We start from the raw sequence: 72,089 nt of genomic DNA, 5'->3' as shown, positions 1-72,089 counted from the left end.
CTTTGATTCAAATAGACCATTTTCTAGGCAATAAATCAAATTTCAGTATATTTAAAAGGTTTGAAATCACTAAATTACTCAAAATTACTATAATAAAATAAGCAATGATATATCTGGGGAAATACCTCATAAATAATAATTACACTGCATTTCTAAATAACTAATTGGTTAAATATGAAAATTTAGTTGATATAAGAAACACTTAGAGATGAGAAGAATGTAAATAACATCTAAGTATTATTAAAATTTTAATCAGTCTTTTTGAAAGGATTTTAGGGGTACTCACTGAAAACAAAAGCCCAGTGAAAATATAACAAAACATTGGGGAAGTTTTCATACCTCTAGTTGGTAGTGGTTGAATCAGGTTTTGTTTCTTTGTTTTGGGTTTTTTTGTGTGTGTTTTTGGTTTTTTTTGGTGTCATGGGAGTCAGAGAAACGCTCTTGGGATATCCGGATTTAACAAAGAGCAGGAGAAACAACTCCAGTTTAGTCAAAGCTTCCTCATACTACATTTAAAATAAGTTTATAGTTTATATGTAAACCCTGTTTACTGCATAGAAAAAAATTTTTTGATTAATTTATTTTTATTTTTGGCCATGTTGGGTCTTCATTGCTGTGCATGGGCTTTCTCTAGTTGCGGCAAGTGGGGGCTACTCTTCATTGCAGTGCTGTGGCTTCTATTGTTGTGGAGCACGGGCTCTAGGCACACAGGCTTCAGTAGTTGTGGCTCGTGGGCTCTAGAGTGCAGGCTCAGTAGTTGTAGCACACGGTCTTAGTTTCTCCGCGGCATGTCAGATCTTCCCGGACCAGGCCTTGAACCCATGTCCCCTGCATTGGCAGGTGGACTCTTACCCATTGCGCCACCAGGGAAGCCCTCCACAGAAAATTTGTAGCTGGTATATAGACACCCCCCCAAAATGACTTGCATATTAATTTGTTTATCAATACACCCAAAAGGATGTGCACAAAATTTCATTAATAGTAGCTAACATAGATGGAGGTGGCAGAATTACAGGAGAAATAAAAAAGGTATTGAAGAAGTAAAACATTATCACTTGTGTTATTTCATTTTCTTTTTTTTTCCATTTACCTTGGTATACCAATGTCTTAGAATCCAGTAACAAAGAACTCATTTATGACTAAGGATGTTAACCATTTGTCATGCAATGCAAATAAAATACCATATTTTATTGCCATCAATTTACTATGGTGTTTTGTATTTTGGTTGTGTGTTAAAATATCATATTGTGTTTAAAAAATAAAATAAGTTCACATATGAGGTTCTGATAGAAGTGGAAGGTAGATACATGTGGTAAGTGGGCTCTGCTTAATTCAAGGAAACAATTCTGCAATAAACAAATTAACAATACTTAGAATACTTGATAATGTTTTTTAAGCATTTACATGAATTGTTATTTTAGTACACATAGAAGACAAGGTTTTGTAGCTATGATCAGCCTCATTTTATAGATAAGTAATCTGAAGTTAAGAGAAATCATGTGGTCATAAAGTAAGCAGGTAAATTAGGATTTAAATTTATGGGTGAATAGATTAAAAAATAGGGTATATATAAACAAAAGAATATCATTTCAGCCATATAACAAGGAAATATTGCCACTTGCAACAACATGGATGAGCTTGTAGGATATTACACTAAGGGTAGTAAGCTAGACACAGAAAGATAAGTATTGTGTGATTTTACTTATGTGTGGAATCTAAAGAAGTCTAACTCACAGAAGCAGAGAATAGAATGGTGGTTTCTAAGAATTGGGGGTGAGTAGGGAGGAGAATGGGGAGATGTTAGTGAAATGGTACAAACTTTCAGTTATAAGATGAATTAGTTCCAGAGGTCTAACATACAGCATGGTAACTATAGTTAATAATACTGTATCGTGGGGCTTCCCTGGTGGCACAGTGGTTGAGAGTCCGCCTGGCGATGCAGGGGACACGGGTTTGTGCCCCGGTCCGGGAAGATCCCACATGCCGCGGAGCAGCTGGGCCCATAAGCCACGGCTGCTGAGCCTGCGCGTCCAGAGCCTGTGCTCCGCAACGGGAGAGGCCACAACAGTAAGAGGCCCGCGTACCGCAAAAAAAAAAAAAAAAAAAAAAAGTAGTGTAAAAAAAAATAATACTGTATCGTATACTTGAAATTTGCTAAGACAGTAGAGCTTAAGTGTCCTCACCACACACACAAAATGGAACTATGTGAGGTGATGGATGTGTTAATTAGCAAGATTGTAGTAAACATTTTACAATGAATACACACATCAAAACATCACATTGTACACCTTAAGTATGTACAATTTTTATTTGTCTAGCTTCAAAAAACCTAGAGAAAAAAAGAAACTCAAGGCATTTGATTCAAAGTTCTGGGAACTAACCACTGTGCTATTGGGGTGCCTCATCTATAGCACATAATATGTAAGGAATTGAGAGAGCATTTGCAGGAAAACAATACACAGGGGAAAATGACAATGGTGAATTGAAAAAGCCACTTAGTGCCTCACTTTTCTTGCCAGCACCTGAAAGATTATCTGCCAAGGACTATATCAGATATGCAAGTGATGGTAGAACCCTTTTGAACAGTTCTTATATCCCCATATTTGTATGATTCTCCAGCAGAAGTTTACCAGTTCCCCTCCTCCAAAACAATAGTTGCCCTCTTAGGAAAAAAACAAGGAGATGTATTTGTAACTTGCATTCTGAATGAAGGAAAATTGGCAAGTGATATTTTAAAATTCCATTTATTTCAATTTGCCGTCTCTGAGAGCAGAGACAGTGTTTCTTAACATTGTGGTAATAAACACATGATGTATAATATCTCATTTTATTCAATGTATAGTTATTAAGTTCCTGGCAAGATGCAATAAAAGAAAATTAAAATGGCCAGGGGGACATAATATATGGCATTTTTTCCCTCTGAAGCATGCTTTTAAATAACGTTCAGTCAGTGCAGTGTCACCGGGCCATTTGGGGATTGTACATTGTTATTAATAAATTCTTTGACTGAGATGAATTGAAGTAGCAGAGCTAATGCAGGTTAGATGTATCTTTCAAAGACTGTGAAGAAACCGTTGCACATGGAAGGGAGTGGAATGCACATCATCTGATGACAAATTAACCCAAATTAACATTGTGGGAGGTAAGGATTGGGAAAAGGTCTACTCCTTGCTGCTCACTTCCTTTCTTCCCAAACTTTGTAAATACAAACAGCCAGTTTTAAGGCGCATTACCTGAAGACTGTTCCCAAAGAAAGCAGGTACACTGTCAGATTACAGAGTAGAGCCAGTGGTCATAGGCTTCCACCTCTGCCAGCAGCATAGAGGAGGTGGCAGAAGGGTCATGATCTCAAAGAATCTATGGTCTTTAAATAGGCCTTTGTTCCTATCAACAACCCCTGTTCCTAAATATGTCCTTATAAATACCTGGGTAGGGTACAGAATTCTCCTTCTTGTAAATCTATGCTTTCCTGTGGGAAAATATAGAATAAGTAAAAATAGGATAATATACGAAGAAACAAAGAGATACAGGGACCCTGAATTTTCTTTCAATATTTGCTAAGACGAGGAGAAGGGAAGCAGTATGAATGATTTAGGAAAGAAGCTTCATAAGGCCAGCGCTAGAAAGAAAGGGGAAAAAAAAGAGGTATAATCTCCTAAAGAGGTCAGATAATGTGAAAGGCAGTGGGAAAGCTGATTAGCTGGAAGCAGGGGCATGAAGAGCAGGGATGTAGAGGGACTACTGCACAAATGCGAAAGCAGCTTGAGCAAGCGTGGGCAGATTTTGCAAAGCTTTTTAAAGATATAGTATAAATATGGAAGAGGGCATATAACATACATTTGCAGCACAAGGGGTTTTTTTTGTTTTGTTTTTTTGCAGTACGCGGGCCTCTCACTGTTGTGACCTCTCCCGTTGCGGAGCACAGGCTCCGGACGCGCAGGCTCAGCGGCCATGGCTCACGGGCCCAGCCGCTCCGCGGCATGTGGGATCTTCCCGGACCGGGGCACGAACCCACGTCCCCTGCATCGGCAGGCGGACGCTCAACCACTGCGCCACCAGGGAAGCCCCACAAGGGGTTTTAGAAACTGAACACTCCTGTACTATCAGCACTCGGCTCAAGAAACTAAGTGTTATCAGTTCCCTCAGAGCCCCCTATCTTGCTCCATAACAGTCTTCCACACCAAGAATAACTGTTATCATGAGGTTTAAGGACATGGATTGGTTTTGCCTCCTTTTGTACTTTCAGTCTAAACGTTGTATTTGGGAATTTCATTCATATAGTTGTATGTTGTTATAAATCATCAGTTAGTTTTGTTGTATAGTACTTTATTTGGCAAATGCACCACAGTATATTTATCTAATCCAATGCTGATGGGGGCTTGGGTAATTTCTTATCCATGGATATTACAAATTGTGCTTTTATGAATATTTTAATGCAGATATTTTGGTGACACATGACATACATGCCTTACTCAGGGTAAAACTAAGAGTAGAAAGTCTGTCTCACTTAGTATGGATAAGTTAGGTGTAACAGCTACATTAGTACTTCCAAATAACAGAAGGGCTGCACTAACTTGCACTCATAATAGTAGTGTATGATCTTTATATATATATATGTAACTATAAAAGATTTTATATATAAATATAAATATATTTATATATAAAATCTTTTATAGTTTAGCAATTCTTATGTAAGAGCTGATTATAATTTTAATTTGTATTTTCCTGATGAATTAAGAAGTTGTAATTTTTTCTCAGCTTTTTATTCATCACTTGGGTATTTTCTTTTATAAAAGTGTTCAAGGTGATTTCATTTTTCTATTGAACTATCTATGTTTAATGTAATCTTACTGATTTTTTTGTGAATGACTTGCTTTTCTTTTTCTTTTCTTTTCCATTATAGTTTAATACAAGATATTGAATACAGTAGGACTTTGTTCTTTATCTATTGTATATATAGTAGTTTGTATCTGCTAATCCCGAACTCCTAATTTATCCCTCTCCTCCTTTTTCCCTTTGTTAACCATAAATCTGTTTTCTATGTCCCTGATTCTGTTTTGTAAAAAGTTCACTTGTATCAAATTTTAGATTCTGCATAAGTGATATATAAAACTTGTCTTTCTTTGACTTACATTGCTTAGTATAGTAATCTCTAGGTTGCTGCAAATTGCATTATTTCATTCTCTTTTATGGCTGAGTAACATTTCAAATTATATATATATATATATACACCACATCTTCTTTATCCATTCATCTGTTGATGGACATTGAGGTTGTTTCCATGTCTTGGCTATTGTAAATAGTGCTGCTATGAACATTAGTGTGCATGTATATTTTGAATTAGAGTTTTCTCCAGATACACACCCATGAATGTGTTTATTGGATAATATAGTAACTTTTTTTTTTTAAGGAACCTCCATACTGTTCTCCATAGTGACTGCACCAATTTACATTCCCACCAACAGTGTAGGAGGGTTCCTTTTTTTCCATACCCTCTCCAGCATTTATTATTTGTAGACTTTTTTTTTTAACATCTTTATTGGAGTATAATTGCTTTACATTGTTGTGTTAGTTGCTGCTGTATAACAAGGTGAATCAGCTATATGTATACATATATCCCCATATCCCCTCCCTCTTGCGTCTCCCTCCCACACTCCCTATCCCACCCCTCTAGGGGGTCACAAAGCACCGAGATGATCTCCCTGTGCTCTGCAGCTGCTTCCCACTAGCTAGCTATTTTACATTTGGTAGTGTATATATGTCAATGCTACTCTCTTTGTCCCAGCTTACCTTTCCCCGTCCCCATGTCCTTTTTGTTTTTTAATTGGAGTATAGTTGATTTACAATGTTGTGTTTCTGCTGTACCGCAAAGTGAATCAGTTATACAGATACATATATCCACTCTTTTTTATATTCTTTTCCCATATAGGTCATTACAGAGTATTGAGTAGAATTCCCTGTGCTATACACTAGGTCCTTATTAGTTATCTAGTTTTTTAATAGCTCTTTATTGGAGTATAATTGCTTTACAATACTGTGTTAGTTTCTGTTGTATCACAAAGAGACTCAACCATATGCATATACATGTCCCCATATCCCCTCCCTCTTGAGCCTCCCTCCCATCCTCCCTATCCCACCCCTCTAGGTCATCACAAAGCACTGAGCTGATCTCCCTGTGCTATGCTGCTGCTTCCTACCAGCCAAATGTAAAATTATTTGTAGACTTTTTGATGATGGCCATTCTGATGAGTGTGAGGAGATACCTCATTGTAGCTTTGATTGTGTTTCTCTAATAATTAACGTTGTTGAGCATCATCTCATGTGTCTATTGGCCATCCATATGTCTTCTTTGGAGAAATTTTTATTTAGGTCTTCCGCCCATCTTTTTTTTTTTTTTTTTTTGGCGCGGTACACGGGCCTCTCACTGTTGTGGCCTCTCCCGCTGCGGAGAACAGGCTCCGGATGCGCAGGCTCAGCGGCCACGGCCCACTGGCCCAGCCACTCCGCGGCATGTGGGATCTTCCCGGACCGGGGCACGAACCCGTGTCCCCTGCATCGGCAGGCAGACTCTCAACCACTGCGCCACCAGGGAAGCCTCCGCCCATTTTTTGAAGTCTTCTTTGTTGTTGTTTTTATTGAGCTGCATGAGCTGTTTGTATATTTTGAAAATTGTCCTCGTTAGTGACATCATTTGCAAATATTTTCTCCCATTCTGTAGGTTGCCTTTTCATTTTGTTTATGGTTTCCTTTGCTGTGCAGAAGTTTTTACATTTGATTAGGTCCCATTTATTTATTTTTGCTTTTATGTCCTTTTCCTTGGGAGACTGACCTAAGAAAATGTCACTATGATTTATGTCTGAGAATGTTTTGTCTAAGTCTCTATGCCATTTTGAGTTTATTTTTGTGTATGGTGTGAAGGAGTGTTAGAACACCTGACACTGACTCAGTAACTTATATTTATTCTTTGAAGTGAGTGTTTTCTAAGACAGGGGACGAACCATACATTTGTGAAGGATTTAAGGGTAAACCTCCTTCTCCCTGTCTGAATTCCCTCCCATTGCCTCTGTGTTTCCTTTAGCTGTGCTTCCAGACTTACTGCCAGGGCAGAGCTTTGAGCCTTCTGTCTAGACTGGGCTCTTGTGCTAGGTGTAATTTACGCAGAAATTGAAGCACCCTTTCCCTTTATCACTATATCTTACTTTTACTATAGATGACTCAAGACACTATGTAAAGTTTCCTGTTATGTCTTCTTGGCATGGGGACAGAGAAACAAACAAAAAACCATTTAACAAGTACTTTCATTTCCTTCCTGGAAATATGATAGAAAAAGATCACTGTACTGCAGGGTTAGATGCAATTTTAGACATTTCCCCCCTTCACCTTTAAGCATCTATTTGCAAAGAAGAAAGAAAGCATGATATATCAATTTTGTTTAAAAGTTTTCCCAGTCTCATCATCTTCCAGAAGCTTGTGGGGACACTCCCACTCTCTGCCTTCCCCACATGTGCCCTGTGTCTGTGGTCAGCGGCTGGACTGGCTAGAGGCTAGCTAAACTGAAATATCTCAGCTACGTTGTCTCATCTCTACTTCACGTGTTTCCTCATCCTCCAGCAGAGTGAGCTTGTTCACATGGTGGAGATAAAGAGATTTCCAGAGAATGAACAAAAGTGAACAAAGTCTCTTGAGAGCTGGGCTTAGAACTTGCCCAATATTGTTCTGCCACATTGGCCACGGTCTTGTTTTGAGGCCATCCTAGATTTAAGGATGGAGCTATAAATACCACCTCTGATCTTTCTCATAAGAAACTTATTACAAAGTCAAGTGGGGACCTGAGTTAGTTCTGCTTTTCAAGCCTTTATTAACTGTGAACTTCACAGCCCAAACTGGGAACTTGACCTTCCTTGTGTTGGGGCACCTAACTCAGTTTCCTTTCAAAACCTAACAGCTACCCCAGGTAGTTCAAACTGAAGTCCTCTCATATTGAAAGTTCAATATTGACCCACTTAGAGGCTCAGTCCAATCCTTATTTCCTGTCAAATCGCTGACGTCTCTTGAAATGCCAAACTTCATTGCTGCCTGTTTAGCTGAATATTCCTTTTTCCTCTGCAAATTTTTTTCTTTTCCTTGTAGAAAGTTTTTCCACTGGTAAGTGGAGGCAGGATAAAACTGAGATTTCAGTCTTATTAGCTCCAGGAGGAGAAAAAAATGCTAAAAGTCTCCATTTTTATAATATCCTGTAAAAGTATTTGCCTATCTATCTTTACAAATACATAGATACATAAATATAAATATATCTGCTGTAGATATTTGTTTACACAAATCTCAAAAATATTAAAAAAGACTAAAATAAATATACATATATGTTATAGATTTATGTATTTGCTTATACAAGTCTCAAAAATTTTTTTAAAAATATGAAGCAAATAATTCTCGAAATAGGACTGCCATGATGAAATGTCATATTTAAAAATTGGACCATGTTTACTTTATCTGATAGCAAAATCCTTCGATTAAGTTCAAAATAGAGTGGGAGTAGAAGTCACTTCTCTGAGAATATCAGTTCATAACTCATTCTGAGTTTCTTCCAATATGCCTGTTTGTCCTGCTGGACATACCCACTTGGATGTTGTCTGGCATCTGGAAGATGGTCCAAAACTGAACTCATCACCTTCACCCTCAAATGCATTCTTTACTCCTTATTCCAGTTTTTAGGTAGCTCCAATATCTACCTAGTTATCTGAACCTGCACAATTCTTTTTGGTTTCTCTTTTTCCAAGTTCCCCAATCTCAAGCAATGGAAACAAGATGACTATGCAGGTCCCAATTCCTTGAAAAAAGTTCCCTTTCATCCTAGTGTAGGCTTTCATTACCTCTTCTGTGCAGTACTAGAGCTGCCTAGCTGGCATCCCTGCCTGAAAGTCTCTTCTCCTTGCGGGGAAAAAAAAAAAAAAAAAGCAGGGGTTTTGGAGCCACTGAACCTGGAGTTTTAACGCTAGCTATCTCATCTCAGGTTTACTTACTATTTGAGGAATCTTAGGAAGTAATTTATCTTGGTGTCTCTGAGCCTTAGTTTCTCTTGCAGCTATATGAGCATAATTAAACATATAGGTGATGCCTTGTGAGTTCATTCTATACTTTAAGTTTAATCTTCAAAATACACAGGTCTGAACACACCAGTCCCTGATACAAGCATCCTTCATGACTCTTCACTGTCCTCAGAATAAAGCACAAACTTCTTAGCTTTTGCAGTCCCCTGTCATTCTTCCCTAAACTTCATGTCTAATATCCTTTCCTACCAACTCCTTAGTGGATTTTATGTTACAGATTGAGTCCTCTTCCATCTCCCGTCCACTCTTTTTCTGACCCTGCTTTTCCACTTATGCCTTGACCTGACCTGGAATGCTCTGTAGCCAGGAACCCTGGCTCTAAAGTCAGACTACAGGATTTCACACCCCAGTTCCATTACTTGCCAGCTGTGTGCCCTTGGGCAAATGACTTAAACACTGTGCCTTTCTTCATCTTCTTGTAAAATGAAATAATAATAGGACCTATACCATAAGATGACTGTAAAGGTTAAAACAGTTATTAAAGCACTTAGAATAGTACCAGATGACAGTAGGGTGGTAAATATTAGTTATTATTACATACATCCAACTTTTTATAGCCTTCAAATACCAGCTAAACCACATTCTTCGGGAAGCTTTTTCTAGTGCCCTCAGCTAGTTATGAACCTCCTCTATTCAGAACTCATCCTTCACTTGTAGGCAGCTCTTGTTATTTATTTCTATCAATCATACACTATAATTAAATGTAGGTATTACTTCTGCTAAAGCATCTACTCCTTAAAACTATCTCTTTAATCTTTCATCTAATATACCACTAAACACAAAGTAAAATTTCAATAAGTATATAATGAATTAATTTGTCTCATACTCCATTAATAAAACCAAAAGTTAGTTGATTGAATTATTGCCATTTAAAATATTGTAAAAGGTCTCGTAACAGCAGTAGAAAACACTAACTTTACAGCTATATTTTATTTCTATAAAAAAATGGTATACAGCATCTATTTAGGTTAAGTCAGTTTAATCTAATTGATCTATCTCAATTAGAGGTCAGAATTAATTGTAATAAAAGGTTTCATTTATACCACATGAAAAATAAACCACACTCATGCACTCACACAAAAACGAGAATTCAGTGCCTAAAGGCTGGCATTTCTGGTTTTCTGCCGTGTTTAGGTAACACACAGTATATCTAAGGACCTTAAACTCATCAACAAAACAAAACATTATATTTATCCAAACATATATCTATCCCAAATTCTTTATCTGCTTCATGACTTAAAAAAACTGGTTCAGGGTATCAAGACTACACAATGAAAAAAGAACATCCCCTTCAACAAATGGTGGTAGGAAAACTTGACGTACACATTCAAAAGAATGAAGTTACCTTATACCATATGGGAAAATTAATTCAAAAGGGATTAAACCTAAGACCAAAAACTATAAAACTACTAAAAGAAGACATAAGGGAAGAGCTTAATGATATTGGATTTGGTTATGATTTCTTGTATATGACACCAAAAGCACAGACAATAAAAGCAAAAATAGGCACATGAGACTACATCAAACTCACTTATGTTCATCAAACGAAGCAATTAATAGAATGAAAAGGCAACCTATGTAATGGGAGAAAACACTTACTAATCACAAGTCTGATAAGGGATTAATATCCAGAATATATAAAAACTCCTATACCTCAACTACCACCATCACCACAACAAAAATAATTTTAAAATGGGAAAAGAAGTTGAAGAGACATTTCTATAAAGTAGACCTACAACTGTCCAACAAGCATATTAAAAGATGCTCAACATTACAAATCACTAGAGAGAAATACAAATCAAAACCTCATACCCACTAGGATGGTCACTGTCAAAAATACAAACCAACCAACCAACCAACAATCCCAGAAAGTGACAAGTATTGTGGAGGATGGGAGAGGAATTGGAACTCTTGGGCATGGCTAGTGGAAAAGTAAAATGGTGCAGCCACTGTGGAAAATAGAACAGAAGTTCTTCCAAAAATTAAAAATAGAATTACCATATGATCCAGCAATGCCACTTCTGGGTATATATACAAATTAATTAAAAGCAGAATCTCAAAGAGATATTTGTATACTCATATTCACCTTAGCATTTATTCACAAGAGCCAAGAGGTGGAAGCACCCTAAATGTCTATGGATGGATAAATGAATAAATAACATTATTCATCCTTAAAAAAGAAGGAAATCCTGTAATATGCTGCAACATGGGTGCCCCTTGAGGACATTATGCTAAGTGAAATGAGCCAAATACAAACAAAAAGACAAATAACTACATGAGTTCACTCATATGAGATATCTAAAATCATCAGATTCATAGAAAGAGAAGGAATGGTGACTGCTGGGGGCAGGGGAGGGGAAACAGGGAGTTGTTATTCCATGGTACAGAGTTTCAGCTTCACAAGATGAAAAAGTTTTAGAGATCTGTTATACAACTTGAATATACTGAATACCACTGAAGTATACACCTAAAGTGGGTAAGGTGGTACATTTTGGTTTTTTTAAATTAAAAAACTTGAAAAAATTTGTTCTGGGTACACAAAGTTAATCACCATGTTAATTTGGAAGGAATTACATGTAACACCTGTTTTTTTTTTTTTAAAAAAGATGTTGGGGGGCTTCCCAGATGGCGCAGTGGATGAGAGTCTGCCTGCTGATGCAGGGGACATGGGTTCGTGCCCCGCTCCGGGAAGATCCCACATGCTGCGGAGCGGCTGGGCCCGTGAGCCATGGCCACTGAGCCTGCACGTCCGGAGCCTGTGCTCCGCAACGGGAGAGGCCACAACAGTGAGAGGCCCGCGTACCGCAAAAAAAAAAAAAAAAAAAAAAAAAAAGATGTTGGGGGTAGGAGCTTATTAATTAATTTATTTATTTTTGCTGTGTTGTGTCTTTGTTTCTGTGCGAGGGCTTTCTCTAGTTGTGGCAAGCGGGGGCCACTCTTCATCGCGGTGCGCGGGCCTCTCACTGTCGAGGCCTCTCTTGTTGTGGAGCACAGGCTCCAGACGCGCAGGCTCAGTAGATGTGGCTCACGGGCTTAGTTGCTCCGTGGCATGTGGGATCCTCCCAGACCAGGGCTCGAACCCATGTTCCCTGCATTGGCAGGCAGATTCTTAACCACTGCGCCACCAGGGAAGCCCGAACACCTGCTTTTTATCTATGTGTTTTTCCTCATTCATTCACTCAAAAATTCAGATCTCTAAGTACAAGTCACTGCTAATTCCCGAGAACAGGCCTTGCAGTAATTCAAAGCAGAATAAGGTTTTTAAAACATAAAGGTAGTTGGGTCATGCTTTTTAATTTTCTCTTACATTTCTCTTGTCTCTTTTTGGAGCTACATCCCCTGGGTTCACTTGCCCAGATCCCCTGAGCAGTCAGTCAACCTGTATTTTGAGTGTGTGCCTACCACATGCATGATAGTGCTGAGAAAAGAAACAGAGTAACCTGCTAGGACACAACTGGGCAGGCCAGTCCTCAAGTCTGGGGAGACTGAGAGCTCCCTAAGAGCAGGCAGAGCTATGTTTGCAGTCTTACTCTGTTTCTTCAAGGGTATGTAAAGGGGCCATTGTACTGTCTGCAGGATTTGAATGTAAGAAATGCCTGACCAGGTGAAAATGTTCTCTGTCAGCTTTGGCCAGAGAAAAACTGCCTCTGTGTTCCAGAAAAAGGTCTTTTTTCTCCATAAGTGAATCGATCCCTTTGAAAAAGCCCTGATTCTTGTGAGTACCCGTGAGGATGCTTTTGGCTGCAAGGGACAGAAAGGCTATCATAGCTGGCTTAAATGATGAACACATTTATTGTTTTGTATAATAAGAACAACTGCAGGGGCAAGCAATTCCTGGGTCATTAAATACACAGTGCAATGATGGCCCAGTTTCCCCTTAACTTTTAGCTCTGCCAGCCTCAGTGTGTTGGCCCCTTCCCCGGCCATATGATGTGTCCTGCAGTTCCATCTGGCACATGCTGATAATAAACATTGTGGCAAAGAGTGAGGCTGTCTCTTCTCATGAATCTCTGTAAAAGCTAAACAAGAAAATCTCTTTCTCCATAGCACACCCCTAGCAGACCTCTCCTCACATTTTATTAGGAATCACATCTCTGGACGTTCACTGCTAGTGGGAACTGGATTACTTTGTCTTGTAGGCAAACAGTAATGTTTTCTACACTCTGCTACTAACCAGCTGTACAATTTAAAATAAGTGTATTTTCCTTGTGGGACCCAACTTTTTTGTTTTTCCTATTTATTTTTTAATAATTTATATTTGGGTGCATTGGGTCTTCGTCGCTGTACCCGGGCTTTCTCTAGTTGCAGCAAGCGGTGGCTACTCTTTGTTATGGTGCGTGGGCTTCTCATTGCTGTGGCTTCTCTTGTTGCAGGGCACAGGCTCTAGGTGCATGGGCTCAGTAGTTGTGGCTTACGGGCTGTAGAGTGCAGGCTCAGCAGCTCTGGCGCACAGGCTTAGTTGCTCCGTGGCATGTGGGATCTTCCCGGACCAGGGCTCGAACCCGTGTCCCCTGCATTGGCAGGAGGATTCTTAACCACTGCACCACCAGGGAAGTCCTTGTTTTTCCTATTTAGATGCTATACATCTGCTTGGGAAATTGAATTTTATGTATTTGCCAAATGTAGGATTCTATGCTAGACTGCAGGGTGTTCAAAGATGAAAAGTGCTATCTGTTGCCTTTGAGGATCTTAAGGGACTAGAAAAAATAAGTAAATCCCATGCCATTGGATTCAACCTGAGAAGACATAGGTCAAGAGGTGATGTCAAGGAACATGATACGTGGTGGATCCTGAGACTAAAACTCATGTGAGCTTAGGATCAGGAGTTAGTTAGATGGAGAGAGACTAGGTTCAAAGAGCATAATGTAAGCCTTAGCTAACACCCCTCCTCAAAATGAGCAAGTTCTGGAATTGTCTGTAATTTGGAATAGTAAAATTTCTTTCTCCTAATTTAACGGGTCAAACTGATAAAATTAACAAAAATGCGTGACATTGGAGAAGCCTTGAATGCCTAAGGAATAGCCAAGGAAAATAAATAAGATTCTCCTGGAAGAAAAGAAATATGAACAAAGAAAAATATTCCATAATATAAGGTATTAGTGTCTGTCAGCAACCAGCACATTTGGGGGTTGACAGTTTCCTCCAATGTCAGCCCACATTGTATATGAAATAATAAAAGAAGTCTTTTAAATATACCTTGCTGACATGGCACTGATATAGACATCATGCCAGTAAAATGCAAGGCATTATCTAGTACTTTTAGGGGAAAAAAGAAAATAGGTGAACATATATTTGTAGAGTGAAAGACATTAAAGTTGGGGAAAGACATCATCTCTTCTAGTCCCACCCTTTAATAACAAATGAACAAAAATTCAAGTGGGGATCACTGATTTTCACACAGACCAAACATGCACTCCTACTTGAACTACAACATTTCTTGGAATGAGTGCTCCAAACATTACTCTTTGGGAAATATTGGTATAGACCATTCTGGGGAGTTCTCATTCAGAATCTATAGCCTCATCAGCAAGACTCAGCCCACCTCACTAGGGTAACCCAAGAACAGCTCCTAACTTCTAAAAACTCCACTAGAAGGCCAGGCATCTCCCAGGCACCAAGGAAAGATACACTGTCTTGGCACTGGGGCCAGTTGGGGGGTTGTTCATAGTATTTGAAGGGCCTGGCTGTTCTCACCACTCACTCCCTCAGGGTTTAACTATAGTTCTGCATGTAATTAGAAAATCCAGTCCTTAAGATGACTAACAGTGGTAGTAAATCGCAAACATCTTAAATCTTATATTCCAAAGAATTAGTAGACATGACATAGGTGATACTCCTTCTCTCCCCTGATTCAATCTAACATTTAATGAATACCTACCATGTGATGGGAAATGCACTAGGGACATCCCAGTGGCACTTCACTTAGTCCTTTTCACAACCCTCTGAGGCAGGTCTGGTTATCACTTTATATAAGGCAGCTAAAGCTTAGGGAAGTTAACTGAAACTCAAGGCATAGAGCTTGTAAATTGTGGAGTTGGGATGGTAACCTAGGCCTTATGATTCTAAACCAATGTCCTTGTATCTCCCCAACCATGCCCTGGCCAAACTCAGCCAGCCCTTCTTGGTAATTAGGAGACAAGATTACCAGAGTGACACACAAAATAAGAGCTATTAAAAAAAAGGATAAGTAAGTTGCTTCAAGTGCTACAAAATCACATATGCTAGAAAGATACTGGACAAGTACATTAAAATAATTATTTCTGAGTCCTTATTGTTATTGAAACCAAGTCCCTCTAAAACTGAGTTCTTCTGCCAAGTTGATGCTTAACCTCTCTATCCAAACTTTACTCTTTCTTTTCCTGAACCTGTTCCCCTCAAGATTGAGGAGTATGAAAGAAAAGGGGGGATTGAAACCATATACAAGTCCCTGTATCCCTGTGCTTTGAAGTAAGAGGCTTTTGCTTTAGTCTCCAGGCCTCCCTTGAGTCTCAAAAGGCTGACTCAAGAGTTAATGACTAGGAAATGTGAAGATGTAGAAACAAAGAAGAGCTGTTGGGCTGGAAAACTGGTAACAGTTTACAGTATAAATCTACCACACAGCAGAGGCATGGAACTCCCAGTTCCCTGAAGATACAGATAAAGGCCTGACACATGTTCCTAAGTTGTTTTTACAGGAAGCAGACCCCCACCAGATGAAAATAGCTGACTGCAAGGACATAGACTCTCGATGGGTTGAGACCAGGGTTGATGATGCTTGAAACTTCACCTTGAGGCCAACCAATCTGAGAATTGTGCACGAGCTGATCACACACCCTGCAGCCCCCTCCCTCACACTGCCTTTAAAACCCCTTCCCTGAAAGCCATCGGGGAGTTCAGGTCTTTGGAGCATGAGCTGCACATTCTCCTTGCTTGGCTCCCTGCAATAAACACTGTACTTTCCCTCACCACAACCCGATGTCAGTACATTGGCTTTACTGAGCACAGGCGAGCAGACCCAAGTCTGGTTTGGTAACATTATCCAGGGAGAGGCTAAGAACTTTTTTCCAAACTATAGTGCCACAAAATCCATACAGTGACTCTAACAAGGTACTGCTATTATTATCCTCATTTTACAGATAAGAAAATTGAGAACCATAGACCCTAAATAATACATCTCAGGTTATACAACTTAGGATTTAAAGCAAGTAATGTGACAAAATGAATCTGTCCTTGACTATGGTAAATGTTTACAATTCCATAGGGGTTTCCACTGTCTAAATCATGGAAAAGTGGGAAAAACATACTCTAGAGCATCCCTAAATTTATTTAATGAAAAGATAATGTGCTATCCTGATTTCATTGGTGAAAGCTTTGTCAAAGGCCAGAGCTGACCCACAGACCTGCATTCAGGAACACTGACCCCAAGACATCAGCAAAATGGAAGTTTTCAATTCTCATCTTACTTTCCAAAACTAGAACACTTACTTTCCAAAACTAGAACAAGAGCATAATCATTCTAGGTGTTTTCAGGATGCCATCCACATTTCATTCTGGAAATGGCCTTCAAACACATATACAAAATACCTGAATTACATCCCCTCTGATTCCATTTTTTTTTTAATTATTTTTTCCTACACTATACTTCTACTGTTGCATTGGTTGGGCCAAGACACTACCACCCTCAAAACTTAGAATTTGAAAATAAACCTCAGGTAAAGAAAGGGCATTAACAAGGAGTGGAAGGATAAGCTTTAAGAATATGAAAATTCCTAGACGCTAATATTATTATTATTATTTTTTACCAGAATGGGCCTATCTGCTGTGGGTATGGGGCCTAAAGAACTTAAAATCGTCAAGTGACTCTCCAAGGGTCACCCAGTGAACTTTGACTAGAGTAGTGATTTTATCAAATAGAAATAATGTAATACTTGAAGGATGAATCTTTAAAATGTGAGTCTTACATGAAATGCATGGCTATATAAAACTGAGCATTTATGAGTGCTCTTTATCTCATTTCCCTAGAGAGAGTGCTTATATAGTTGTATATACTGTTTCATGAGCATCCTTTTGGGCGAATTCCATTGTACCTGTGTTATTTAGAGGCTCTACTTTGATGATTTAACTCTTTTTCTTCTATGCCAATCTTTTAGTATCCTGGACTCACTGCATTCCATCAATTTTTATCTTTACTATATCCTAAAATCCAATAAAAATGTAGGTTAGGAATAAGTGGAAATAGTTAATATTGCATTTCTGCCCATTGATGTGTGGATGGGAGTTCAAATGAAAAGTCAGCTATCTGCAGTTTTCTAGGTGACACACAATCACTCCCAGGTAGATTAAAGAACCTCAGTAGAGGTTATTCTTAAATCAGAAAATCTTACCTGAGTAAAAAGGGAAAGTTACGTACTTGCTCTGGGGATATCTTCCTATAGTATTAATATTATTAAATATCAATTAAGGAACATTTAATAATATGAATTCTATTAAGTATTACTTCTAAGTGTCATCTGAAAGATGTGTTGCTTTGAAGTCTGTAGAGTATTGTGTTTATGTGTGCTGTCATTGTGGAAAAATCAGCAAGGCTGAGAGTGACTGTATCCTTGGTGTCTGACATCCTTTTAGAAGAGCTTTTTATTTGTGGGACAAAGTCACACTAATTGGCTTTTTTTTCCTGGGTGGAAATATTTTGAAATTCGAAGAGCAGGTACACAGCTCCCCCTTTCTACTCAGAGGAGATTATCTCATTTAAGAACAATCTCTACTGAGGTTCCTTAATCTGCCTGGGAGTGATTGTCACCTGGACAAGTCCATAGTGAATTTTCTGCAGAAGCCTCATAATCTGGCATCATTTAGGAAGAAATTTTTATTGTTATGCTCTCAAGTGAGGCTTCTACTATTGGCCTGAGCAACCTGAATCTTCTGAATGTAGGTAACAATTTTGCAGTCAAGATGAAGATGATCTAGAGAATAAAGGAGAAGACCTTTAGACTCAGTCCCAATATAAATATGGATCACTCCCCCACTTGACTGCAGCAAGGAGCACATAGCTGTCTTTCCTCACCTCACCACTGACCAAGAAATTATGACTTCTTCTCAGAGAAATAATTTGAATGTAGGAAAGGTAGATTTCTCTAACAACTTGAAAAAGACGTACTTCACATTCAGGAAAAACACATGCTCTAATTTAATGGAATCCTAGAAGATCAAGGTTAGACTAGACAGAAAGACACTGCATGATATGTAGTTCAACCTCAATGCATGCTTTAATCCTTGCTACACACCCATGCTGTGCAGTCATTCGAGCAATGGTAGAATACCTACAATGATAGGGAGATCACAACTTCCATATGGTTGGGCAGCTCTAATCATTATTTATGCATTTGTGCAAACATTTATTTAAAGGCTACTTTTGGACAGACATTCTGCTACACAGTGAACCCAATTCACATGGATACATATTCAGAGGGCCCATATTCTGGCAGGAGATGCCACTAATCCAGCAATTACGATAGCACATTCTTCCTTAAATTGAACTGAATTCTCTGCCTAAATCTCACTTACTGTTCCTGGATTAATCTCTTAAAGGCACACATAATGTGTCTAACAATATCCCACAGCCCAAACCCTTCAGCCTTCCTGATTTCATCAGGGTTCTTTTTTGCATGTTAACAATCCCCATTTCAATTCATTTATAGCTGTATGCATTCATTCATTCAACAAGTATGTTTTAATTATTATGTGCCAGGTTCTGAAGAGAAAGGATAAAAATTTTAGTAACAGTCCCTGTCTTCATGAAGTTGATGATCTGGTGTTCTTTCATCTGTCACTGTTCTTGGATAAAAGAATTCCCCTGTAAATATCTCTCTACTTACTAAGTGAAATAAAGTCTAGTCTACAAAGAAGTATGATTGACAGCCCCTGCCTTCACAGACCGTAAAGTCTTGTAAAGCCAAGTGTAGTATCTGTATCCTTGTCTGTGTCATGAATCTCCAAGGCAATTAGTTATATGGCAATACTTCCCTAGAGCATCACTCTTGCAGACATCTAAAATATATGATTACTGAGGAGGAACCGAGATGGCAGAGTAGAAGGACGTGCTCTCACTCCCTCTTGCAGAACACCAAAATCGCAACTAGCTGCTGGACAATCATTGACAGGAAGACAGTGGAACTCACCAAAAGAGATACCCCACATCCAAAGACAAAGGAGAAGCCACAATGAGATGGTAGGAGGGGCGCAATCAGAGTAAAATCAAATCCCATAACTGGTGGGTGGGTGACTAACAAACTGGAGAAAACTTATACCACAGAAGTCCACCCACTGCAGTGAAGGTTCTGAGCCCCAGGTCAGGCTTCCCAACCTGGGGGTCTGAAAACAGGGGCAAGAATTCCTAGAGAATCAGACTTTGAAGCCTAGTGGAAATTGATTGCAGGACTTTGACAGGACTGGGGGAAACAGAGACTCCACTCTTGGAGGGCACACACAAAGTAGTGTGCACATCAGGACCCAGGGGAAGGAGCAGTGACCCCAGGGGAGACTGAACCAGACCTACCTGCTAGTGTTGGAGGGACTACAACAGAGGCAGGTGGTGGCACTCTTTCACCATGGGGACAAGGACACTGGCAGCAGAAGTTCTGGGAAGTACTCCTTGGCGTGATCCCTCCCAGAGTCTGTCATTAGCCCCACCAAAGAGCCCAGGTAGGCTCCAGTTTTGGGTTGCCTCAGGCCAAACAACCAACAGGGAGGGAACCCAGCCCCACCCATCAACAGTCAAGTGGATTAAAGTTTTACTGAGCTCTGGCTTCCAGAGCAACAGCTAGCTCTACCACCACCAGTCCCTCCCATCAAGCCTCTTAGATAGCCTCATCCACCAGAGGGCAGACAGCTGAAGCAAGAAGAACTGCAATATTGCAGCCTGTGGAACAAAAACCACATTCACAGAAAGATAGACAAGATGAAAAGGCAGAGGGCTATGTACCAGATGAAGGAACAAGATAAAACTCCAGAAAAACAACTACATGAAGTGGAGATAGGCAACCTTTCAGAAAAAGAATTCAGAATAATGATAGTGAAGATGATACAGGACCTCAGAAAAAGAATGGAGGCAAAGATAGAGAAGATGCAAGAAATGTTTGACAAAGACCTAGAAGAATTAAGGAACAAACAAACAGAGATGAACAATACAATAACTGAAATGAAAACTACACTAGAAGGAATCAATAGCAGAATAACTGAGGCAGAAGAACAGATAAGTCACCTGGAAGAAAGAATGGTGGAATTCACTGCCACAGAATAGAATAAAGAAAAAAGAACGAAAAGAAATGAAGACAACCTAAGAGACCTCTGGGACAACATTAAACTCAACAACATTCATATTACAAGGGTCCCAGAAGGAGAAGAGAGAGAGAAAGGACCAGAGAAAATATGTGAAGAGATTATAGTCGAAAACTTCCCTAACATGGGAAAGGAAATAGCCACCCAAGTCCAGGAAGAGCAGCAAGTCCAATACAGGATAAAGCCAAGGAGAAACACGCTGAGACACATAGTAATCAAATTGTCAAAAATTAAACATAAAGTAAAATTATTGAAAGCAGCAAGGGAAAAACAACAAATAATATATAAGGGAACTCCCATAAAGTTAACAGCTGATTTCTCAGCAGAAACTCTACAAGCCAGAAGGGAGTGGCATGATATACTTAAAGTGATGAAAAGGAAGAACCTACAAACCAAGATTACTCTACCTGGCAAGGATCTCATTCAGATTCGATGGAGAAATCAAAAGCTTTACAGAGAAGCAAAAGCTAAGAGAATTCAGCACCACCAAACCAGCTCTACAACAAATGCTTAAGGAACTTCCCTAAGTGGGAAATACAAGAAAAGAAAAGGACCTACAAAAACAAAACCATAACAATTAAGAAAATGGTCATAGGAACATACATATTGATAATTACCTTAAATGTAAATGGATTAAATTCTCCAACCAAAAGACACAGACTTGCTGAATGGACAAAACAAGACCCACATATATGTTGTCTACAAGAGACCCACTTCAGACCTAGGGACACATGCAGATTGAAGGTGAAGGGATGGTAAAAGATATTCCATGCCAATGGAAATCAAAAGAAAGCTGGAGAAGCAATACTCATATCAGACAAAAGAGACTTTAAAGAATGTAACAAGAGACAAGGAAGGACACTACATAATGATCAAGGGATCAATCCAAGAAGAAGATAGAACAATTATAAATATATATGCATCCAACATAGGAGCACCTCAATACATAAGGCAACTGCTAACAGCTATAAAAGAGTAAATCGACAGTAACACAATAATAGTGGAGGACTTTAACACCTCACTTACACCAATGGACAGATCATCTGAAATGAAAATAAATAAGGAAATAGAAGCTTTAAATGACACAATAGACCAGATAGATTTAATTGATATTTATAGGACATTCCATCCAAAAACAGCAGATTACACTTTCTTCTCAAGTAAGCATGGAACATTCTCCAGAATAGATCACATCTTGGGTCACAAATCAAGCCTCAGTAAATTTAAGAAAATTGAAATCATATGAAGCATCTTTTCTGACCACAACACTATGAGATTAGAAATGAATTAGAAGGAAAAAAGCATAAAACACACAAACACTTGGAAGCTAAACAATACGTTACTAAATAACCAAGAGATCACGGAAGAAATCAAAGAGGAATTCAAAAAATACCGAGAGAGAAATGACAATGAAAACAAGAAGATCCAAAACCTGTGGGATGCAGCAAAAGCAGTTCTAAGAGGGAAGTTTATAGCTATACAAGCCTACCTCAAGAAACAAGAAAAATCTCAAAGAAACAATCTAACCTTACACCTGAAGGAACTAGAGAAAGAAAAACAAACAAAACCCAACGTTAGCAGAAAGAAAGAAATCATAAAGATCAGAGCAGAAATAAATGAAATAGAAACAAAGAAAACAGTAGCAAAGATCAATAAAACTAAAAGCTGGTTCTTTGAAAAGATAAACAAAATTGATAAACCATGAGCCAGACTCATCAAGAAAAAGAGGGAGAGGACTCAAATCAATAAAATTAGAAATGAAAAAGGAAAAGTAACAACAGACACCACAAAAATACAAAGCATCCTAAGAGACTACTGCAAGCAACTCTATGCCAATAAAACAGACAACCTGGAAGAAATGGACAAATTCTTAGAAAGGTATAACCTTCCAAGACTAAACCAGAAGAAACAGAAAATATAAACAAACCAATCACAAGTAATTAAATTGAAACTGTGACTAGAAATCTCCCAACAAACAAAATTTCAGGACCAGATGGCTTCACAGGTGAATTCTATCAAACATTTAGAGAAGAGTTAACACCCATCCTTCTCAAACTCTTCCAAAAAATTACAGAGGGAGGAACACCCCCAAATTCATTCTATGAGGCCACCATCACCCTGACACCAAAACAAGACAAAGATACTACAAACAAAGAAAATTACAGACCAGTATCACTGATGAATATAGAAGCAAAAATCCTCAACAAAATACTAGCAAACAGAATCCAACAACACATTAAAAGGATCATACACCACGATCAAGTGGGACTTATCCCAGGGATTCAAGGATTCTTCAATATGCACAAATCAATCAATGTGATACACCATATTAACAAATTGAATATATAAGCCATATGATCATCTCAATAGATGCAGAAAACCTTTGACAAAATTCAACACCCATTTATGCTAAAAACTCTGTGGAAAGTAGGCATAGAGGGAACCTATCTCAACATAATAAAGTCCATATATGACAAACCCACAGCAAACATCATTCTCAATGTTGAAAAACTGAAAGCATTTCCTCTAAGATCAGGAACAAGACAAGGATGTCCACTCTCAGCACTATTATTCAACATAGTTTTGCAAGTGCTAGCCACGGCAATCAGAGAAGAAAAAGAAATAAAAGGAATACAAATAGGAAAAGAAGAAGTAAAACTGTCACTCTTTGCAAACGATACTATATACAGAGAATCCTAAATATGCCACCAGAAAACTACTAGAGCTAATCAATGAATTTGGTAAAGTTGCAGGATACAAAATTAATGCACAGAAATCTCTTGCATTCCTATACACTAATGATGAAAAATCTGAAAGAGAAATTATGGAAACACTCCCATTTACCATGGCAACAAAAAGCATAAAATACTAGGAATAAACCTACCTAGGGAGACAAAAGACCTGTATGCAGAAAACTATAAGACACTGATGAAAGAAATTTTAAAGATGATACCCACAGTTGGAGAGATATACCATGTTCTTGGATTGGAAGAATCAATATTGTGAAAATGACTATACTACCCAAAGCAATCTACAGATTCAATGAAATCCCTATCAAATTACCAATGGCATTTTTTACAGAACTAGAACAAATCATCTTAAAATTTGTATGGAGACACAAAAGACCCCTAATAGCAAAAGCAGTCTTGAGGGAAAAAAATGGAGCTGGAGGAATCAGACTCCCTGACTTCAGACTATACTACAAAGCTACAGTAATCAAGACAATATGGTACTGGCACAAAAACAGAAACATAGATCAATGGAATAAGATAGAAAGCCCAGAGATAAACCCACGCACCTATGGTCAACTAATCTATGACAAAGGAGGCAAAGATATACAATGGAGCAAAGACAGTCTCTTCAATAAGTGGTGCTGGGAAAACTGGACAGCTACATGTAAAAGAATGAAGTTAGAACACTTCCTAACACCATACACAAAAATAAACTCAAAATGGATTAGAGACCTAAATGTAAGACCGGACACTATAAAACTCTTAGAGGAAAATATAGGAAGAACACTCTTTGACATAAATCACAGCAAGATCTTTTTTCATCCACCTCCTAGAGTAATGGAAATAAAAACAAAAATTAACAAACGGGACCTAATGAAACTTAAAAGCTTTTGCACAGCAAAGGAAACCATAAACAAGATGAAAATACAACCCTCAGAATGGGAGAAAATATTTGCAAATGTATCAATGGACAAAGCATTAATCTCCAAAATATATAAACAGCTCATGCAGCTCAATATTAAAGAAAAAAACAACCCAATCCAAAAATGGGCAGAAAACCTAAATAGACATTTCTCCAAAGAAGACATACAGATGGCCAAGAAGCACATGAAAAGCTGCTCAACATCACTAATTATTAGAGAAAAGCAAATCAAAACTACAATGAGGTATCACGTCACACCAGTTAGAATGGACATCATCAGAAAATCTACAAACAACAAATGTCAGAGAGGGTGTGGAGGAAAGGGAACACTCTTGCACTTTTGGTGGGAATGTAAATTGATACAGCCACTACGGAGAACAGTTTGGAGGTTCTTTAAAAACTAAAAATAGAATTACCATATGATTCAGCAATCCCCCTACTGCGCATATACCCTGAGAAAACCATAATTCAAAACGACACATGCACCCCAATGTTCACTGCAGCACTATTTACAATAGCCAGGTCATGGAAGCAGCCTAAATGCCCATCGACAGATGAATGGATAAAGAAGTTGTGGTACATATATACAATGGAATATTATTCAGCCATAAAAAGGAACGAAATTGAGATATTTGTTGCGACATGGATGGATCTAGAGACTGTCATACAGAGTGAAGTAAGTCAGAAAGAGAAAAACAAATATCGTATATTAACGCATGTATGTGTAACCTAGAAAAATGGTACAGATGAGCTGGTTTGCAGGGCAGAAGTTGCGACACAGATGTAGAGAACAGATGTATTGACACCAAGGGGAGAAAACTGCAGTGGCGTTGGGATGGTGCTGTGCTGAATTGGGCAATTGGGATTGACATGTATACACTGATGTGTATAAAATTGATGACCGGGTTTCCCTGGTGGTGCAGTGGTTGAGAGTCCACCTGCCAATGCAGGGGACACGGGTTCGTGCCCCGGTCCGCGAAGATCCCACATGCCGTGGAGAGGCTAGGGCCATGAGCCATGGCCACTGAGCCTGCGCGTCTGGGGCCTGTGCTCTGCAACGGGAGAGGCCACAACAGTGAGAGGCCCGCGTAACACAAGGAAAAAATAAATAAATAAATAAATAAAATTGATGACTAATAAGAACCTGCAGTATAAAGAAAGAAACAAACAACCAACAAATCAACTAATACTAAACTTTCTTTGAGTTTTTTGTATGGAAATATGTTAATATAACTGTTTCAGAGATTACATGAAATTTCTAAAAATCTTATATGTTCTGGTATAATGCTATAAGTTTTAATTCTAGTTTTTACCTTAAAATGTATATCTCAGAAATATCTAAATTTCCTTGTCAATTACATTATTATGAACTTTCATCATATCTTTAACTGTGGTCATTTTAAAGTCTTTTGTCATTTACAGACAGTTCTGCGTGTACTCTGATGCTTTTAAAAATATGTTCCTATAAAATGGTTTCATTTTCAAAGAATTCATGGAAAAGACTCTGACAAGTATAGGTCTCGGTAATTGACTATACTGCTGAACTGAATGAATAAGCATTTTCAGAACTCTAATGGAAAACTGATGAACTCATAAAAGTGCTAACAAAAGATCAAGATGAAAAAAAATTAATTACATGGGACTGAGTGAACTGATGAGGATGATTATAATTTTTGTGACTTTCTATTTGAATAAATAAAATTCCACAAGGACTCAGAGGCAAAAAATATACAAATCAATTTCCACTGCAAAGTAAAGGAGCTGTTACAGTGGAGGATTACTGGACTGAAGGTCAATACTATGACATAGTATGGGTGTGTTTCATGTTTGGTAATTGCAATCATTGTTGCTTTTGTTGTGGTCATCCATTTACAATGCTTGGTGTCAGTCTATTTATCTCTTGTAAAAATAAAATACAGTGTGTGTGTTTGAAAAAAAAAATGTGTCACATGATAGCAAATCAACCAATTGAGAAAATGTAATATGCTGCAAATGTAGTATAAGGATCTTGAAAAATATATATTTATACACCTCTGAGAAAAATGATAAACATCTTGAGTGTGAAAAATCAAGATATGTACAAAATAGGAACAAAATAAAATAGCAAATATATGTATAAATGTATATGTATAAACTCAACAGATGCTTATAAAATAAAATATGAGGTTTATAAATGGTAAATATGCATATATATGTATATATGTATGCATGTGTTTATGAATAAATTCAATCCTATCTGTTAGCAAAGAGATACAAATTAAAATAAAATATAAATGTCTATCAAAAAATAAAGTGAAATAAAATAAAATATATGATTACCATTGCAATCTGCATAATTAACATAGTTTTAATAGAACACATATCAAATATTTATATTAATTGCAGAGACTGTAGGTAGGTCCTGAGGATTCCTCCTGTGATGGGGAAGTCAGTAAAGCCCATTTACCAAACACAGAATAGTTGATGTTCTATTTCTTTTCTTGGGATTATTTTTGAGAACTTGAGATCTCCCAATTTTCCATACATACTGATGTAGGTACTAAAGAGTGCTGGGCAACAGAATAATCCCTGAGCCATGTTCTAAATCACTCCTCTACTCTCTGGAGTTGGCTAAAACTCAAGTTACTGTGACTTACTTTTTCCATCTGAAAACAAAATGATGCAATATAGTGTTTACATGTCTCCTCTTAATCAAAGGCACAGGGTTCTCAGGAACCTCTCCAATATACTCAGATTTGAGGGAGAAGTTGTGCTGGAGGTTGTCATTTTTCTCCTTTTAATTTTTCCTTGGTTATCTTTTTTCCCTCCTTTCATGGACAGAGTCCCTGCCTTTCTCCATTCAGTCTTCTAAAGCACTAAAGTTTCCTAAGCTTTTCTCTCCCTGTAATATAATTACATGATTTCTATTATGACTGTTCTCTCCTGAGGATGTTTTGATGTGATATATAAAGCATTGAATTTTTAGTCATTTCATTAACAAGTTATAAGCAAAAAGGGCATCATTAATATTTCCCTGAATCTTACCCCGTTGTTACCCCTTACCCCTGGGAAGGGCTTTGACAATATTAGAGAGATCAGGCACCATTTACAAGATAGGACACATGTTTGCCTCAGAGAAGATTCCCCTGTCAATTCAATGCAAACCTGCATCCATGGCAAGCCTATATCACATGGTCATAGTTTTATTTTCTACAGAGCATATCCCATGACCTGAAATTGCCTTAGTTATCTACTTCTTTACTTGTATATGTCTTTATTTCCTTCATCACAGCCCCACTCCCATCCCTAACTAGAAAGCCAGTTATACAAGAACAGGTAACTTGGGGGAATTACTGGTTGCTCTATTTCTATCAGGCATAAAATTAACAGTAAAAAAAAGAAATTACACACATGCACACACACACATGTTAAGGAATGACCCATGGGAGATGTATTTTTCATACTGGTTTATCTCATAAAGCATTTAATTGTTCTAAGCAAAGTGTTCATTCTTAGAATTTTAAATTAACTGGGTGTATCTAATGTCTGGTATCTATCTACTCAACAGTACAAATCAACATACTCTTTCATATAATAACTAAATTGGTTCAGTACCTTTGAGCCTCTGGAGGAAGATGGTGACATAGGAGGTCCCTGAAATTCTGTCGTCCCACAGGCACATCAAATACACACCTGCACACACAGCAATACTCTCTGAGAGAAATCCATGCTTGGGTTGAGTGACCCCTACACATCGAGAGACCAGGAGAGTACCCACAACGAAATAGTGGGAGAGGCTGAGACACACTCTCACCATAAGCCCTATCCCTGGCACAGTACCATACAGTCAGGAGGGAACACCCAAACTCCTAGCATCTCCCTGAGGAGTTAAGCATATGGACCACATATCTAACACCCTAACTTTTAAGGCTGCCACCCAGGGGATGAGACCCCAAAGTATTTATTTCTAAAAGCCAATGGGGCTTGCATTCATGAGTCTCAAAGGACTATGGCAAAGGGAGAAGCAGTTGTTAGTCCCCAGGGACCAATGCAGAGAAAACAGGAAAAAAAGTGCCATCTTCCAGTCTTTCCCTGGAAGGGGACTGACTACATATTTCACAAGCTGCTGCCTCAGGGTCCAGCATCTAATTTGTATACATCTGAACACTGACTGTGATCCTTCCTGGAGCTCAAAAGAGCCTGTGGGCACTTGCAATAACTTCTCTCTCTGGCACACTCCAACAAAAAATCAAGTTATCAGCATCTCCCTGAAAGGAGATTATCCACACATCTAGCACCCCAACTTTTATGGTTGACACCAGAGTGATGGCCCCCCGAATCACACAGCCCTGATAACCAGTGGGCTTGCAATCTCAAGTCCCACAGAACTATGGTGAACAAAAAAGTAGTGTTTAAATGAGTGCAGGAATCACCACCTGCATCCTTCACCATGGTTATACACCCAAGCTCAGTGTATAATTTCAACATAATAAAAGTCATATATGACAGTCCACAGCTAATATTGTATTCTGTGGTGAAAAGCTAAAAATTTTTCCTCTAAGAACAAAGACAAGGATGCCCACACTCTCCATTTTTATTCAACACACTACTGGAAGTCTTAGCCAGAGAAAATAGGGAAGAAAAATGGCATCTAAATCAGAAAGGAAGAAATAAAACTGTCTCTGTTTATAGATGATATAATCATATATAGAAAATACTAATTACTTGATCATGGCACTGTCTGAACTAATAAAAGAATTCAGTAAAGTTTCAGGATGCAAAATAAATATACATAAATCAGTTGTGCTTCTATACACAAGAAATAAACTATCAGAAAGAGAAATTCAGAAAACAATCTCATTTACAGAGCAACCAAAATAATAAAATACTTAGGAATACATTTATCCAAGGAGGTAAAATATCTGTACACTGAAAACTATAAAACATTGATGAAAGAAATTAAAGACACAAACAAATGGAAAGATATTCTGTGTTCACAGATTAGAAGAATTAATATTGTTAAAATGTCCACAGTACCCAGAGAAATGTACAGATTCAATGCAATCATTATCAAAATTCTCATGACATTTTCACAGAAATAGAACAATCTTAAGATTCATATATAAGCATAAGAGACCCCAAATAGCCAAAGCAACCTTGAGAAAAAAGAACAAAGCTATAGGCATCACAGTTCCTTATTTCAAACTATATTACAAAGCTATAGTAATTAAAATAGTATGGTATTGGCATTGAAAACAAACATAAACTAATGGAAAAGAAGAATCAGGAGCACCAAAATAAACCCAGGCATATATGGTCAATTAAGTTTTGACTAAAAAAATCCAAGAATAGACAATGGAGAAAGGATAATCTTTTTAATAAATGATGCTGGAAAAACTGGATATCCACATGCAAGAGAATGAAACTAGACCCCTACCTTACACCATACCCCAAAATCAACCCAAAATAAATTAAAGACTTGAGTGTAATCCCTCAAACCATACAACTACTAGAAGGAAAAATAAGAGGAAGGCCCCTTGCTGTTGATGTTGGCAAGGAAATTTTGGCTATGGCAACAAAAGCAGAAATAAACAAGTGGAACTATATCAAACTAAAAAGCTGCACAGCAAAGAAAACCATCATCAAAATGAAATTATGGAATGGGTGAGAATATTTGAAAACCACCTATCTGGTAAGGAGTTAATATCCAAGATACATAAGGAACTAATTCAACTCAGCAGCAAAAAAAAAAAAAAAAAAAAGGCAATAACCAAATTCGGAAATGGGCAAAGTACCTGAATAGACATTTTTATAAAGAAGACATACAAATGGGTGACAGGTACAAGAAAAAGGTACTTGACTAATAATCAGAGTAATGCAAATCAAAATCACAATGAGATATTGTTTCACACCTGTTACAATGTCTATTATCAAAAAGACAATAGACAGTGTTGGTGAGAATGTGGGGGAAAGAGCACCCTTGTACATTGTTGGTGGGAATGTAAACTGGTACAGTCTCTATGGAAAACAGTATGGAAATTCTTCAAAACTTTAGAAATACAACTATCATATGATCCTACAATACCACTACTACCTGTATATCCAAAAGAAATGTAATTACTATTTTGAAGAGATATCTGTACTCCCATGTTTATTATGGTATTATTCATAATAGCTGAGGTATAAGGACAACCTTAGTGTCCATCAGTGAATGAATGGATAAAGAAAATGTGTTATATATATATATAACCACATATACACACACTAATAATGGAATATATATATATTCACACACACACAATGGAATATTATTCAGCCTTATAAAAGAAAGAAATCTTGCTATTTGCAGCAGCATGGATGAACTTGGAGTACACTATGCTAAACTAAATAACCCAGAGAGGGAAAGAAAATACTGCATGGTATTACTCATATGTATGGAATATTAAAAAGTTGAACGCATAGAAAAAGAGGACAGTATGGTGGTTTTCAGGAATTGGGGTGAGAGGGTAAAGGGAAATGGGGTGAAAGGGTACAAACTTTCAGCTGTGAGATGCATAAGGTTTGAGAATCTAATGGATAACATAGTAAACCTAGTTGAATACTGTACTGTGTAATAGGAATTTGCTGAGAGACTGGAACTTAAGCATTTCACACACACAAAAAGACAGACATATGAGGTGCTAGATATGTTAATTAAATCAATGGTGAGATGATGGGAATCCTCTCACAATGTATTCATATATCAAATTATCACTTTGAACCCTTTAGATATGAATTCCTTTGACTGTGACATCCCCAAAATGCTTGAATTTCCAAAAACTGGACATTAAATTAAAGTAGATGAAGAAAGGGAGAACTTTCTTGAGACCAAATTAGCAAAGCTGGATATGTCAAATGACCAGATAGCTATCAGTCTGCAAGCAGTTATCAGTTAAGTTTGTAGGCACAGATTTCTCAGTTTGGTACCCTTTATGGTGTGGGCTTTTTTTCTTAGAAGTTCAACAAGTGGAGGTTTCTTACTAAAGACTGGGTCATTGTCATCCATCACTGGATGAATGGGTAAAGACAATGAGGTATTTTCCATAATACAATGGAATATTATTCAACCATAAAAAAGAATGAAATAAGTCAGACAAAGAAAGACAGACACCATATGATCTCACTTATATGTGGAATCTTAAAAAAAAAAAAAAAAAAAAGGTGAGCTCATAGATACAGAGAACAGATTGGTAGTTGCCAGAGGTGAGATTGGGGGTTGCACAAAATGGGTGAAGGGAGTCAAACGTTACAAACTCCCAGTTATAAAATAAGTAAGTCATGGGGATGTAATGTACAGTATACCAACTACAATTAATAATACTATATTATATATCTGCAGGTTTCTAAGAGAGTAAATCTTAAAAGCTCTCATCACAAGAAAAAAAATTGTAACTATGTATGGTAATAGATGTTAACAAGACTTATCATGATGATCAATTTGCAATATATACAAACATCTAATCATTATGTTGTACACATGAAACCTGAAATATAACATTGGACGTCAACTATACCTCATAAAGAAAAAGACTGAGCCATTGCTGCCAAAAGTAGAAACCAAAGAATGTAACAGAGAAGCTGCTTAAAGTGTGTATTGTGAAATTATTTTCAGTGGATTAAGAAACAAATAGAGAAAATTATAAAACTGACAATTTTATTTGTCACTTAAAGCTGAATAAAGCTGAAAAACAAATGAATAAATAGGAAAATTTGCCTACAAAATTACTAACTTTAAGCTATTTTCTAATTTAAAATGTATAGTTTGTATTTCTATATACTATCTTACTTTGGTGAATTATATATTAGACACACGAGGTGAAATAAGGGCAGGCAGAGGATATTTCAGCCACATGTGATCTCTTTTTCAACATCCTAGACTTCAAAAGAAATTCTAAATTATACTTCTAACAGTTATTTCAGTATTTTTAATATTAAAAAATCATTAATAATTTAGTTTAATAAAACATTTAAAAATGGCTTTGGTAACTAGTTCTGATATAGACACTAACTTTATTCTAATAGACTTAAAAATCTTATTTTCCCCCAGTTAAAAATAATCTTATCAAAACTGAAAAAGAATCTACAATATTCTATAGTTTGGGAGATATTCATAATGGAACATGGGTAACGGATATTTAGTAATATTTTACAAACATATTAAGAGATTTGCATTTTGTCCAGGAGGGGTTGACATGATCATGCCAAAATACATTGTTTTCTTATGGAATAATATTCTACTGACATGTTAATCCACAGAAACAACCAACAAATTGAGATTATGCTGAAGTTTACAGTTACCTTCACTTAAAAGTTTTTTTTTAAGTAAATATATAATTAAACCTCAGCCAAGACATTTTACCATTTGAGGGGCATCATCCAGTGGTCAGAGACGACACTGACCGGCTTGGATTGGACTATCACATTAATGCATAATTCCACTTCAGTGTGTTACTACTTACTGGTCATGTTGGTGATAGTGCTGCTGCTATTAAAGGTAGCTCATTTTTTTTTTAACATCTTTATTGGAGTATAATTGCTTTACAATGGTGTGTTAGTTTCTGCTTTATAACAAAGTGAATCAGTTATACATATACATATGTTCCCATATGTCTTCCCTCTTGCGTCTCCCTCCCTCCCACCCTCCCTATCCCACGCCTCCAGGCGGTCACAAAGCACTGAGCTGATCTCCCTGTGCTATGCAGCTGCTTCCCACTAGCTATCTAAAGGTAGCTCATTTTTGCTAAACGTTTCTTCTCAGTAGAAGACATGTATTACTGCCTTACAAACCTTGTAACACTGAGAAGTAGGTATTTGCACCCTCTCTTAAAAATGAACAACTGCAGCTAGGAGAGATTAGATAAACTACCCAAAATAATACAATAAGAGGTAAAGAGAATCAAAATTGAAACCCCAGCTATACAGGAAACACTAGGACTAGAAAAATGCCAGTGAAGGCCCATGAAGCAAGGAGATTGGTAGGAGAAATGACGGAATTGGAAGATTAAGAATGATTCCACCTAACTTTGCAGTAAAACAACTGATACCCAAGTTCCCATTTTAAATTAATGCCTTCATGGGTCAACTCAAATTCTATAAATGAGCTGTGGTTCCATAATCTAGAGTTTGCTATCTGTGAGTATCCAGCCACTTAAATCTCTACCAATGCCATCACAATGGACAAATCAACATCACTGCTCCTAAGAAACCAGGTTTAGCCATAATTTCATTTCATCCATTCATATGTGCACTTACACATATACCCTTGCAAATATTTGAGTAAATGTCTGGCACTTGGGCACACTCTACCCTGCCCTGGAGGAACATCTCTCACCTTAGCAGGGCAATAGTCAAGAGAACAGACCCAGACAAACACAGAGCTCATACCCCACATATCTCTAAATGGTAATTAAATATCTTCTGTGAATTAAAGGTCAGTTCAACAAAATCCAAATGTTGGAAAATATTTGTAAAGTGCAAGCTCTTAAGAAACTCAGTTCTCTCTTCCACACATTGTTACAACCAGCTGAATTATTTAGCCATGGGTCCACATAATGCTTTCCTGATAAGTTAAAATACTGTTTTAAGCACAAATTAGTCTGCCTCAAGGTCTTTTCTCAACCAGAAAAGATTTATGGCATTAATTAAAATGAGGAAAATCTATAGAAAACATTTTTGTGCCTTTATATTGATTTACCAGCCATTAAAACTACTTTTCATCTTACTAAGTGAGAAATAAAAACCAATAATAAAGTAGAAAGGACTGATTTTTAAAAATTAGAATGAACATTTTTTGTTCGTTTATTTAATATACTTAAAGCTTTCAAGGCTAACCAAAGTTTACATATGTTGCCTCAGTTGTAACTCTGAACCTGTGAAACCCAATTTCACTGTAAATCACATCTCCAGCCTCTCTCTTCTGAACAGAGGAATGAACAGCAATAGGTAAATAAGCCATGAAGTGTTAAACTTTAGGAGATTGTTGTCACAGTTGTCACCGTGTTTCTCCTAAGGAAAGGTCAAAAGTGTGACAGTTGGGTAAGCCTCCTTGGGACAAGAAACAGAGGGTAAGCCCTTAAATTTATGCAGTCAGGAGGATATACATAATATAAATGCAAGCTTGCCAATACTTTGGTTTCCATTTGCCTCTGGAAATAAAACAAAACCACATTAAAGAAGCAAAGGGGAGAAGTAATTCTTGCATACAGATTTCTCTCCTTTCAAAGTCTAGTTAGAAAATCAGCTACCTGTTTTCATATGGATTCATACCTCCTCTCAACCATTTAGACATTTATTATAATCTCTGTAAGCTTGAAATTTTTACATAAGAAACAAAAGCTAACAAAAAAACCTAAACAAATTAAATAGAACCTATTCTTTGACATGCAAATGTGTTTTAGCTTTGCCCCACTGAGGTCTTACGTTTCATTATTATTTAAAATGTCAAGCAATTTTTTGCCTGCTGGGAGTGTAGGTTTTACTCCTATTTTTCAATCTTACTCAAAACCCTTCACTGCATATTATATGAGGTGCAGCAGCCTTAGGTTTTTTTTTTTTTCTTAAATTACAAACTATGAACCCCATGGTGGCATTTTGCTAAATGGTTTTGCACATATTTGCTTTTGAACATTTATAGAATAAAAGTATAAAATGAGAAACCCTTTTTGGATGATTATTCTCTGTGTGCAACCTACAGGAGTGAAAATCATCTGTCCTCATTCATGGAGCAAGGTGGTCCTCCACCTGCTCAATTCATGAGCGTTCCTTCCATCTTGGGTGGTGCAATCCTCAAACTACTTCATCAAATACTCTCTTTCTCTCATTCCTCACCAACACCCCACATCCTACCTTTTATTGAGAAACCCACTGAGTAGAATTTATATGAAGAGAATTTGCTGAAACTTGAGTGGTGTATAAAAATGTCCTGCTTTCTCCCCTGCATTAACCTCTGGGGTTCTGTGAGCTTATTGAACTTGCCATGTGTGTTTGCAATGTGTGAAGGCTTCTGGGAAAATAATTCCTTCTGTCATAGGAAATATTTGAAGGACACTCATGGGAAAAATGGAACAACGTATCAGGAAAAACCAAGAGAGTTGGGAACATGGGTTTTACAAATAGATTTTAAAATACTTGTGTTTGGTTCAACACCTTTTCAGAATAGTAGATTACCACAGTCAAATTTTTCCTGTCTGGAGGGACAGGGTAGTTGTGAAGACCTAAGGAGCTAATATATGTTTAGAGCAGGACCTGGCCCAGGGAGAGTGTCCAGTAAATATTTGGTGTAATTATTAATTTTCTCCTTATATAACAGTCACTGTAAACCCATCAGGAGGAGCTAGAATATAACTTCTTTAAGAGGAGCCCTGATTGAATCAGAAAACATAGGAAAAACAATGATTTAGATTCTAGGACCATAGCTGTGATTAACAGCTAGTATAGAAGATAATACTTCACATTCATTAAGATGGCTATAATCAAAAAGACAAAGTATTGCTGTGTATTTGAGGAGGGTGAAACCCATGTACACTGCTAGTAGGGTTGTAAAATGGCGCAGCCACTTTAGAAAACAGTTTGGCAGTTTCCCAAAATGTTAAACGTAGAGCTACCATATGACCTAGTAATTCCATGTCTAGGTATATACTCAACTGAAAATATATGTCCACACAAACACCTGTACATGAATGTTCATAACAGTATTATTTATAATAGCCAAAAAGTGGAAACAACCCAGATGTTCATCAACTGATAAGAAGATAAAATATGGTATATATCTATTATGGTGCCATGTAAAAAGGATGCAATATTGATATATTCTACAACATGGATGAACCTTGGAAATGTTATGAGAAGTGAAAAGGAAAGAAGGAAGGGAGGGAGGAAGGGAGAGAGAATAAAAGGATAGTTAATGATATATAATTTCATATATATATATATATATATATATATATGTAAAAAATTTATTTTTTCAGAAAGCAGTCCATTGGGCTACTGGAAGAAATCATTTTGTGGAATTTCAAGAACCAAGGATACAGCCCTACCACCACCAGTCCCTCCCATCAGGAAACATGCACAAGCCTCTTAGATAGCCTCACCCACCAGAGGGCAGACAGCAGAAGCAAGAAGAACTACAATCCTGCAGCCTGTGGAACAAAAACCATATTCACAGAAAGATAGACAAGATGAAAAGGCAGAAGGCTATGTACCAGATGAAGGAGCAAGATAAAACCCCAGAAAAACAACTAAACAAAGTGGAGGTAGGCAACTTCCCAGAAGAAGAATTCAGAATAATGATAGTGAAGATGATCCAGGACCTGGGAAAAAGAATCGAGGCAAAGAGCAAGAAGATGGAAAAAATGTTTAACAAAGACCTAGAAGAATTAAAGAACAAACAAACAGAGATGAACAATACAATAACTGAAATGAAAACTACACTAGAAGGAATCAATAGCAGAATAACTGAGGCAGAAAACAGATAAGTCACCTGGAAGACAGAATGGTGGAATTCACTGCTGTAGAACAGAATAAGGAAAAAAGAATGAAAAGAAATGAAGACAGCCTAAGAGACCTCTGGGACAACATTAAACGCAGCAATATTTGCAGTATAGGGGTCCCAGAAGGAGAAGAGAGAGACAAAGGACCAGAGAAAATATTTGAAGAGATTATAGTCGAAAACTTCCCTAACATGGGAAAGGAAATAGCCACCCAAATCCAGGAAGTGCAGAGAGTCACATACAGTATAAACCCAAGGAGAAAAATGCCGAGACACATAGTAATCAAACTGGCAAAAAATAAACACAAAGAAAAATTATTGAAAGCAACAAGTGAAAAACGACAAATAACATACAAGGGAACTCCCATAAGGTTAACAGCTGATTTCTCAGCAGAAACTCTGCAAACCAGAAGGGAGTGGCATGATATACTTAAAGTGATGAAAGGGAAGAATCTACAACCAAGATTACTGTACCCAGCAAGGATCTCATTCAGATTCGATGGAGAAATCAAAAGCTTTACAGACAAGCAAAAGCTAAGAGAATTCAGCACCACCAAACCAGCTCTACAACAAATGCTAAAGGAACTTCTCTAAGTGGGACACACAAGAGAAGAAAAGGACCTACAAAAACAAACCCCAAACAATTAAGAAAATGGTAATAGGAACATACATATTGATAATTACCTTAAACGTGAATGGATTAAATGCTCTAAGCAAAAGACACAGGCTTACTGAATGGATACAAAAACAAGACCCATATATATGCTGTCTACAAGAGACCCACTTCAGACCTAGGGACACATACAGACTGAAAGTGAGGGGATGGAAAAAGATACTCCATGCAAATGGAAATCAAAAGAAAGCTGGAGTAGCCATACTCATATCAGATAAAATAGACTTTAAAATAAAGAATGTTACAACAGATAAAGAAGGACACTACATAATGAGCAAGGGATCAATCCAAGAAGAAGATATAACAATTATAAATATATATGCACCCAACATAGGAGCACCTCAATACATAAGGTAACTGCTAACAGCTCTAAAAGAGCAAATTGACAGTAACACAATAATAGTGGGGGAATTTAACACCTCACTTACACTAATGGACAGATCATCCAAAAAGAAAATAAATAAGGAAACAGAAGCTTTAAATGACACAATAGACCAGATAGATTTAGTTGATATTTATGGGACATTCCATCCAAAAAAGCAGATTACACTTTCTTCTCAAGTGTACAGAGAACATTCTCCAGAATAGATCACATCTTGGGTCACAAATCAAGCCTCAGTAAATTTAAGAAAATTGAAATCATATCAAGCATCTTTTCCTACCACAACACTATGAGATTAGAAATCAATTACAGGGAAAAAAGCGTAAACAACACAAACACATGAGGCTAAACAATACGTTACCAAATAACCAAGAGATCACTGAAGAAATCAAAGAGGAAATCACATAATACCTAGAGACAAATGACAATGAAAACATGACGATCTAAAACCTACAGGATGCAGCAAATGCAGTTCTAAGAGGGAAGTTTAGAGCTATACAAGCCTACCTCAAGAAACAAGAAAAATCTCAAATAAACAATCTCACCTTACACCTAAAGGAACTAGAGAAAGAAGAACAAACAAAACCCAAAGTTAGCAGAAGGAAAGATATCATAAAGATCAGAGCAGAAATAAATGAAATAGAAAGAAAGAAAACAATAGCAGCGATCAAAAAAACTAAAGGCTGGTTCTTTGAAAAGATAAACAAAATTGATAAAACTGGCCAGATGCACCAAGAAGAAGAGGGAGAGGACTCACATCAATAAAATTAGAAATGAAAAAGGAGGAGTTACAACAGACACCGCAGAAATACAAAGCATCCTAAGAGCCTACTACAAGCAACTCTATGCCAATAAAATGGACAACCTGTAAGAAATGGACAAATTCTTAAAAAGGTATAATCTTCCAAGACTGAACCAGGAAGAAATAGAAAATATGAAGAAAACAATTACAAGTAATGAAATTGAAACTGTGATTAAAAGTCTTCCAACAAACAAAAGCCCAGGACCAGATGGCTTCACAGGTGAATTCTATCATACATTTAGAGAAGAGCTAACACCCATCCTTCTCAAACTCTTCCAAAAAATTGCAGAGGAAGGAACACTCCCAAACTCATTCTATGAGGCTACCATCACCCTGATACCAAAACCAGACAAAGATACTACAAACAAAGAAAATTACAGACCAGTATCACTGATGAATATAGATGCAAAAATCCTCAACAAAATACTAGCAAACAGAATCCAGCAGCACATTAAAAGGATCATACACCACAATCAAGTGGGATTTACCCCAGGGATTCAAGGATTCTTCAATATACATAAATCAATCAATGTGATACACCATATTAACAAATTGAAGAATAAAAACCATATGATCATCTCAATAGATGCAGAAAAAACTTTTGACAAAATTCAACACCGATTTATGTAAAAATTCTCCAGAAAGTGGGCATAGAGGGAACCTACCTCAACATAATAAAGGCCATATATGACAAACTCACAGCAAACATCATTCTCAATGGTGAAAAACTGAAAGCATTTCCTCTAAGATCAGGAACAACACAAGGATGTCCACTGTCACCACTATTATTCAACATAGTGTTGGAAGTCCTAGCCACAGCAGTCAGAGAAGAAAAAGAAATACAAATTGGAATAGAAGAAGTTAAATTGTCACTGTTTGCAGACAACATGATACTGTACATAGGGAATCCTAAAGATGCCACCAGAAAACTACTAGAGCTAATCAATGAATTTGGTAAATTGGCAGGATACAAGATTAATGCACAGAAATCTCTTGCATTCCTATACACTAACGATGAAAAATCAGAAAGAGAAATTAAGGAAACACTCCCATTTACCACTGCAACAAAAAGAATAAAATACCTAAGAATAAAATACCTAGGAATAAACCTACCTAGGGAGACAAAAGACCTGTATGCAGAAAACTGTAAGTCAGTGATGAAAGAAATTAAAGATAATACCAACAGATGGAGAGATATACCATGTTTCTGGATTGGAAGAATCAACACTGTGATAATGACTATACTACCCAAAGCAATATACAGATTCAATGCAATCCCTATCAAATTACCAATGGCATTTTTTACAGAACTAGAACAAAAAATCTTAAAATTTGTATGGAGACACGAAAGACCTTGAATAGCCAAAGCAGTCTTGAGGGAAAAAAACGGAGCTGGAGGAATCAGACTCCCTGACTTCAGATTATACTACAAAGCTACAGTAATCAAGACAATATCGTAGTGGCACAAAAGCAGAAAGACAGATCAATGGAACAAGATAGAAAACCCAGAAATAAACCCACGCACCTATGGTCAACTAATCTATGACAAAGGAGGCAAAGATATACAATGGAGCAAAGACAGTCTCTTCAATAAGTGGTGCTGGGAAAACTGGACAGCTACATGTAAAAGAATGAAGTTAGAACACTCCCTAACACCATACACAAAAATAAACTCAAAATGGATTAGAGACCTAAATGTAAGACTGGACACTATAAAACTCTTTGAGGAAAACATAGGAAGAACACTCTTTGACATAATTCACAGCAAGATCTTCTGTGATCCACCTCTTAGAGTAATGGAAATAAAAACAAAAATTAAAAAATGGGACCTAATGAAACTTCAAAGCTTTTGCACAGCAAAGGAAACCATAAACAAGCTGAAAAGATAACCCTCAGAATGGGAGAAAATATTTGCAAATGAATCAACAGACAAAGGATTAATCTGAAAAATATATAAACAGCTCATGCAGCTCAATATTTAAAAAACAAACAACCCAATCCAAAAATGGGCCAAAGACCTAAATAGACATTTCTCCAAAGAAGACATACAGATGGCCAAGAAACACATGAAAAGCTGCTCAACATCATTAATTATTAGAGAAATGCAAATCAAAACTACAACGAGGTATCACCTCTCACCAGTTAGAATGGGCATCATCAGAAAATCTACAAACAACAATTGTCAGAGAGGGTGTGGAGGAAAGGGAACACTCTTGCACTTTTGGTGGGAATGTAAATTGATACAGCCACTATGGAGAACAGTATGGAGGTTCTTTAAAAAACTAAAAATAGAATTACCATATGATCGAGCAATCCCACTACTGGGCATATACCCAGAGGAAACCATAATTCAAAAAGACACATGGAATCCAATGTTCATTGCAGCACTATTTACAATAGCCAGGTCATGGAAGCAACCTAAGTGCCCATCGATAGATGAATGGATAAAGAAGTTGTGGTACATATATACAATGGAATATTACTCAGTCATAAAAAGGAACGAAATTGGGTCATTTGTAGAGACGTGGATGGATCTAGAGACTGTCATACAGAGTGAAGTAAGTCAGAAAGAAAAAAACACATATCGTATATTAACGCATATATGTGGAACCTAGAAAAATGGTACAGATGATCCAGTTTGCAGGGCAGAAATTGAGACACAGATGTAGAGAACAAACGTATGGACACCATGGGGGGAAAGCCACAGTGGGGTGGGGGTGGGGATGTGATGACTTGGGCAATTGGGATTGACATGTATACACTGATGTGTATAAAATTGATGACTAATAAGAACCTGCTGTATAAAAATATAAATTAAATAAAATTCAAAAATTTTAAAAAAAAGAAAGAACCAAGGATAAGTAGATGATGAAAATAATTGAAAAAGAGTTTTCCTAATAGCCCTCAGATGGCCCCAGAGTAACCACTTTTTCAGGTATTAACTTTCCCCTGCTTGTTCTTGCTCTAAGCTCATGTTCTATTTCTGATTTCATTCTTACTCAGCATTAAAGTGTCACTGGCTGCTGCCATGATCCCGACAACCCAGAACTCACCTTTCTCTTTCAGAAGCTAATAAAAACTGGTGTAACTGGGATCTTAGTTCCTTGGGGCAAGAAAATACAGTATGTCTGGACTTCCAGGCTGAAGGCCTCAGCAAACCTGCAGCTCAGACCCAACCCTCTCAGTACTTCCTCTCCCCCAAAGTCCACCCTCAGCAAACCCAGACAGAGCACGGCTGGATGCCTGTGCTGTTCCCTTCCCAGTCCCCAGTGGACATCAGGAGAGGTTTGTTGATGGACTTTCTGTGTGCTCAAGTAGCTAAATTGTCTCCAGCAAGGCTGAAGGCAGAGAAAGAAGGTTGAAGGCTATTGTGGTAATCCAGGCAAGAAATATAGGGGGTGAGAAACCACACAGTGTGAGTGTGTGTGTGGGACTGACATGCTGGAAAAATAAAGGAATGTGTGACAAATAGGTGTCAGTGATTAATTTAGAAACAGGGAGGAGGGAAGAAGCTCTCTGGCTTGAATGTCCAATGAGATGGTGATTCCACTAATGAGATGATGAATTATGAGGAGGATGTGCTTTCAGGAACCCCATGGAGGGCATGTTGAGTCAGAGGAGCTGGCAGGACCTTGGGCTGAGTGTAAACTGCAGTAGCTAGAATTCTGAGTGGAGACAACCTTTTAAAACCAGTCCTTTTCTTTGAAATAGCAAAAATACATCATTCGAAGCAGGAATGTGGAAGGAATGCATGACCTGATATATGAAATGAGGATCTTACACAGCAGAGCCAATTAAAAGAGGATGAGGGAAATTGAAAGGAGGAGAGAGATAACCTATTGAACAAGTGCTTTAGGCCAACTAGGAATTCGAATGTCAAGTAAGCTACAATGACAGGCTCCAAAACAGCATCTCTGACCGCAGATTGGAGGACAATCAAATGAGAGTAGTGCTAAAGGTGCAATTGAACATCTACACTTTGTAGCTCCATTTGCACACACAGAGAAAAACCACCATCAACACTGACATCCCGAAACCCAAGAGCCAATTGAATCACAAATGTTTGTCACAGTCAGACATCAGTGACTAATGTCTGGTACAGAGAAAAATAGTGAGCAAATAAGAGGGCAGTCATTTATTATCAGTTGGATAGTCTGCTTAAAGTCATAAATGGCCATGATTAAATTTAATAGAGCTTTGTTTTTCTTCACTTGTATATTAATTTTATACATTTTACAACAGGAACATAATTAGTTTCTATAGTTAATCAAAAAATTAGACAATTAAATTAACTTTTGAAAAACAGTCTAACCAGGTTCCTAATACATTAATTTACTGAATGTTCTTCCTTCGCTCAATTTAATTTACTGTATGTTATTTTCATCTACAGACATTAATTGAAGTTTCATATTTATCTGCAACAGTTTTAAAGCCCTACCTAATGATAAGCTGGGGTTTTTTCCCCCATAAATCAAGATTTGTTGAATGTTACTCAAATTGTTCAACCCTAAGATGAAAAAGCAAAGTATATCTGTGGAGCTCAGTTTGCAGCTCTTCTACATCTTTGTTAGAATAATGTTCAGACAGCATTTTTAGTTTTCCAAACAACATATATACTCAAGCACAATTTGTTCCCTTTCATCATCATATAAAATTATAAATAAAGCATTTAAGGCTATTTTTGGATGGTTTTCCTTCGACTTTACTAGTGAATTCATTATCTCCTGTAATGCTACTGCCATGCCAGTTCTCTTTCTAAAAATGCATTTCTTTTAAGGATAAAGAAAAGACCAAATCTCTCTGGCTTAATGTTAATAGAAGGCAGAAGGTCAGTGCAATCTTGGTAAACAAGGAAACTCAATTTCTCACACTCAGTAAGAGAAAGTGGGAGATTATTTCACATGGCTAGTATGATTGTCATATCCTCATGATACAAATCATATCCTTCGTGTAATATGCAAATACTCTCGGGAATCACCAGTTTTCCTCTGAGAAGCCACAAGCTAATCTTTGTTGCTTTATTTGCTCCCAATCGTACATAATGTTGGGATCCATATTTGTAAGTTGTGTAGGAAAAGCCAACTATGAAACCATCTTCCACTTCATTCAGAAGGCAAATCAGCTTACCTTTCCAAGGACTTTGTTTTCAAGATTTTTACAAGGGTCCTAAGTATTATGAATGGTCCAACATTATTTTCTCAGGTTGGTCCATATCAATCTGCTGTTTGAAGAAAGATAAGTAAATGCCAAGACGTCCATATGTGGTGAGATAGCAGAAAGAGAAATAAAACAAGGATAAGAGACCAAGAGAGAGTGATAGATAAGAATCTAAAAGCTTGACCAAGACAGACATATAAACATATAAGTAGATACTTTATCCCCCATTCGTGCTTCTATTTTAGCTTCGTTGTGTGGGGAGTATAAGAATTACAGAGAAAGAAAGGGAGTTTGACTCTTGGTCTGCACATATTAACTGTGTGTCTCTAGGTAAGTTATTTAAGTTCTCTGAGACTCACATTTCCCGTTTATAAAAAGGGCATATAAAGGGATTTCTTATGAGATTACTGTGAAAATATATGCAAAATCTACAAAATGTAGCCTGGAATATGAAATAAATAGGCCCTGGCTCTACTTTCTTTCAACAAACATGTATTGACACCTTTTCCAACGTAGTCATAATCACTGTTGGTGGCAATGGTGGTGATCTTTGATTCTCAGATACTGGGTAAAAGATTACTTTCAAAACAATTTATCTCTATTTCTAGACCTTGTCTACTTCTAAACTGTGCTTGGACAATCTTCTGTCTGCTTCTCAGTAATAGTCGGTTTATTGTCTGCATATCAGTATCATGCTTTGTCAGGATTTGTGGGGTAGAAAGCGTTTCTTCTAAGTGGGTAGATGTCTTGCTTGAATCAGAAATAATGAATAACTTAAAGGTGGACTGTCTGGAATGGTTTATCACTCTTAATATCTGAACATCACACAGAAATCCCCTATGATTTGGTAATACCACCCATTGCTCCCGATCCCTTCAAAGTAATAATATTCCACACAGCTACAATGACATACATTTTGGGCTCTTAAAGTAACTTTCTGTTCAGTTTTTTTAATGAAGCATTCTAATCTTTACGTGTTCTTAAAACTCTCCTTACTATGCAAAATTATACTACAAAAGCCACAGGGCTTACGGTGGAAATGGGGTGAGAGGCACAAGATTCATCAACTTCATGAGTGAAAAATCTATAAATATAGGAGTATAAGAAACCAGTAGCATAGTTTCTCATCTATTAAATGGTTCATAAATTCATAATATTCCAATACATATAGTACTTTACCTTATAAAGACATGAAGTTTATTTGGAAGGGCAGATATTTAAAGGGTGCAGCTTGTGAGTTACTGTAAAGTGGTAGAAGTAGATTTTTTTCTCTGAAATCAGACAAAAAGTTATAACACCAGGTGTGCATGGATGTAGGGCAGAATAGATATAGTGAATTGAGGTAGCTGTAGGTGTTTGAGATACGTGCGTGTGTGAGTGCATTCCTACACAGCTCTGTTCACCTGGGTGCAGTTTTCTAAGTTTACTGAGTATCTCACATGAACAAGTGTTTATAAGCAAACACATAATGTGTGTTATCCTCAGATTGATTCTTAAGATATCAATCATGTTAGAAAAAAATCTTGTTTTCAAAACATAAATTAGAGCAGAAGTGAATGTATGTACTTTGTCTTCAGAATATACATATACTCTATTCTGAATGAAGGGTAGACTTGACAAAATATTCTCAAGTGAGCCTGGTGGTTTTATATAGTTAACCAATAGTTATTTTAGGAAAAGAAGCATTATATCCTGTTCAAGAAGTAGCTGGGATTAGTGATCCATTGGCTCCATATTTGATTAAGGTTACTTGGTGGAAACTGGTCAGAGAATAGATACCAGATAAATCATAATGCTGTCTATGTTTGGTTTTGAATCTCTTTATTTAAAGCTAATTTATAATCCAAATTTGAGTTTATTCCAGATTATATAAAATTCACTTCCATTTCCAGATGACGTTTGTGTGACTGAAATAGGGTAAAGTTTGATGAGAAATGATTGGGTGGCCAGGGAGAACTAGTTTGGGCATTATATATCCTTTCAAAGAGTCAAGGTGAATTCAGTAGCATTCATCCTGTGAACGTTAGTGAAACACTTACCAGTGTTTAGACCTTACTAGGTGTCAGGAGAAAAATCTCAGAGTGACTAGTATTCTCTGGGACCCCAGTCATGAGACATCACCCAGATAAACTCATCGAAGGTCTCCTCCAACTCATCTCAGGAATGGAAGGCTCTTTACAGAGCAACTGCTTTTTGCCTTCCTCTGGCTAACTTCCTTATTACCTCTTGAATTATTGGGAGGTTTTTTTATTTTTATAGTACTTTAAATACACAGTTAGCAATAGCAAATTGTACTGAAGGGTTTATCAGCAGTAACAAAGGCAAAGACAACAACAGAAACATGAAGACTGCAGCAGTGTGACTCCACCTCCCTCCCACCAAACAAGACCTGCATGTCATCCCGTTCTCCCCCATTCTTCAATCAACAACAGAGGAGTTCTGAGAGATGCCCACAACTAGTTAAAGATGAGCCTTACTTAAGCCACTGAATGGAGAGGGAGAGAGCAACACAAGCCATACGCTATATCTGGAACAAGCAGCGCCGCGACGTGCCATTCTTTGTTTTTTTTTGTTTGTTTGTTTGTTGCGGTACGCGGGCCTCTCACTGCTGTGGCCTCTCCCGCTGCGGAGCACAGGCTCCGGACGCGCAGGCTCAGCGGCCATGGCTCACGGGCCCAGCCGCTCCGCGGCATGTGGGATCTTCCTGGGCCGGGGCACGAACCCGTGTCCCCTGCATCAGCAGGGGGACTCTCAACCACCGCGCCACCAGGGAAGCCCGCGTCATGCCATTCTTTATTTCCCTCTTGGTTTCATTCCTAGAGTCAGCCTGAGACAAATAATAAAGCAGATCTTTCATTGCCTTTGCCTCCTCAACTCTTGCTTTCACCTCCCTGCCCAGCCCCATGCCTGCTGCCTTCCTCGGGACCTCTCACAACGCCCTCCTTTCTGAGCCCCACTTCTTTTCTTCTGCTAAACTTTCGCAGCTCTAGTCTGCACACTCCCCACCCCCCTTCATTTCTCTGTATCTTGACCTCATCTCAGGTTTCACACCAAGGGTCATGACTGACAACAACTGTGTTAGAAATAGGATCCGCTACAGCTTAACCCAGTAGAATTGGGTTTCTATCCAGTCTTTGCTGTTTTAATATGTCCCTGGGGAAGCCACTTTATGTCTAAGTTTCAGTCACACCATCTCCAAGATGAATATAATCACCTTTCAGGGTTGCTTTGAGGATAAAAGAATCTACGTAAAAGCCTGGTACATCATAAGTGCTGTAATAATGCTTTCATTTCCCCTGTACTGACAATTTCTTTGCAGAAAAGAAACAAAAAGGATTTGAGTATTGAAAGGTTAGGTCTACCCTCTGTAGGCTAATACAAGTAGCAAAGGAAGGGCAAAGAAAGAAGTTATTTGATGTCTGGGATAAGTTCTGAGACCTCTGCTTTAAAGATTTCAGATATGCTTTCAGATGAGAGGTGGTGTGGCATGTGGTTAAGGCCTCAGACTCTTAAAAAACAACAACAACAAAAGTACCAGACAATCCTGACTCTGGCACCATTAGCTGAGTTGTCTTTAGCAAGTTACTTAATCTCTCTGTTCCTTCTGTGTGTGTTTGTTAGAAAGAATCAAATGAGATAACACATTTAAGTGCTTACTTAGGTCAGTGCCTGGTTTGTATGAAATACAGATTTTTATTTTCGTTATTTTTGTGGTGATGAGGAAGATGGTCACGATGAAGTTGGTGATAATGATGTCATGGAGTATTAAAAAAAAAAATACTCCGACTCCAAAAAGGCTTAAAAGTGTTTACAAGCTTTTTAATGAAGAAACTTATTTCTGCCATTGCTATGGATGGTTACTCAGACCACTGATACAAAACGCACTGTGTGAATTTACTTCTCTCCCATTGGATAACTGGACCCATCACCTGCTAACACAACATGAGTTAAATATTATGAGAGGTTATCAGAGTAATTCACTGAGGGAAATACTAGCTGCACTACTTGTTCTTGTTTGAGTGCTGCAGGTAGTAAATTTAGTCATGGGTAACTTCAAACATTTACTGTGGACCCCTGAGACTTCACCTGAAATGCAATCCCAGGAAGATGACAGTACAGAGGACAAAGCAGTTGAACCTTTATGGTAGTTATTTTAAAGGCCGTTCATCTTCAGGGAGGGCACAGGGAAGATTTCTAAAGCAGACTGATTATTAGAGTAGATATATATTAACTTCAGGAACACAGCAGAGGTTATTTTCCTGTCCATCTTCAGGATCCTGTGCATTCCTGTACAGCCCATAAAGTAGGGTGCTGCATCGCCTGCGTTTAGAGCCCATGAAAAGTGTACACAAGACCCCATCTAGGTAAGTCATAGCCCAAACTTCCTACCTCACAGCTTTTTAAATCTGAGTAATATAACTGGAAAAATATGAATCTATAGAAATATTACGTTTCATTTAATTTCATTCTCACCACCTTAACTAGATATATGTCTTACCTGCTAAATATGTCTGTCTTAAATAAGTTGCATTTCTCCTTTCCTAAGCTGACTTTCTAAATTAGACTTTTCTCCTCATGAAAATGTTTACAAATTGGGGAATTATTTATGTTGAAGATTCTCTTCATGTACCTGGCATCTTCCCAAACCTCTAGGAAAATCATCTATTTGAGGTAATGTTCTAGCCACTGTGGCTGAGAATTATAATCACTTTGCCTGTTGCCACCTAACCCTTTACCTGGTAGCCTGTGTTGTAGGACAGTACATTTGTAGGCCTTGGAGCTAACCAGCCCTATCCAGGAATATTTATTTTTTCCTGCTGATAAAGGAGAACTTCAAATAAAACAGAGCCATTAGGGTGTGCTCCTTCTCTCTCTTCTGTCAACTTCTCTCTGGATAGTAGCTTCATTTTTCTCTCCTATCAAAAACTAGCTTTCTCCACATGTCTAAAACTTAAGAGGAACAAGTACTCTCAAGTTTTACAGTATATAGCTTCTTCCCAGAGAGGGGCAGATTTCAAGTTCTTTCTTGATTCTATGTCCCAAATGCTCAGAGAAGAGAGATACTAGCTAAATTTGAATGTATTAGTTTTCTAGGGCTGCTGTAACAAAGTACCACAAATGAAGTGGCTTTAAAAATAGAAACGTACTGTCTTACAGTTCTGGGACCTATAAGTCTGAGACCAAGGTGTTAGCAGAGTTGGTTCCTTCCGACAGTACTAGGGAAGGGTGTTTCAGGCTTCTCTCCTTGGCTTGTTGATGCCTGTCTTCTCCCTGTGTCTCTTGACATTGTCTCCCCTCTATGCATGCCACTCTCTGTATCCTAATTTCCTTTGTTTATAAGTACATCGGTCATATTGGATTACGGTCCATTCTAATGACTTCCCTTTAACTTGATTAGCCCTGTAAAGATCCTATCTCCAAATAAAGTAACATTCTGAAATATTGGGAGTTAGGGTTTCAACATACGAATTTAGGGGAAACACAAAGTAAACCATAACACATGTACAGGAGCATACATCCCACGACTCCCATAACACCTCACAATAAACACCTACCCCTGAGAACTGCTCTCAGACAGAAGCTGCCTTGCCTGAAACATTACCCTCTATCACCAAAAGACTAGGTAGGCCACAGACAAGTAGTGACTGAGCTGAAGGTATAAAAGCCCAGTCTCTTAGACTCATGATTAGACCAATAGCGTGGCGCAATTCAGACTCTAGAGCTTCTCATGGGTTCTGGCTGTGATTCTGCAGCATCTTTAAGAGTTTTGTGCATTCCTTACTCAGCTGTAAACTCCTTTCATCTTTTATAATGTACATTTTTATAAAAATCATTACCAATAGCATTTTGAATTAATAAGTACCTTAGTCCACCCATTAGATCTTGTAGCACAATTCTAGGTGCATTCTTGATAAACACATATTTGGAAACAGATTTTTGGTGAGATGAGGCTTAGCATCACTTACACAAGCCACATTGAGCAACCACAGCAAGCACATCCAATGAATGGCAGGGGTACTGGCTTTTATGAGATGTAAAGGGACTCCTAGGCACTTAATAGTATGCTAAGAAGTGATATCAAGCCGGAAGATTAGAAATGTTGTGTTTGTAATATGAGGGACCATGTTTTGTCACTGTAGAACACTATACTGTAATGAAACTCAGATAAGAACAAAATTAGCCTATTCCTTATCTTCTCTAATTAGAGGATAACTTATAAGACAAGAAGTTCAGGTTCTATGGGGAGATTTTTTTTCTTTAACAAGACAAAGGAAGAGTTTACTTCAACACAGATTCTTTTATCTTTGTTAATTCCTGCGTTAAGAATGACTAGCATACTTGTTCACTTAGTGAAGTGATGAACATGTTAAATTTCTGAAAAGTAAGAATTATGAAATACATTTAAAAGGCACAATCTGTATAACAAAAGGCTACCAGAAGTCATTCCGTGGAGAAAATCTGTTTTAGTAAACTAAATTCTGAAAATTTGTCATTACCATATTTATTGTTAGGATGAAAATAATGCTTCCAGAGAGAAGAAAAGAGCTTATTCTTTGAAGTAACATAATTTCTCTTCTATACACTTGTCGAAATCATTGTTCCTTGGATTTAATCTTGAAAATAGTTTCTTACATTTATGTTGGACTTTACAATTTAAAAGCACATTATCAGAGGACTTCTAGTTCTGGCCATGAAAGAGTGGCCTTTCTCCTTTAGCCCAACTAAAAAGCCCTGAACATAAGATAATAAGCAAGCATAGGAAGACCCTTGAGGGTGGACTGCCGAGAGAACTCAAGACTTGAGGAAGAACAGGGTAATGAGTTTCCCTGGTTTTCTTATTGGCTCCCATATATCCTGGACAGAGTATTTCAGAACCCTCCAACCCAGAAGTGCTGACAGGCACAGAAACATTATGATTTTTCTTTTTCCCCAGAAGAGCCTGTCTCTCTTAGCCAAAGGACCAGAAAATAGGTGGGTAAGAAGAAAATTTAGCAATACCCAATCTACTCCAGCCAAACACCAACAGAAAAGCCATATACACATACTACTCTCACAGTTTCAGTGGAGCTGAGTGGGAACTGACCTTCTATCCCACCTCCAGAGAAATGCCTTGTGGAAGCAGGCAGTGGAGCTCCAATTCCTCTGCCCATGAATGGGGAGCTAATCTCCAATCCTCTGCCCAATTGAAAGAAGGTGGTGTTCCATATCCCATGTCTAAGTAGTGTCAATAGGGCAGAGCAAGGAACAGATCTCTATCTCTTGCACAATGGAAGTAGGAAGTACTCTAATTTCCCTGCCACGGTGGTAGCAGCAGAGCCCTGCAGTAACTCTGGAACTCTGCTTCCTTTCTCCCCTCCCCAAGTATCAACAAGGCCCAGTGGGGCACAGCTGAGCTTCAGCCCTCAACCTGCAGCAGTACAGTGGTATAAGTCAGCTCTCTGTTTTCCCCTTCCCTGGTGTCAACTGGGCATGGCAGGGAGCTTAAATCAGGGCCCCACATTTGCCAGGAAGGTGTTAGTGGACAGAGATGGGTGCTAAACTTCCACCTGATCCATTTACAATGAAGCAGCACCACACTTTTGCCAGGGGGATGGTGGGGGGCAGCAGAAAGCTGTACATATATGTTCACCTGCCCTCACACCACACCTCAATAGGGGTAAAGCAGGATTCAGAATCTCATAATATTCAAACTGTACATGATACAAGAAAAAATCACTCATCAAAATCCAGGAAGATCATGACTTATATGAAAAATGATCATCAACATATTCCAACACTGAAATGAACCCGATGTTGAAATCATCTGACAAGGTTTTTAAAGCAGCCATCATAAAAATGCTTCAATGCACAATAATCAATTAACTTGAAACTAATGAATAAATAGAACATTTCAGTCAAGAAATATGTTATTAAAGAGAACCAAATAGAAATTCCAGGACTGAAAAATGCAGAAAAGAAGAAAAAAGAAAACAAAATAGAATAAACTTGCTGGATGGGCTCAAAAGTAACATGGAAATGACAGAGGATAGAATCAGTGAACTTGAGGATAGAGCAATACAATTTACCAAATCAGAGTAACAGAGAGAAAGTAGACCATAAAAAATTAACAGAGTATAAGGAACCTATGTTACAGTAACAAAAGATCTAACATTCAAATCAGAGTCTCAGTAGCAAAGGAGAGAGAGAGAGAGAATAAGATTGAAAATGTATCAGAAGAAATAATTGCTGAAAACCCCAAATATCGTGAAATTCATAAACCTACAGATTCAAGAAGCTAAGTGAGCTACAAATAGAATAAATTCAAAGATAATAATTAAGCTTCTGAAAACAAAAGACAAAAATTCTTGAAAGAAGTCAGAGAAAAATGACACATCATGTATAGGGAAACCCCAATTACAAAAACAGAAGACTTCTGATCTGAAAACACACAGGCCAGAAGGAAATGGAATATTTTTCAAATACTGATAGAAAAGAATACCAGCCATGATTTCTATATCTCGTAAAAATATCCTTCAGAAATCAAGGGAATATAAACACATTATCAGACAAAAGAAAACTAAGAGAATTTGTTGCTAGCCTAACTACCCTCAATGAAGTGCTGAAGTAAGTTCTCTAAAGCGAGAGGAAAGGAGAGAAGGAGGCGTGGAATTTCAGAAAGGAAAAAACATCAGAAAGGGTAAAAGTCGGGGTAAATATTATATCCTAAGCTACTTCTCATAAGCTTCTTAAATAATATTTGATCATTGAAACAAGAATAATAGCACCATATGACATGTTGCTCAATGGATGTAGAGGAAATATAATTACAGAATTATAAATAATATAAAATAGTATTTTTAATGTTGGGAGAATAAAGAGATCCAAATGGCAGTAAGATTTCTCCACTTCATTCAAAATGGTAGAAGCACATTAAACCTCATGAGTGAAGTAAAGCAGAGATTTAACCACTTCCACAGGTAAAGTAGGGCTTAAAGATATTTTATACTTGCCAAAGTCACAAGAAGGTGCAATCTAGTGTCTCATAAATAGAGTTGGATTGGCCTCACAGTATAAACAATATAGGGGGTGGGTAATGTGTGCATACCTAGCTCGTATCTCTTTATAACATCGTGACTTTTAAAAGCTTTTCAAATACAGTTCATAACAGTTCATAAGGACAATAGGATGTATTTGATATCCCATTTTTACAGATGGGAAAACAGAAAAGTCAAATGAACTCCTGAAGATCCCAAGGTGAGGTAATGGAGTGGCCAGCCTGGAAAGCATTCTCTTACCTCCAAGTCCAGATCTCTTCCCATCACATCATGCTTTTCAGAGATGTGAACAGAGGGACCCCCACTAATTCTGACATTAGGTCCTTTTCTTTTTTTTTTTTCCTCAAAGAAGCTAATTTGTCTCCTCGCACTCAAGATAGGAGGGTGAGAGGTCAAATGCTTGCTCCACCACCAGACTCAGGAGCTGTTGACTCATCTGGGATTTAGGCTCCCCTCCCTCCTGCTCTCAATCCCTCCTGCCCAGAGAAGCTACAGTAGGAGTATTTCACTGGAAAATCTCCCCACAGAGAAACGGTCAGACCTGGAAGAGTTCTGATGGGCCTCATGCTACGAGTTGGCACATGATGCTTCCAGCTCCTCTGTGGGGACAAATAGCAGAGGGAGAGGTTCCCACTGTGCCCCATTTGGGCATTGATCTGTTTACTATATGCAAGCTTAACCTCCAAATGGTTTCTGGGCCTTACAAGTCCCAGGGACATATATTTATCTTTTAAATAAATAAGTAAGCTAACATTTATAAAGAGTTTTACAACCTTCTGCCACATCCACAACCTAATGAAATTCTGTACCAAATCCAATGCAAATGTATCTGTACTTTTGTCATGTGGGGAAACTGCTTAGTGATGAAATTACTAAGTTGACTTAATTTGCGTTATTTGGCCTCCAAAAATCTCATGCTCTTTTCCCCTACACCATTCTTTCCATTTACTGAATGACCTTAGACTATCTAAACCTTGGTCATGGAAATTTCCCCAAGAAAGCACTCAGAAATCTTACCTCTTAGTATGTCAGGTGTCCAGGCAGTGAGCAGCTCTTGAATGCTACATGAGAGTCCTTTCATAATGAAGATACCTTACAGGGAAGCAGAGACTGGATCACTCAGCTATATGCCCCTCTTTCCACTGTGTGGAAATAAGGGGCTAGGCTTTGATCTGATGCTTAGTGAACACTCTGTGTGCTCCTGACTTGAATTTTTTTAAATTTTATTTTATATTGGAATACAGTTGATTAACAATATTGTGTTTGTTTCAGGTGCACAGAAGAGTGAACCAAATATACATGTATCTCTTCTTTTTCAAATTCTTTTCACAGTTAGGTTATTACAGAGTATTGAGCAGAGTTTCTTGTGCTATACAGTAGGCCCTTGTTGGTTATCTATTTTAAATGTAACAGGGTGCACATGTCAATCCCAAACTCCCAATCTATCCCTCCCCCCTACCCTACCCCCCTGGTAACCATAAGTTCATTCTGTAAGTCTGTGAGTCTATTTCTATTTTGTAAATAAGTTCATTTGTATCTTTTTTTTTTTAGATTCCACATATAAGTGATATCATATGATATTTGTCTTTCTCTGTCTGACTTACTTCACTTAGTATTATAATCCCTAGGTCCATCCATGTTGCTGCAATTGGCATTATTTCATTCTTTTAAATGGCTGAGTAATATTCCATTGTATATATGTATCACATCTTCTTTGTATATTCATCTATCAATGGACATTTAGGATGCTTCTATAATCTCCAAAAGTTACAAACAGCTCATGTAACTCAATATCAAAAAACAAACAACCTAGTCAAAAAATTGGCAGAAGACCTAAATAGACATTTCTTCAAAGAAAACATACAGATAGCCAAGAGGCACATGAAAAGATGCTCGACATTGCTAATTATCGGAGAAATGCATATCAAAACTACAATGAGATATCACCTCACACCAGTCAAAATGGCCATCATAAAAAAGTCTACAAACAATAAATGCTGGAGAAGGTGTGGAGAGAAGGAAACCCTCCTACACTGCTGGTGGGAATGTAAATTGGTGCAGCCACTATGGAGGACAGTATGAAGGTTCCTTAAGAAAGTAAAAATAGAGCTACCATATGCTCCAGCAATTCCACTCCTGGGCATATATTTGGAGAAAAACATGGTTCGAAAGGATACATGCACCCCAATGTTCATTGCAGCACTGTTTACAACAGCCAAGACATGACTTACATTTTTAATCTCATCCCTTCTCTCCATTTGCTATGACAGGCCCAAGCTCCCTCATCACCAAAGCCCCAATTGTCCTCCTCTATGCTAGTTCATTCTAGAAGCTTCCAGTTCTTAAGTAGTTCCTGAATTTGTTGTCATAGAGAGAGAAGCCTGTGTGTGGGAAGCCAGATGGAAGAGGGACGGCAGAGCAGATTTGGGCTTTGAGTGCAGCTGCCCCTCTCATGCAACTTAACACAGTCTATTTGTAGAAGGCCCAGACATCATACCATGCCACCTCTTCCAAGCAATTGAGCAGCACTGTTTTCTGCCTTGACCCTCTGTGCTTTGATTATTTCTGTTACTATGTAATTTCTGACTCCATTTCCTAAATTCCTATAATAGTTCTGGTCCTTCACTTTGTTAAAAGATAAAACTTCTGTCTATGGCTTAGTGAATTCATTGCCCATGTCAATTCTGCAGTCATGACTCTCCTCTTATTGTCTGTGTATTTTTATTCTCACTACTACTAACAACTTTTATATAAAATATTCCTTTGATAGAACCTGATTTCAAAACACCCTAACATGCAGCTCCCAGACGAGAGATGGACAAACCATACAACTTTGGGAAGCTGTTATGCCTCAGTAGAACTTATTTTCATCTATAAAATGAGGGAGTTCGACTACATCACTTCCTAAAAAGGAAGGAAAAAAAGAAAGAAGGAAAAAAGGAAGGAAGGAAGGAACTCAGTGAACACACAAGATGAATGATCACAATCTGGGAGGTGGAGTGAAATTTAAGGAAAATAAAATCTATTGTCTTCAATTATACCAAGGGAGAAACTATTATATCAGTAGAACTTAGATGGTATTGGTTATGGGCTTCATTGAGAATCATATGAAAGCTATGCACACTTAACAGAAGAAAGTCTATGTACATATAATTATAAACATATGCATACAATTTCACTGAAGCCTACCCTAACCTTAGGTTAAGAGCCCTGCAACTGGCATTCAGCTCAAGTCTCAGTGCAGTTGCTGTTTGGGCCACAAATTTGGTATTTAACTTAGAAAACATGTGTCATATAACCATCTTGAATTTCCTGTAATTATTTCATGCATATTAAATTAATATATTTAACTATGGCATTTGCTGAATATTTTTACAACAAATATGTAGGAAAAAAAGACCAGTAGAAAATGTGCACACATTTAAGTCAAATTAAATAATCAAATTTATGGTACAGGTACCATTTTACATTAAATCCATTCATTTCCATAAAGTTAATAAAACTTTTTATTAAGTACACTTACCAATCAGCAAACAAAAATTATTTATCACATGGAGTATTCTACTTTTAATGTGGGTCATATGACCCACATATTGAAGGCTTAGATGATTTGAGTTCAATTTCCTATCCTGAGATATGTGAAGCTGAAAGGTTATTAGGTTAGGTTTTATATTAAATTGATACAATGAATGCTTGAGAAAGAGGTGCCTGTCTGCTTGGGTGATAAATGATTGTGCATCTAAAATGTTATTACAACTTCACTGAATTATGAAATGTTGCTAATATAATTAATCATGAAAATATACCAAATCTGCTGAAGAGAGATAAATTTAAAAAATGAACCCAGCAATATTTCAAAACATAATAAAGAGGTTTTTAAATTGTTGCTTTAACCTTAAGTGTTTTCAGCTGACTTTATATTCTTACTTAAAAATAGTCATTATACTCCCCAATAAGAATATATAATATAATTCGCTAGTGTTGATTGACTTAAGCCAAAAACTACAGGAAATATCTGAAGGCCAGAAAAATGAGAATATGTCCAAATGTCAGAAAACCCTTGAACAAACCTTGTGTTTTCTTAACATGGTCAATAAGAAAAGGCCAGTGGATGCTGAATGCTTAGGCATTGCCAGTGAAGGAGAAGTTGTCCAAATAATACATGAGACAGAGTGTAAGTAAGTATAATTGCTGGTGCAGCAAAATTCAGGTATAAAAATCCACAGATGTCATATTTTTCCCGACAGTAAGGAAAATGTGACATGTAGTCACTACACAGAAAAACATTAACACAAGTAAGAATTTAAATGGGTTCATATACGGCTATAAGATGAATAAGGTCTGAGGATCTAATAGAACATGGTGACTATAGTTGATTATATTATATAACATTGTTATACTATAAAATCCGTTGTGTGATAGATTTTTTTTCAGGGAGTCAGAGGAATTTTGTTAAAGTACCAGAAGACCTTTAAAAAGTGGACTATCATATAGATGTTATAAAAATAATATATTTTAAGCATCTATTAGTTTGTACAGAACAAAATATTCTGCAGTGAAAAACACAAAATGCCAATATGAATTACGATGCTCTGGTTACAAGTATCAGAAAACCACACTTAAACCTCAAATAATAAGGAAATTTATTCTTTCACATGACGGGGGTCCAAAGTTGGGCAGTTTCTTGTGTTCGTTGATTTGGGCACTCAGTGATGTATACGATCAAAGAATACGTTATTTTTATTTCTCCACTTTCCATTTTTGGGACTGTCTTCTTTCTTGGAATGGTAACAAGAGGCCAATGCAAGTGTTACATGGTGATTGTCTCTTCCTGAGTTCTAACTTTTCATGATTCTCTTTTACCAATCCAAATTGACCTGCTATTGTGGCATAGTATTTCTCAATTTCATTCAGTTGCTAATGATGAGCCTCTTTTAGCTAGATGACGTAACTAGGCTTTTTGTTCCATTTCACTCACTTTTGTAAAGACTATTTAGAACTCTGTAATGCTTTTAATGTTCCTTCAATCCTTTGATTTTTTAATTTCTGTATCAAGTTGATATTTTCCCTTTTATTATTCCAAGACACACATCTTCATTTGCAACTGCATTTTAAAAACTCCATTGCTTTCTTTTTTTTTTTTTTTTTGCTTTACTAATGTTCCTTTTAATTCTGAAGTTTCCTTTTGCAATTTAATTTCTTGTGTCTCCTCAATAATTTTGCCACCCTGCTCTCTATATTGAGTTTCTGCTTCCTGGGGCATTAGCCACTGAGTACTGATCATACTATAGCTGATTATATTACAGAACATTTATACTATATAACACTGTGTTGTATAATTGAAATTAGCTAAAAAAGTAAAACTTAAATGTTCTCACACAAATATATATGCATATATTTCAATATACTTCATATATATCAATATTTGAGGTTATGGGTGTGTTAACTAGTTGGAAGGAATCCTTTCACAATGTACACATATGTCAAATTATCACAATGTACAGCTTAAATATCTGACAATTGTATTTGTCAATTATACCTCAATAAAGCTGAAAAAAATAACTTAGGTGACCCAGAATCCAGTTCCAATCTATAGAATTCAAACTCAGAAGGACTCATGTCAATTCCAGACTGGTATGTAAAGGAATATGCATTCCTAGTCCCAGTTATGACACCATTTCACCAGATGGTCATGGGAAAACCATAGATTTAGAACTGGTAGGTAGTCTATATGTTATATTTACCAGAACTATTATTATTTAAATTGAGAAAAATCCAACCCAAAATATCTTTTAATAAAAAAAAAAAAACAAGAGAAAATTTGTTTAATGCCCAACAAAACTAGGAAGTTGAAGGAAATCTGGAGGTAGATCTTTGGTTACACCTGAATTCAGACACTAAAATAATATCAAGGGGGCTTCCCTTTACTCCTCAGATAGATATTCTACACCTTCAACAATAGCAACATACTTAAGTCCTAGAACCTAATAGAAGCAAGGTAGCAACTGATTAGATGATCTTTATAACCTGTTCTCATCTTTAGATTCAGAGTCTAAGAATTCTTAGTATACTAATATTCAGCATCAGAGCATTTGATAGCCATGCTATTTTTTTTTAATTGACTTTATTTATTTATTTTTGGCTGCATTGGGTCTCCGTTACTGCGCACGGGCTTACTCTAGTTGCAGTGCGCAGGCTTCTCATTGCAGTGGCTTCTCTTGCGGGCTCTAGGTGCGCAGGTTTCAGTAGTTGTAGCACGTGGGCTCAGTAGTTGTGGCGCATGGGCTTATTTGCTCTGCAGCATGTGTGATCTTCCTGGACCAGGGTTCAAACCCGTGTCCCCTGCATTGGCAGGCAGATTCTTAACCACTGCGCCATGCAGGAAGCCCCAGCCATGCTATTTTGAGTTAATTATATCAATTTAAAAAATACTGTTGGGTCTGGTAGACTATCTTAATTTTTGTACTGTCTCCTAAATATTTAGCTAGAGGTTCATGTTGAATTCAGCCCAAGAATATTTAGGAGGCACCTTGAGATGCAGAGCCACATAATCCTGGGGCCAGATGCCTCTTTACCAGCCATGTGAACTTAATCAATTCACTTAGCTTTTCTAAGCCTTAATTTCTTCATCTAAAAATAAGGATAACAATATCACCACCCACCCCAAAGGGTTATTGTAGCTAATAAAGGATATCACATATGTAAACTTCTAGAGGAGTTCCAAGCATACAGAAAAAAACCTACTCTAATTCCAGTCATTCCCTAAGCCTAACCCTAACCCTGTAATTTCTATTTATTTAAAAATATTTATTGAGTACCTACAATGGACCAGGCACTATGGTAGATATCAGAATTCAAAGATGAGTAATACATGTTCTATATTGTTCAAGCTCTTGAAATCTAATGAAATGAAAGGAGAAGAAATTATCAGAACCCTAATGGATGCACGCTCTAAACCTTCCATGCTGTGCTGAGAAACAATCATCTCTTTCCTGATGATGAGGCTTTACAAGAAAAACTCCATCTCCCTGAGAATGAGTTCTCTCCCAGGATGCAACCTGGTCCCATATACAGATAACTAATTGGCAAGCTGCCCCACCAGCCAGGCAAACATGCCCTAACATATAAGGATGGTAGCAACAGGACAGAGCATAAAATCAAGATGGTGATCTCATTCCAAAGTAGGAATTCAGAATGTGATAAAAGGTTGAGCTGACCCAGCCCTCAAATATGTGTTGGGGCCAATTATTTACTCACTTGCTAAGAGGAAGTCAGCAAAATTCTCTAATGGACCCAGAAAAAGATCTGTATCAAGTGCAGTCAACTTGAATTGCATTAATTTCACCCAAACATAAAGTCCTGCAGTTCAGCAGTCAGTTCAATTCCTGAGGGAATTTTATATGTCACTGTCACTGAAGCCAAAATACGTATTCAGCCTCCTAGAATATGGACTAATGGAAGTTGTATTTGAACCCACAGCTTGTGGACTGCTGAGAGATTGAATTTCTAAATATAAATACAACTCTCTGTGGACATAGCTGAAACATCTCTCAGCCCCTTAAATTGATGTATTACACCAATCACAAGGGACAGTGGAGAGAAGTGTTGAGAAGTGATTTTCTCAATTCACAATTCATTCATTAGCTTTACTTGGGCATCTGTGTAGAATACAAGACTACCAGATTATAAATTATAAGAGAACATGGATTGTATATATCTTTCCACCATTGCATGTCTAGGTTCTGGGACAGTCCCTGATAAAAACTGGTGCTCAATAATGAGCTTCCAGTGAGGATCAAATACTCCATAGAAGAAGTGTTTCCTTTTACAGAGGATCTTCCGGAGACCGCTGTTCACTCTATCACCTGCTTCCCTCTTCATACTCTGGTCAACCAACTCTGTACAAAGTGCTATTCAATACCACCATCTTACAGTTCTGTCTATTGATCTCAGTGGCAGAGCTGAGCAACTCTGGGGTTGAAATTCACATTGCTCAGGAGTATGTGGAAGCCTGTTGAGCCAGTCAATGCTGAAAAATTATGCTAGCATGGCAGGCTGGGGGCTTAGAGGTAAATAAAAGCTTCATCATAAATCGGTTGAGGCAAGAAGTTTATAAAGAGGAAAAAAAGAGAAAGACAAGTGTAGGCCAAAGCTGCTACTTCATTCATACAAAAATAATTTTCATTATTCTGAAATAAGATGTCGTGCTAATTTTGAAAGAAATAAGAAACACAAGAAAACTCTATGCGATATGAAGTCCAACATAATGACAAGGAAGCGTATTGGTAAAGCACAAATGTCTCTTCTAATGATTTTACTTTATCTCTCAGTCTGTTTCCTCCTTTGTAAACTGTGGTTAGTAATTGTGCTGACCTCATAGGGCTGTCCCAAGGATTAATTCAGAAATTGTATGCAGAGTGCCTGATGTACAGTTTGACTAAGATGACACAATTTTTCAGTTATTAAGCAGGGAAGAGCAAAAATTTTGATAATCAATGATTTTGGAAACAACAAATTACATCAAGTTGAGTAGGTATATTTTCTATAGGGTATCTCAGATCAGAGCCAATAAGATGTATTGCCATTTTTCACGATGGGGATGTATTATTCTACATTTCCTAAACTCATCTGCCCCTACCTACAGAACTTCATTTTCTAAAGCAGGCAAAAAACTCTTGTTCTATGTGTCCCACTTTGGGAACTTCTAATTAAGGTCAAACCATTTACTGTGAAGAAAGAGGACCCAGCAGGGCCTGCACTGAGGTAAAGCAGATGAAGTGCTTAGGGTGCAAAATTTAAGAAGCCACTAATTCTCAGGGCTGACACTGCACTTTCACGAAAACAACGCTGAGAGTATTTTTAATGGGCCTCCTTAAATTTTGTGCCCTAGGCATCCCACTTGCCTCACCCTATCCTGGTCCTAGGACAGAGATCCTGAGAAAGAAGGTGCCTGCCCATATGACAGAGATAGGGTTGGAACCTGGACTTGAATGCAGCATCCTGATTTTCACACGAATCTCTTCCCATAAGAGAGTAGTTACCTTTGAGGATAACTTGAAAATTTCCTTAGAAACGTCAAGTATCTGAAACACCAAACTGTCTGCTTTCTAACCAGCCAGACTCACAATTGCTCTGCCAGTTCCCTAACTCAAGGTTAGACTGCGGTTCATGTCTGGGATTTTATTAAGAAACTATAAAATATTGATCTGCTTAAATTGTATTAGGATTTAAAACAACACAAAACTGTCAGATGGCATTTATGGATGTAACCCAAAGAGACTCATTGTGTGTACGGTTGAGAGAATGATCTTTTACATTCATTGGTCTTTAAGTTTCATATTAAGCATGTAGAAATAGGAGTCACTATTTAATCCATTGCCATGACTCTTCCATCAAGGGCCAGGTTCATAAAGCAGGAACAATGGATACAATTGGGACCCTCTGCAAAGTCGTATATTCCATTTCTTTCCTGGACTCATTCACTTCCATCAGCTAGTATTTTTATGCTTCCCTCAATCACCTAAACTTTACAAAAAATAAAACATCCGCTTAATGCACACTGGAGGGACACAAGAGGAAATTAATGGGAAAATTTTATGGACATGTCATTGAGAAGGCGCTTTTGGAAAGACCAATAACAACAATAGCAAAAAGGCTTTAGATTTATAAAGAAGAGCTCCATCACAGTGTCCTTTGAGAAATGTGAGATTTGTCATGGGTTGGTAGAGGGGAAAAAGAAGAGGGGGGAAGGGGAGAGGGGGAGAGGGAAAGAGGGAGGGAGAGGGAGGGAAAGAGAGAGAGAGAGGGAGGGAGGGAGGGAGGGAGAGAGGGAGAGAGAGAGAGAGAGGGAGGGAGGGAGGGAGGGAGGGAGGGGGAGAGGGAGAGGGAGAGGGGGAGAGAGAGAGAGAGAGAGAGAGAGAGAGAGAGAGAGAGAGAGAGAGAGAGAGAGAGAGAGGGAGAACCTCAAACTACAGAGTTAGTCTTCTTTAGGAGTACCCAAATCAGATGCTACAAATTCAGATTCATTAAAATTGATCTGCTAACTCATAGACAAAACCCTGAAACCCTCTCTTAATTAATATAAGAGAGATATATTATATAATTAATTAATTAATATAATATATATTATAAGATATATTATATATAATATAAGATATATTAATAGATATAATTAATATAAATTAATATAACATTTAAAAAAAATTGAATATTTGTTTCCCCAGTTCACTCCAGCCTTGATATTAGAATCAGAAAGTACCTGCTTTTGGCAGGCATAGTCAGAAAACGAAACACATAACAACTGGAAGTGAGAAATAAATAGAGACATTGTAAAAAGTAGACACAAAAGGCAACAAATACAGATGTTTAGTAAATGGAAAAACAGTCCTATGCATTCAAAACCCTGGAGAACACTGCTAAAATGCCACACTGCATAATTAACAGTAGTCATAATATTCATTCACTGTTTCAACACAGAACACCTGATTATGTGTCAAGCACTGTTCTAGTTGAGAACAGATTCTAGAATGATCAAGAAAGCCAAAGGCATCACTCTTATGAGTTTACGCTGTCACAGAGGAGAAAAATGAGATACAATAAAAGTAATATAAAAATAATATCATATACATATATATATTAATGACTCTCTTAACGAAGACAGGATATTCATTTTTAAAAAAGGTTCATTAAAAACATCTCTTTCATAAGACACAGAAAGAAATATACCGCATGATCTCCCTTTATGTAGAATCTAAAAAAGTCAAATACATAGAAGCAGAGAGTAGAATGGTGGTTACCAGGAGCAGGGAGGTGGGGGAAATGGGGCCATATTGGTCAAAGGGTACAAAGTTGCAGTTATTTGGGATGATTAAGTTTAGAAAACTAACGTACAGCATGATGATTACAGTTAATAATACTGTATTGAATACTGGACATTTGTTAAGAGAATAGATTTCAGCTTCTCTCATGACACACACAGAAAGGTAACTATAGGAGGATATGGATATACAAATTAGCTTGACTGTAGTAATCATTTTACTCTGTAGACATATATTGAAACATCATGTTGTATACATATATATAATTTTATGAAAATTTTTCTTTCCTCCTTTCTTCCTTTCTTCTTCTTCATTCATATTGGGATCTTAAATATGTACATGCTGCTTCATTGATCAAAAGTTACTATTATCTGAAATTTGACTATATTTGCCTTATACTTCCTATGCCTGCTCCTTCATTCCTTCAGTGTAAACAATTTTACCAAGTAATAATGTGATCCCTAGAGAGTCAGCAAAAGAAAGAAGGAAGATAAGGACCAAATATGATTACTCCTTAGGATACCTAAACTCAGGGAAACTGAGATTTAGCTTTGCACATGGTGGTGCCAGAGGGTAACGAATTATGGTCTGTTGCAAAGTGCTTTGGAGTTCTGCAGACCTGACTTTAAATTCTAGCTCAGCTACCTAGTAACTGTACACACTTGGGCAAGTGAATTTTTCTCTCTGGGCCCCAATTTCTTTACCTGTAAAACTGGGTTTATAGTAACACCTTTCTGAGAGCATTAAAGGGAAATTTACTTGGACATGAGTTAAGAGCTTTCACATTCAGTATTAACTAATACATCAGTAGGAGCAACATGAATGGTAGCTCCCTTTTATTTCTTTCACTCTTCACTTATTCTGCCAAAGTCATGAATGAAAAGTCAGATTGACTGTCCAGTCTCTAGCTCAGATGTACCCAGTAAGATATGTGAATTGCTGGCCTGGAACAGGAATGGAAGTGGTCTGTGTTCGGGAAACACAGGTTTTAACTATGCAAAAGAACCTACCTGGGAAGTTCCACTCTACAAATCCCAGACTCATTATCTGTAACACTGAGCTCAACAGCCTTGACCATTCAACACTAAGTACCATCTTGGCTTCAGAAGCAGAGGGAGTGCTTTACTTCCATGTTCTATCTACAGTGCGCCTGGTCACATGCCAAGTGCTCTCTTTAAAGCCCCCCAAACCCTAATGATCCTGAACATGAAAACATGTACTGAGCTGCCATAATCACTAATGACCAAAGGCAAATACAAGGAAAATAAGAGCACTAAAGAGACTTGACCCAATTTTGGATCCTGGCCAGATGTTCAAGGCGTGCCAACCGCTTTTGGCACAGGTCACACCTGCTGAACTAGCAGTAATAAGAGCTTTCGGAAGATCACAGGTAAATTAAATGGTTACAGATAAGTGGTCTAACAATTCTGTCTCAACCAGAGAAGGGATAGGATGCTATTTAATAACATGCAAGTGGAACTGAAGGTTAATGACCTTGCATTTTATAATTTAATGAGGCACACACAGTACCACACTGAAAGTAAATGGACTGTCAAATACAAATGCATACACTGGCATTTTAAAAATAAATTATTATAACAGTAATTGCAATTAAATTGCTGTATTTTAATATGGCCTAGTAATTAAGTAATGAATGGCTTGCTGCCTGGTTCTTGCTTAAACTGGCACCAAATAAAACTATTTCAGTCAGTTCAAGAAGTTTTGAATATACCCTCAAACTTCGTACAGCAGTGGAGGTACATAGGAATCCCAACTATATAAATAAGGACTATTCCTTCTCCCCCTTGCCTTTTTGACGAGCATCTGCAAAGGAAAATAATATCACAGTGAACTGGGCGAACTTGAGCCCCTCTTTTATCTTAAGAAATGCTGTCAATTCTGACTCAGTCTTCGCCTAAAGTTTTTTTTTTTTTTCCCATAAAGCTTAGAGCAACTCTCAGGCATGTAATTTCACCATCCATCTATTTTTTTAGTACAGAAAGGATAACACCCTTGTCAGAAATGCCACAATTGTGAGCTCTGGTTCTGAGTGATGGGATTCCTTTGGGTCGCCTTCCCTATTGTGTGCTCCCATTGCTCCTGTGTTACCCACGTCATAGCACTGTTCTTCCCATGTTCCAATCAATCATTTACTCATGGGTCTATTTATGTTGTTTCCTAAGGGCAGGGCCATGACCTGCTATATTTCCCCAGAATCTTAAATATAATACAGGCTCAAAAATATTGAAAAGAAAGAAGAAAGGAAAGCTAATTCACAGCTCATCACAATCACCAAGTGCCCATCTGTAAGGACTAAGTAAATCAATTCGTATTTATTTTAGTGTCTGCCAACTGCAAGCATTTTTATATCTACAAAGACATACAATTTACAATCCCTGCCCTCAAATGAAGTACAGTCCATTTACTGAAATGTATACCCATGTAAAGGTAGGATCACTTTTTGCAGACACTACATTAAAAACAGTATGAGCTCTCCAGTCCTCACCATGATGGCATGAGATAGGTACTATTATTATCTCTACTTTGTATATGAGGCAGAGAGATTAGGAAAATTTCCCAAAGCCTCTTCCCTAGTAAATGACACAGTCAGTTTTCTGTCCCAAATCAACTGGCTCTATAGCCTGCACACTTAATTCCTATAAGATGTAACTATAGATTTAAAGGAGGTAAATGTCATTTTTCTCTAAGCATTAGGGTGTTTGGAGACACTGACAGCAGAAGTTGACAGTGTCTTAAAGGGTTGGAAGAGTCAGATGGAGAAAGAGCAGGTGAGTCTCCCAACTGAGGAAAGTCAGCACAGAGATGAAAGTGAACATGGTGTGGCTGGAGCCCAGGAATCAGGTGGATCGTATAAAATAAAAGGCTATAGAGTTAAGGTGTAGAGGACTTTGCCATCCACACTAAAGAAGCCTTCAGATATTCTCGACACACAATCTTTACAGCCAGAAGCCTCTCTCGTCACCTGCACTATCTGTAAGGGAAACTCCTCAACCAAATACTCATCGAAGTGATAACAGTTTGTTTCTCCCCAGGCTTCTCATGTGGTTGTTCAAATATGGTCCAAGCAACAAATAGATAACTCTGCCGCTCTCTTTACATGCCCAGCTGCACAGAGTAGTAAGTCTACAGAGGGCAGAATGGCAGACGTTGGAATCTGCTTCCTTTCCTCTTTGCAGAGATTTCACTGGGAGTGTTTCTTGATTTGCTAGTGCTTGGTATGCCAATGACAAACTACTTTGACTGAGACTCTAGTCTTGGATAAACAAGGAAGGAAAATGCTTATGCATTCACCTCATTTGTCATTGTTCTCTGCTATTTCTTTTGGCCCACAAAGTTGAGAACAAAAGCTGTTTCATGCATCAATATTTTGGTTAAAAAGATATTTTATTAAATTGGGGTAGTGGGTGACGGGGATGATTTTAGACCTTATCAATTAGCTATTGCTTGAAGGAAACAAGATGGGCCCTCTCTTGCTGGATATCAGTCAGGTTGCTGTCTCTCTAAGGACTAGATTTCTGGATTAGTCTATAATCAATTCTGCCTTGCTGATCTGAGCTCCAGTCTAATGCAATCATAACACCCTGTGCTTAGCCTGACTCATTGCAGAGGACAGCTTCCTACAGGGCAGGCCCTGACCTTAAGGAAGCCCCTGGGGAAATTTCACTTAAGATCAATTTCTTGGGAAATAACAAATCAGGGAAAGGGTCCTGTAGAGCTGTTTGAAAGACAGGCTTACCTGGGAGTCATGAATATATGAAGATTTTTAACTATTTCAGATCAATATCATCAATAATTATAGCTAATAACAACAAAGGTATTTAATAACCACAATTATCATCATTTTTTATCATAACAACTTCTTCCTTGGAAGAAAACTGTGACCATTTGCCCCATGACTCTGCTTTGGGACTATCAGTTCCCCTTGCTAAGCTGATTATCAGAGGATAAGCACAGTTTGATGCCAGAGTGGTTGGAAGGTATTTGAGATGAAACTTAGGTACTTGCTACTCATGCACCTGACGGGGCTTCTCCCACCTATAGCACTTGCAGAGTGATTATTTAAATAATATGTAATCCCATATGGCTCAGTCCTTTCATCTTTATTGGATGAGGGATAGACACCTGAGTAAGGGCGGACTACCCATAAACCGGCTATTCCTTGGCTTTGAAAAACGAACAAAGGCTCTTAGACCTCCGACTTGGAAATGTGAACCAGAGGACACAGAAGAGAATTTCTGACTGTGGAGTTTCAAAGTCCTGTGATCTTCAGGTTGAGGCTGCTATTACCAGACTATATAGACACACAGCTTGAAGGAGTAGCATCTAGGAAAAATGAAATGAGGAGAAATAGAGCAGAAATGAGCATATGTGCAGAGGGCCTACCAAGAGAAGACAGAAGAAAGTGAGATTAAGAGAGTATCACAGGGCTTCCCTGGCGGCGCAGTGGTTGAGAGTCCGCCTGCTGATGCAGGGGACACAGGTTCGTGCCCCGGTGCGGCAGGATTCCCACATGCCGCGGAGCGGCTAGGCCCGTGAGCCATGGCCGCTGAGCCTGCGTGTCCGGAGCCTGTGCTCCGTAACCGGAGAGGCCACAACAGTGAGAGGCCCGCGTACCGCAAAAAAAAAAAAAAGAGATTATCACATAGCAGAACTGCCTTTCTAGAGATTTGATTCTTTATTTTCTTTTTGCGGTTATAATGAAAAGTGGTTTGCACTTATGTATTTCAGATTAATTTTTAAGCTGAGAGATGACCAAATTCACCCCCAGCACCAAATCAGAAGAGATTGACATGGAAAGAAAACACATCCCAGACTTCTTAAAGATAAGCAACCAGCCAAGAAATAGTTGATCTCTGTGTGATGTAGAGTGCATAATTCAAAATGACATAGAAGGGTGTGGGGGGAAGGTTTGCCTAATTTTACGGATGTGGAGGATAAATTCTGCTGACAGATTTATGGGTTATAACCAGCTGAAGTCCTTCTGTTGAAACGTTCAGTTGTTTCCTTTGGAGACAAAATCAGTTAATCTTATGGCCCTTTAGATGATATTTCCCCAGGACTTCATGGATTTTAAATATGTCTAAGGGGAATTCATCCAATCTGACTCAATGCCACAATGGTAGTGATCTGAGGCCTTGAGTAGTAGCAGCTCTAAAAGTGATACAGACCTTCCCAAATGGTGTTTTATATGGAGGACAGAAAGCCTGATATAATTAATACAAACTAATTAAAAACAGATATAATTAATACAAACTAAATTAATACAAACAAAAGGGATGGGGACATTATTTGTAAACCCTGATTCTCTTTAAGGTTTCTGCTGATAAAATTGCTGAGCAAATATATCCAAGACCCTGGGAGAACTGGTTACTAGCACTGTGTTCCTTTTGCAATTTTCAGGAGAAATGGAAATAAAAGAACTTAGAACCATATCATTCTCATCTTCAAAGCAAGAGAACATGACAGGTACAAAGAATACCTTAAATAAACACTGAAAATTGGTTTAAAAGTATCATCCAAGAGACAAGTTAGAGGAAATGCTTTTATTTCCAGGGCTGGTAGATCCCATATCTACGTTTAAATGTTACCAAGTTCACAAAAAAAACTTCAATTTAGTATTAACAGTCATGAAAAAAAACAAAAAGCAAGAACTTTTAAAGTTCAACTAAACTGAGTTACTTTAGTTATTTTTTTTCCAACATCTTTATTGGAGTATATTTGCCTGACATTGTTGTGTTAGTTTCTGCTATATAACAAAGTGAATCAGCTATACGTATACATATATCCCCATATCTCCTCCCTATTGCATCTACCTCCCACCCTCCCTATCCGACACCTCTAGGTGGTGACAAAGCACCGAGCTTATCTCCCTGTGCTATGCAGCTGCTTCCCACTAGCTATGAATTTTACATTTGTATATAGGTAACTCAATTACATTTCTTTTTATGGCTGAGTAATATTCCATTGTATATATGTGCCACATCTTCTTTATCCATTCATCTGTCAATGGTCACTTAGATTGCTTCCATGTCTTGCTATTGTAAATAGAGCTGCAATGAACATTGTGGTACATGACTGTTTTTGAATTATGGTTTTCTCAGGTTATATGCCCAGTAGTGAGATTGCTGGGTCGTATGACAGTTCTATTTTTGGTTTTTTAAGGAACTTCCATACTGTTCTCCATAGTGGCTGTATCAATTTACATTACCACCAACAGTGCAAGAGGGTTTCTTTTTCTCCACACCCCCTCCAGCATTTATTGTTTGTAGATTTTTTAATGATGTCTATTCTGACTGGTGTGAGGTGATACCTCATTGTGGTTTTGATTTGCATATCTCTAATGATTAGTGATGTTGAGCATCCTTTCATGTGCTTGTTGGCAATCTGTATATCTTCTTTGGAGAAATGTCTATTTAGGTCTTCTGCTTATTTTTGGATTGGGTTGTTTTTTTTTTTGATATTGAGCTGCATGAGCTGCTTGTAAGTTTTGGAGATTAAACCTTTGTCAGCTGCTTCAGTTGCAAATATTTTCTCCCATTCTGAGGGTTGTCTTTTAGACTTATTTAGGGTTTCCTTTGCCGTGCAAAAGCTTTTAAGTTTCATTAGGTCCCATTTGTTTTTATTTCCATTTCTCTAGGAGGTGGGTCAAAAAGGATCTTGCTGTGATTTATGTCATACAGTGTTTGGTCTATGCTTTCCTCTAAGAGTTTTTACAGTGACTGGACTTATATTTAGGTCTCTAATCCATTTTGAGTTTATTTTTGTGTATGGTGTTAGGGAGTGTTCTAACTTCATTCTTTTACATGTAGCTGTCCAGTTTCCCCAGCACCACTCATTGAAGAGGCTGTCTTTTCTCCATTGTATACTCTTGCCTGCTTTATCAAAGATAAGGTGATCATATGTGCATGAGTTCATCTCTGGGCTTTCTATCCTGTTCCATTGATCTATATTTCTGTTTTTGTGCCAGTACCAAATTGTATTGATTACTGTAGCTTTGTAGTATAGTCTGAAGTCAGGGAGTCTGATTTCTCCAGCTCCGTTTTTCTTTTTCAAGATTGCTTTGGCTATTCGGGGTCTTTTGTGTTTCCATACAAATTGTGAAATTTTTCATTTTAGTTCTATGAAAAATGCCATTGGTAGTTTGATAGGGATTGAACTGAATCTGTAGATTGCTTTGGATAGCATAGTCATTTTCACAATGTTGATTGTTCCAGTCCAAGCACATGGTATATCTCTCCATCCTTGGTATCATCTTTAATTTCTTTCATCAGTGTCTTATAGTTTTCTGCATACAGGTCTTTTGTCACCTTAGGTAGGTTTATTCCTAGGTATTTTATTCTTTTTGTTGCAATGGTAAATGGGAGTGTTTCCTTAATTTCTCTTTCATATTTTTCATTATTAGTGTATAGGAATGCAAGAGATTTCGGTGCATTAATTTTGTATCCTGCCACTTTACCAGATTCATTGATTAGCTCTAGTAGTTTTCTGGTAGCATCTTTAGGATACACTATGTATAGTATCATGTCGTCTGTAAACGGTGACAGTTTTACTTCTTCTTTTCCAATCTGGATTCTTTTATTTCTTATTCTTCTCTGATTGCCTTGGCTAAAACTTCCAAAGCTATTTTGAATAACAGTGGTGAAAGTGGGCATCCTTTTCTTGTTCCTGATTTTAGAGGAAATGGTTTCACTTTTTCACCATTGAGAATGATGTTGCCTGTGGGTTTGTCATGTATGGCCTTCATTATATTGAGGTGAGTTTCCTCTATGCCTACTTTCTGCAGAGTTTTTATCATAAATCAGTGTTGAATTTTGTCAAAAGCTTTTTCTGCATCTATTCAGATTATAATATGGTTTTTATCCTTTGTTAACATGGTGTATCACAATGAACGATTTGTGTATATTGAAGAATCCTTGCATTCCTGGGATAAACCCCACTTGATCATGGTGTATGATCCGTTTAATGTGCTGTTGGATTCTATTTGCTGGTATTTTGTTGAGGATTTTTGCATCTATGTTCATGAGTGATATTGTCCTGTAGTTTTCTTTTTTTGTGACATCTTTGTCTGGTTTTGGTATCAGGGAGATGGTGGCCTCGTAGAATGAGTTTGGGAGTGTTCCTCCCTCTGCTATATTTTGGAAGAGTTTGAGAAGGATAAGTGTTAGCTCTTCTCTAAATGTTTGATAGAATTCGCCTGTAAAGCCATCTGGTCCTGGGCTTTTGTTTGTTGGAAGATTTTTAATCACAGTTTCAATTTCAGTGCTTGTGATTGGTCTGTTAGTATTTTCTATTTCTTCCTGATTCAGTCTTGGCAGGTTGTACATTTCTAAGAATTTGTCCATTTCTTCCAAGTTGTCCATTTTATTGGTATAGAGTTGCTTGTAGTAATCTTTCATGATCTTTTGTATTTCTGCAGTGTCAGTTGTTACTTCTCCTTTTTCATTTCTAATTCTATTGAGTCTTCTCCCTTTTTTTCTTGATGATTCTGGCTAATGGTTTATCAATGTTGTTTATCTTCTGAAAGAACCAGCTTTTAGTTTTATTGATCTTTGCTATTGTTTCCTTCATTTCTTTTTCATTTATTTCTGATCTGATATTTATGATTTCTTTCCTTCTGCTA

This window comes from Leucopleurus acutus (assembly GCF_964270905.1).
Source record: "Leucopleurus acutus genome assembly, chromosome: 14".
Classification (NCBI taxonomy): domain Eukaryota; kingdom Metazoa; phylum Chordata; class Mammalia; order Artiodactyla; family Delphinidae; genus Leucopleurus; species Leucopleurus acutus.
The sequence above is the reverse complement of the archived record's forward strand: the minus strand, read 5'-3'. Positions refer to the sequence as shown.